General features: G+C 37.2%; 1 pseudogene; it reads right to left on the reverse strand.

Moving 5' to 3' along the window:
* Positions 1 to 7,844: 7,844 nt before the first annotated feature.
* LOC129517849 (thioredoxin-like protein 4A) lies at positions 7,845 to 46,406 on the reverse strand (annotated as a pseudogene).
* Between the last annotated feature and the right edge of the window lie 25,683 nt (positions 46,407 to 72,089).

A 72,089-nucleotide genomic window follows, 5' to 3' on the forward strand; every position in this document is an offset into this window, starting at 1 on the left:
ACCAAATCATGTAAAAATGACTATCTTAGATTATAAACATTTATATATGTTTCTTTCCCCATTTAAGCTCTCTGAAGTTAAGACATGCTTCTTATTTATTTCTGTATGCCTCAGAGCATGCCCAACATGGTGCCTGGCCCAGTTGCTCAAAAAAAGACATGATTCAAGTGGAATTGAATTGGGATGCCTCTTGCTGTTTTAAATAACCATTTTATAGATGCATAAAAGGCATACGAGTATTCAAAATTGTCTAACCTAGCCTAATACATTAATGTTAGATTTACTTTTATTTTAGCAGCTTGAGACATAATTTATGGTACCATGAATTTCACCTATTTAAAGCATACAACTCAATGACAGTATATTTACAGAGTTGTACAATCATCACCTCAATATCAAACATTTTCATCACTCTCAAAAGAAATCCTGTACCCATTAGCAGTTGTCCCCCATTCTCTCCACCTATCGCCTCTGGAAACCACTCATCTCCTTCTCTATATATAGATTTGCCTATTCTGGATATTTCATATAAACTGGATGATAGAATTTGTGCCTTTTTTTATATGGCTTCTTTAACTGAGCAGAATGTTTTTGATGTTCAGCCACGTTGTAGCATATACCAGCACTCCAGTTGTTTTTATGCCTGAATAATATTCCATTGTATGAATATACTATTTTGTTCATCCCTTCACCTGTTGATGAACATTTGTGTGGTTTTCAGGTTTGGGCCACTATGAATAATGCTACTAGAAATATTCTTTTACAAGTCTTTGTTTAAACATAAGTTTTCATTTCTCTTGGGTATATACCTAGGAGTGAAATTGCTGGGTCATATGGTAACTCTATGTTTTGATTCAGTAAATTATGATCATCTGTCCCTAAATTAACTAATTCGGCTTCTGTAATCTCCACTCTACTAATGAGCTCATCCATTGAGTTTTTAGTTTTAGTTATTGTATTTTCCAGTTCTATTATTTTAATTTAGTTCTTTTCAATAAATTCTATTTCTTCATTGAGATTTTCTAGTTTTTCCTTTGTTTTTAAAAAAATTTAAAAGTGCTTCTTTACACATTTATATGATGGCTCATTTAAAATCTTTGTTGGAAGTGAAATAAGTCAGACAGAAAAACAAATACTGTATGATCTCACTTATATATGATATCTAAAAAAGTTGAACTCATAGAACCAGACAGTAGAAGGTGATTGCAGGGGCTGGGGTTTGGGGGAGAATGGAGAGATGTTGGTCAAAGGGTGCAAACTTCCAGTTGTAAGATGAATAAGTTCTGGGGATTTAATGTACAACACAGTAACTATAGTTAATAATACCATACTTCAGGGAGAGAAACCATGAGAGTCTCTTAACTCTAGGAAACAAACAGAGGGTTGCTGGAGGGGAGGGAGGTGGGGGATGGGGTAACTGGGTGACAGGCATTAAGGAGGGCAGGTGATGTGATGAGCACTGGGTGTTACATGCAACTGCTAAACCATTGAACACTATATCCGAAACTAATGATGTGCTATATGTTGGCTAATTCAATTTAAGTTTCAAAAATACTATATGCTTGAAATTAGCTAAAAGAGTAGAGCTTAAGTGTGCTCATGCATACAAAATAAAGAACTACAAAATCCTCGTCAGATAATGCCACGATCTGATTCATCTTGGTGTTATCAATTGATTGTCTTTTTTTTTTTTTTGCCCCCAATCATGCTGTGATTTTTCTGGTTCTTCATGTGATAAGTGATTTTCTATTTTATCCTGGACATTTTACATCTGATGTTGTGAGACTCTGGGCACTCCTGTTTTTAGCAAGCAGTCCCCTGTTCTAGCTCACTGTGAGGGCAGTTAGCTGTGCATGTTTTACTTCTCACTGGGTCCCAACCAACCATCCTGGCAAAAGAGGGGCAGCAACACACACTGCCTCACTGCAGACAAGTGGGGTGCTGGTTTAGTTCTTTCCTTGGCCCTGCTGATAACTCTCTTGGTGAAAGTGGGGCGCCAACTCACACTGCCTCATAACCTGTGAATGCACATGAAAGCTCAGCTTCCTGTGGGGCCCAGCTACCACCAGTAAGGGGAGAAGGTGACTTACGCCACTTTGTTGCTACAGAATCAGGGCAGAAACTTGGATGCTGGATTCCTTTGACACTAGAAAAGCAGATGACAGAAAGCCAAATGCCACCTGGCCCCACCTCTTACCATTTTGTTTGGCTTCACTGACATGGAGTGGGGGTGAAGAGGCAGCCTGCAGCTGGATCCCACTGACACCACTGTAGCTGGGAAACAGAGCGCCACTCACTACTGCCAGGTGGGGATTGGAAGATTGGGTCCCCGCTTAGCTTAATGATGTAGGAACGAGTTGGGGGCAGATGGGGCTAGGCAGGGAAAGGCCCAGAGTCAGGCTCCCATAAATCTGTGGGCTCCCATAAATCCCAAGGACACCGAAAGACCCAGAGTCAGGCTCCTACCCATCCCAAGAAAACAGAGATAAGGCAGGGAAAACAGAGAAAAAATAAATAAATCTGGCTCCCTAGATCCAAAATGTTAGGGAATATCTCCCTTTGATGGTTACCGAGCAATCATAGAAACTCACCAGACCACAAAGAAGTAAGTCATTAAGGATTTTATCAAAAGTCCTCACTCACACCAAGACAGCACAAGAATCTCAAGGCTGCAAGCTCCCCAGTCAGTTCTCAATGAAAGACTGCCACAGGTGGCTCAGCGGTTTAGCACGGCCTTCGGCCCAGGGCGGGATCCTGGAGACCCGGGATCGAGACCCACGTCAGGCTCCCTGCATGGAGCTTGCTTCTGTCTCTGCCCCCCTCTCTCTCTCTCATAAACAAATTAAATCTTTTTTAAAATAAAAAATAAAAGCCCCCAGGCGCAATCCTGTCGGGACCCCTGTCACTTCTGAGAGCTTTCTCTGTATCTCTGCTTAATAAACTCCTATTGCTATACTCACTCTCTGTTGTCTGCGAGATTCATTCTTTGACTCGGTGAGACAAGAACCTGGTTCTGCCGTATTGTTAAGACTATCTCTGCAGGGGAATCAGAGCACCCGCTCATTGCTTTGGGTGGGGGTTGGAAGATCAACTGCCCTGAACACCCTGCTGGCGTCACTCAGCAAGGGTGTGAGAGTGCTGCCACCTTATACCAGGCGGGAAATGGAAAATGAGCTCCCCGTTCAGAAGGTTAAGTCCCTGCCCAGGTTCCTTCCATAGGGCAATGTAGTGGTATGGAAGATCAAATCCCCACTCAGCCCCATTGAAATACTGGAGGTGAGAGATGTTTTCTCCATTGATGTTTGGTGGGAGTAGTGTGAGTATTGCCAAAATATTTTGTTTTACTTACTTTTTTATTGTTAAGCTACTCTCTTCCTAGTCCTTTGGGTAGGGAAAAGAATCTTTTTTTAAATTTTCTTTGTCCGTGGCTATTGGTGGTTCTCTATCAGAGGTTTCTAGAGAGCCCCATCCAGATACATGAAAGGTAATAAGGAACCCAGAGAACTCACCAGCATGCCATTCCCGAAGTCCCAAGCTCCTTAAGCAGTCCATCTTTTTCTTTCCACTCCTCAAGACTCTTTCTGTGCTTGTTTTTTGTGTTATATCCAGGGATTTGGGGGAAATATGTATGATCTGAAATGCAAGTGATATGTCATCTTGAATCATTTGAATTAATTTTTACTCTAGATAACATTTTTAGGTCCTCTTAAAAATCAAAGTTGACAGTAAAGAGCCCATTTGTGTGGGTAAAACTTGATACAAAAGGTCAGCATTGCTAACATTTTCCCTGGAAAATCCCCTAAGAATATAAAAACATTTATTTTTTTCCTCTATCTTCCAAACATTTTAAATGCTTGTAAGAACTGATGTAGTAGAATTTTTTTAAGTGAACAGTCATCTAAAAATAGCTCTAATTCCACAAACTAGGAGAAAGAAAATAAAGAGAACAATTCAAGCCATCATAGAGTCCATTTAAGTAGTGAAATGGGTAAATCTTTGCTAGGAAAAAATAGAATGGGGCATTATGCAGAGGACTTCAAAATATATATGAGATTTAAAACCTGCATTTCAAAAACTATAAAGGTTTACAAACTTAAAACGGTGCAAAAACACCAGTTAAGGAACAAAAACAAAAGAAAGTCCCTACACATTACAGTTGGAAATTTCAAAATCATCTTTGCAGAAAGTTAAAACATCTTGGAAATTGACAGAAATGAAAAATGAAACTAGTCATTGGATTCTCTGCTTAACTGGAATTCCCTTTATTGGCTTCAGGACCAAGAAAGTAGCAGACTTACTGGTCCCAGTGCAGTTTTTTTTAAAATATTTTATTTATTTATTCATAGAGACAGAGAGAGAGAGGCAGAGACACAGGCAGAGGGAGAAGCAGGCATCATACAGAGAGCCTGATGTGGGACTCGATCCAGGGTCTCCAGGATCACACCCTGGGTTGCAGGCAGCGCTAAACCGCTGCACCGCCGGGGCTGCCCTCCCAGTGCAGTTCTTAAACCACACACCCATCTGATGTTTCCTATCTGTAGAAGAAAATATGCAACACTATCTAATTTCCAGAGAGAAAGTTGTAAATTGCCTTCCCACCTTTCTCCTTGGTGTTTATTGTGGAAAAAGGATACCAAGAAATACAATGAAACCAAAACTGACACCAGAAGTGTTTGGGTTTCCATTCTGCTGTATCAGTGTTGCTGGTTTATAAATTGGTCTCTGTACACAGAAGGCGAGGAGAAACTGAAGAAAGCAGCAGACCCTTCCAGATTGGTCGGCAGTGGATTTACTAAACAAGGGAATTGAACCCTGAGGCTTGTCTTGGGCGCCACCAGACAAATAGATCTATGCACCCACCCACCTGAATCTTAAGTTTACAGAGAGGCCTTAACTGGGTTCAGTCACATCCAGGTGCGCTCAACAACACATTGCTCTCTCAAGGCTGTGTCCTTGAATGTGGTTCCAACTGTGGGAACTGTGGGCAGAAGATACATCTCAAGGACAGGGGAGGGGGCAGGGAGCCTCTGATGGCCCAGGTCTAGGTCACAGCTCAGCCAGGGGTCACATCTTCTCAGCGACCTCCTCTAACAATTTTCAGCCCAAGACAAAATCCCAGAGGGGGCAGTCTCTCTAGGGTTTTGTTACTTCTCAGTTAATTCAATGAGATGTCTATAAATATAGCGCTTAAGAATAATATTAATTAATTTTCAGCACAATTTCATGTATATATTTATGTTACGTACACATAATCTGCATTTCTAAAACGTATAATGCACTTCTATAAGCATGCTGCAGTATAGATATAGTTAGACCTAATTTTAAAGTTTTCATAAATCCCACAGTATTAGTAGGGAACAACATAAACTATGGGGTTACAGGAGCACTCTTAATCTGGTCGCAGTACAATCACTAACCTTAAATTATTATCGTCCACTTCTTCATCCAAGATGCAAAAACTCTTCCAACTAGGTCTAGGGCAAAAGTGTCATTTCCCAAAATCTATTTCTGTGCACATGACCCAGGTTAGGAAAAAGGAAGCAGAGAGCAGAGACTGCAAGATCTAAATGCTCTGAAGAAACATTGCTTCTCTTGCTGGGTGAAATTTTACCAATGCCGTTTATTAGCAAGTTCGATAAGTCTTGATAAACAGTGGGATGAAACTTTTGAAGTAAAAAAGTAAAAAAAAAAAAAGTTTCTGCTGGCTTTAATAATTACTAAAATTAAAAGGGTGAGCAGCATTACAGCTTGTTACAGGAAGGCTTTATGGAAACTGTGATTCTAAAAGGATACCTCTGACTCACTAGAATCATTCCAGGCATATAGAGCAAAATGAGGAGGGAAGAAAAAAATCTACCCAGGAAAGGTATTAAGAAAAGAAATCTGTTTAGTCACAGGGAGAGAAGGGGGAGGGAAGTAGCAGGGGCCCAAAGGAAGCAAGGGAAGAAATAGAAATGGGACGAAGGGATTAAGGGGTTGGGAGGTGAGGGCAGGTCTGGATTAGTTTGAAAGGCGCTGAGACCAGGTTAAGTGATTTACGAAAGGTCCCCTACTGAGTCACTGGCAGCTCTGCTTCCATCCCTCCTATTTTGGGTTTCCTCTTTAGTTCCTTGTCTCTACACAGAAATAGACATTCTATGTGATTTTCTCTCATTGCAAATCTTTTATACTTTAACTCAGAAAGCCGTGTTTAGAGGACTGTGTAGGTGGTTGTTTTTAATGTTGAATTTTTTCCCCTTCTTTGGGAAAACTGCTGGTATAGAAAGCTTCCTTGACTCAGTATTGAGACAAATAAAAGACAAATGTGTTATTCTACTGAGACTGTTGAAATGAAAGTTTGCTTTGAAGTAGGGTACTAGAATACATATGAGAGAATGCTGTTCTTGTCATAAAAACTGTCAGCTGAGCTTTCTTTGCCATGTCAGAGAGAATGACAATCTAACAGGGCCAAAGTCAGACTGAGGGAATAGATTTTCTTTTCCTTAATCACTAACTCAACCTATGACCAGAAGAAGACAATATTAGAGATAGAAAGTAAATTCAGAATCTGGAGAATATGGCCAATAATCACAAAATCAATGTAAATGGATTTCAAGAATTAAAATTGTTACTGTCTATTGACAGGAATATTAAAAGTATTAGTGACTATTCATAAGTATTTTTGAACAAATCATTGACTTAGTTCTATAATTTTGACATCATAAATTTGATTTAACAGAAATTTTTCTATCTTTAGAAGGCAACAGCTTAAATCCATCCATCTGGAGTCTGGTGTTTGAAACAGTTATTTCTAGAAATCTCTGATGATACAAATCAAAACAATTTATAATACAAAACCTTAAAATGCAACAACAAATACATTTTTAAATTTTTCTCTTGAATTAATTTGCCTTTAATTTCATATCTTATTGGCTTGGATTTTTAACACCATGTCTATTTTTTTTTAATGTGAATGAGCCTAATGCACAATGTTCAAAGAAAAGTATTAAATTTAAAATGAAGAGAAACCTGAAGAGATATTCTCTTAGTCAATAAATATTTCTAGGGCCATATTTCAGCTATTAATGTTAAATTTAAGTGAAAACTTGTTTTTTGTAAATCTTTTGAAATAGTTTCATTAATTAAAGAATTTCCCCAGCTTCACTGAGATATTATTGACATTTGTTTAAGGTTTATAACATGATGATCTGATACACATATATTGCAAAATAATCACTACAATAAGGTAAGCTAACACCTCTATGCCCTCACATAATTACGTTTTTGTTATTGTTGTCATAACATTGAAGATTTACTCTCTTAACAACCTTCAAGTATATAATATAGTATTGTTAATTATAGTCACCATGCTGTACATTGAATTTCCCAGAACTTACTCATCTCATAGCTGAAAGTTTGTACTCTTTGTCCAACATATCCCCTTCCTACAACTCCTCCAGCCTCTGGAAACCAGCATTCTAATCTCTATTTCTAGGAGTGGGGTTTTCTAATTTCCACATAGAAGTAAGAATACGTAGTATTCTCCATCTGAATTATTTCACTTAGTATAAGCCATGAACGTCTATCTTTTTTTTCCATCCCTGCGTATTTTATTTATGTCAGCCAGATATTACGGACATTTGCTAATATAGAAATACAATGGCCAGGCAGGCAGAGAGTTGATGCCATGCAACCCCTACTGCAAAGACCCTCCATGTCCTTGAGCTTTGAGTTCTCTTCCAAATGCTTTCTTTCTCTTTTTTTTTCTTTTTTTAAAATTTAAATTCAATTTGCCAACATATAGTATAACACTCAGTGCTCATCCCATCAAGTGCCAAATACTTTCTCTAAGGCTTTAAATAGTTTCAAATATTTCCACATGAAAATGATTTTGCACCACTTCTGTGCATGGAGATTGGGCTGAGCTCAGTATTGTACTTCATGAAGTAGTCCTTTGGAGACACGACCAGACCATGACTTTTCTAGGTGCCCCGTACACAGTCTCGATGGCGTTTATCATTTCCTGTTTGTCTTCCGTGGCCCAGTTGATCTTGTTGTTGTTACCAGTATCCAGGTCAATCATGATGTGCTTGTTCATTCTCGGCCATGCTGTACAGCACCTCATCCATCTTCATACACATGGGGTCCCAGTCGTGTCCAAAGCAGATGACCACCATGGGGTCCTCCTCTGAAAGGATGGCCCGATCCACCGACCAGCTGTTGTGCAGGTGCGGGAGCATGTTGCAAAGGGCAGGATTTCCTTCTTTTTTGTGGCTGAGTAATATTTCATTGTGTATATGTACCACACTTTCTTTATCCATTTATCCACCAGTGGACATTTAGGTTGTGTAGATCTTAGCTATTGTGGATAATGCAGCAACAAACATGTGAGTATAGACCTGACTTCAAGATAATGATTCTATTTCCTTTATATATATGCTCAGATGTGGAATAGCTGGATTGTATGGTAGATTTTCAATTTTTGAATTTTCGAGGAGCCTCCATACTATTTTCCACAGCAGCTGCACCAATTTACATCTCCACCAATAATGCACAAGGGCTCCCTTTGTCTACATCCTCACCAACGCTTGCTGTCTCTTGACTTTTTGATAATAGCCATTCTAACAGTTGTGAAGGAATAGCTTCTTATGGTTTGATTTGCATTTTCCTAATGATTAATGATGCAGAACATCTTTTCATGTACCTATTGGTCATTTGTATGTCTTCTTTGGAAAAATGTCCATTCAAGCCCTCTGCCAATTTATTTAATTGGATTGTTTGGATTTTTACTATTGAGTCATATGAGTTCCTTATATATTTTGGATACTGACCCTTAATGAGATATATGATTTGCAAATATCCTCTCTCATTTCACAAGTTGCTTTCTCACTCTGTTGATTGTTACTTATGCTGTGCAAAAGTTCTTTAATTTAAAGAATTAATAATGTGAAAATGTCAAGGTTACCCAGGGCAATTTACACATTTAATGCAATCCCTATCAAAATACCATGGACTTTCTTCAAAGAGTTGGAACAAATTATCTTAAGATCTGTGTGGAGTCAGAAAAGACCCCAAATAGCCAGGGGAATATTGTAAAAGGAAACCAGAGGCAGGGGCCATCACAATGCCAGATTTCAGGTTGTACTACAAAGCTGTGGTCATCAAGACAGTGTGGTACTGGCACAAAAACAGACACAACGATCAATGGAACAGAATAGAGAACCCAGAAGTGGACCCTCAACTTTATGGTCAACTAATATTCGACAAAGGAGGAAAGACTATCCACTGGAAAAAAGACAGTCTCTTCAATAGATGGTGCTGGGAACATTGGACATCCACATGCAGAAGAATGAAACTAGACCACTCTCTTGCACCATACACAAAGATAAACTCAAAATGGATGAAAGATCTAAATGTGAGACAAGATTCCATCAAAATCCTAGAGGAGAACACAGGCAACACCCTTTTGAACTTGGCCACAGCAACTTCTTGCAAGATACATCCATGAAGGCAAGAGAAACAAAAGCAAAAATTAATTATTGGGACTTCATCAAGATAAGAAGCTTCTGCACAGCAAAAGATACAGTCAACAAAACTAAAAGACAACCTACAGAATGGGAGAAGATATTTGCAAATGACCTATCAGATAAAGGGCTAGTATCCAAGACCTATAAAGAACTTATTAAACTCAACAGCAAAGAAACAAACAATCCAATCATGAAATGGGCAAAAGACATGAACAGAAATCTCACAGAGGAAGACATACACATGGCCAACAAGCACATGAGAAAATGCTCCGCATCACTGGCCATCAGGGAAATACAAATCAAAACCACAATGAGATACCACCTCACACCAGTGAGAATGGGGAAAACTAACAAGACAGGAAACAACTAATGTTGGAGAAGATGCGGAGAAAGGGGAGCCCTCTTGCACTGTTAGTGGGAATGTGAACTGGTGCAGCCACTCTGGAAAACTGTGTGGAGGTTCCTTAAAGAGTTAAAAATAGATCTGCCCTACGACCCAGCAATTGCACTGCTGGGGATTTACCCCATAGATACAGATGCAATGAAACGCCGGGACACCTGCACCCCGATGTTTATAGCAGCCATGTCCACAAGAGCCAAACTGTAGAAGGAGCCTCGGTGTCCATCGAAAGATGAATGGATAAAGAAGATGTGGTCTATGTATACAATGGAATATTACTCAGCCATTAGGAACGACAAATACCCACCATTTGCTTCAACGTGGATGGAACTGGAGGGTATTATGCTGAGTGAAATAAGTCAATCGGAAAAGGACAAACATTATATGGTCTCATTCATTTGGGGAATATAAAAAATAGTGAAAGGGAATAAAGGGGAAAGGAGAAAAATGAGTGGGAAATATCAGAAAGGGAGAAAGAACATGAGAGACTCAACTCTGGGAAACGAACTAGGGGTGGTAGAAAGGGAGGTGAGGAGGGGGTGGGGGTGACTGGGTGATGGGCACTGAGGGGGCACTTGATGGGATGAGCACTGGGTGTTATCCTGTATGTTGGCAAATTGAACACCAATAAAAAATAAATTTATTCAAAAAAATTAAAGCAGTCTTACTTATCTATTGTTGTCTTTCCTGCTTGTGCTTTTGGTGTAATATCCAAAAAAAGTTATTGCTGAAACGAATGTCAAAGAGATTTCTTCTAGTAATTCTATTGTTGCTAGTCTCACATCTGAGACCTGCCTTTAATCCCTCTGAGGTTATTTTAGTGACATTGTAAAACAGGGTTTCAATTTCATTCTTTTGCATGTGGTTATCCAGTTTTCCCTCCTTTCCCCATTGAGTATTCTTGGCTCTCTTGTTAATAATTAGTTGGCTGTATATGTATGAGTTTAATTCTGAGCCCCCAATTCAGTGCCACTGGTCTATATGTCTGTCTTTATGCCAGTACCATATTATTTCTATTATTATAGCTTTGTAGTATAGTTTGAAATCTGAACGTGTAATACCTTCACCTAGTTCTTCTTCAGGACTGTTTTGGCTATCTGGCGTCTTTTGTGACTCCACACAAATTTTAGGCTTTTTTTCTATTTCTGTGAAAAATGCCATTGGAATTTTGATAGAGATAACATTGAACATTTAGATGGTTTTGGGTAGTACAGACATTTCTAAATTCTTCTAATCTATATACTTCCAATCCATGAACTTGAGATATCTTTCATTCATTTGTACCTTCTTCATTTGATTCCATCAATGTCTAGTAATCATCAGTGTACAGAACTTTTACCTCCTAGGTTAAGTTTATTCTGAAGTATTTTATTGTTTCTGATACTTTTATAAATGGGATTATTTTCTTTCTTTTTCAGATAGGTCGTTGTTAGTGTATAAACCACAATTGGTTTTTATATGTTGAGTTTTGTATACTGCAACTCTACTGAATTTATTTATTAGTTGTAAAAGCTTTTTAGTAGAGTCTTTAAGTATTTTATATATATAAAATTGTATAATCTCCAAACAAAGAAAATTTTACTTATTCCTTGCTGATTTGGATGTCTTTTATTTCTTTTTCTTGCCTAATTGCTTTAGGTAGGGGTTCCAATACTATGTTGGACAGAATGGTGAGTGGATACTCTTGTCCTGCTCCTGATACTAATAAGCAAGCTTTCAACCTTTCACTGTGAAGTATGATGTTAGCTGTGGGTTTTAGATATATGGCCTTTATTATGTTAAGGTATGTTCTTTCTCTACCCAATTTGTTGAGAGTTTTTTTTTTTTTTATCATGAAAGGATGTTAAATTTGGTCAAATTATTTTCCTGCACCTAGTGAGATGACCACGTGATTTTTATCCACCATTCTTTTTTAAGTGTTGATTTGCATATGCTGAATCATCCTTGCATCCCAAGAATAAATTCCACCTGATAATGGTATATGATCATTTTAATGTGTTCTTGAACTCAGTTTGCTAAAGTTCTTTTTTCAGATTTTATTTTTAAGTAACCTCTACACCCAACATCGGGCTCAAACTCATAAACCCAAGATCAAGAGTCACACACTCCACTGACTGAGCCAGCCATGTGCCCCAATTTGTTAGTATTTTTGATGAGAAATTTGCATCTAATTAATCAGAGATATTGGCCTTTGGTTTTCTTTTCTGGTAGTGTCTTTATCTGGCTTTGGTACCGGGGAACATGGCCTCATAAAATGAATTTGGGAGTATTCATTTCTCTTCAAATTTTCAGTAGAGTTTGAGAAGGATTAGTGTTAGTTCTTTAAATGTTTGGTGGAATTCACCAGTGAAATAATTGGTCCTGGGTTTTTTTTCTTGGGAAGTTTTTGATTATTGATTCAATCTCCTTACTTACTATGTGAACCTATCTTTTCTACCCTTCTCAATATAACTTTTCTAATTTCTGTACTTTCCCAGGTGCTATAATCCCTTGCATGGAATTATTTGATTATGTGAAGGTATTTTTGAGTGTGGATAATTGTTCCAATTGATGTTTCTTGTGGGGAGGAGTTTGACAAGCACTAGTAATGCATATGCTGCCATTTTGCTGACATTGCCCCCTAAAAAAAAAAACTTTCCTTATTAATAGGTTATTAGAAGAAAGCTCATTGACTACATATCCAGTGTTGAAATTCTGGAAGGAAAAATGCACAGGTCTCTGGTTGCCAAGCCAACTCATAATACTTGTCCTTCATGCCAGAGATGCTGAAGTACAGAAAATAACAAAAGAACTGCTTCTGGTAGTTCCTTTTGTACAAACATGCAGAATCAAAAGATGTGTTTAACAGATTTTTTTAAATCAATACTTTAGAGCATAAAAAAGGAAATACTAAAGATAATTGCCTGATATTCATATTAAGAAGTGCCCAGCAAAGATATCCCATATGATTCCCACAGACCTGAATCACATTAGATTTGGATTCCTGGTGGCTGCATAGACCCTCCATTAGGACTCTCTTTGGTTGACCCAAAGATATTTCCATCAACTTCTGCAGGTCATGGCTTAAGTTTATTCCCTCCTCCCTACCTAGAGCTCTCAATGTGTATTTTACTGAGGCCCATATATTTTCTGAGAGAAAGAAAGTGAAACAAGTATTCTGTGTATTGCTGTTGGTTGGTTATGCTCTAAAATCCATAGCATCCAGACACTTCAGGGATTAATGATGCTTGAAGGCAGGAGTCAAAACCTCTTGGTTCTACTTCTAACCTCAGTATTAATTTGGCCCATATCTTTGGCATATCAGTTATGTTCTATTTCCTTATCTAGATTCAAGTATGTTCGTATCTCTTTAGTGTATCAGAAAATGTGGTGGAAAAGAAAAAAATGCAATATCTTGAATACTTAGAATTTCTCAGTAGAAAATTGATAGATAAGATTATCATTTTTACTATTTTCAATAACAATATATAAACATCTCCTCTAGAGAGTAGTGAGATATTGCCATAACCTGAAGAGAGAATCAACTATATAATTTTCTGGGTCTAGTGCAAAATGAAGATATGGGACCTCTTTTCAAAATCACCAAGAATTCACAGACATCCAAGTCCAGGAAGTACAGAGAACCTCAAACAAGATGAACCCAAAAAGGTCCACACCAAGACACATAATAATTATAAAAGCCAAAATTAGATAAAGAGAGAGAATCTTAAAAGCAGCAAAAGAAAAGCAAAGACATATAAGGAAAATCCCTTAAGGCTATCAGCTGGTTTTTCAGCAGAAATTTTGCAGACCAGAAGATAGTGACCTAATATATTCAGAGTGCTGAGAGGAGAAAAGTTATCCTTGGTTATAAGTTTTTTTCTTATAATCAAGGATACTCTACCTGGGAAGACTGTCATTCAGAACTGAAGGAGAAATAGTAACCTACATAAAAGTTAAGGGAGTTCATCACCACTAAACTAGCCTTATAAGAAATGTTAAAGGGAATTATTTAAGTAGAAAGTAAAGGTCATAACCTAAAGTGAAAAAATAGTGAAAGGAAAAAAAATTTCACTGGTAAAAGCAAACATACAGTAAAGGCAGCAGATTAATCACTTATAAAGCCAATGTGGAGGTTAAAATACAAAAGCTGTAAAGTCCAATCATATATACAAAACTCAGTCAGGACCTACCTAAAATAAAAAGGTGTAAAAGATGATATCATATACATAAAACAGAGGGGGAAGTAAAATTGGAGTGCTTTTAGAATGTGTTTGAACTAAAGTGACCACCAACTTAATGTAGACTGCCATACACATAGGATGTATGGCGTACATATATGAACCCCATGGGAACAACCATATACCCAAAACCAATAATAGATCCACAAAAAATTAAGAGAAAGGAATATAAGCATAACACTAAATAAAGTCATCAAAACCACAAGGGAAGAGAAGAAAAAAGGAACATGGAAGAACTACAAAAACTACCAGAAAACAATTAGCAAAATGTTGATAAGTACATACCTATCAATAATTTAAATTTAAATCAACTAAATGCTCCAATCAAAACGCAATCCTAAAAACTCCACAAAAAACTGTTAGAACAAATAAATGACCTCAGTAAAGTTGCAGTATATAAAATTAATATACAGAAATCTGTTACATTTCTATACACTAATAACAAAGCAGCAGAATGAGAAATTAAGAAAACCATCTCATTTACAATTGTACTAAAAAGAATAAAATACCTAAGAATAAACTTAAATAAGAAGGAGAAAGACCTGCACTCTGAAAACTCTAAGACAACGATGAAAGAAATTGAAGACAACACAATCAAATGGAAAGCAATACCATGCTCATGGAATGGAAGAATTACTATTGTTAAGATATCTATACCATCCAAAGCAATCTATAGATTGAATGCAATGCCTATCAAAATAGAAAATGATCAGAGGACCTGAATAGATGTTTTCCTAAAGAAAACATACAGATGTCCAATAAGCATATGAAAAGATGCCCAACATTGTTAATCATCAGGGAAATAAAATCATCAGCTATCACCTCAAACCAGTCACAGTAACAAGACAAGAAATAAGAGGTGCTGACAAGGATGTGTAGAAAAGGGATCTCTCATGCACTGTTGGTGGGAATGTAAATTGCTACAACCACTGTGGAAACCGTATTGGAGTTCCTCAAAAAATTAAAAATAGAAATATCGTGGGATCTAGTAATTCCGTTACTGGGTATTTATCCAAAGAGAACAAAAATACTAATTCAAAAAGATATATACACCCCTACATTTATTGCAGCATCATTTACAACAGCTAAATATGGAAGCAACCCAAATGTCCATTGATAGATGAATGGATACAGAAGAGGTGGTAAATACATAAATGGACTATTACTTAGCCATAAAAAGGATGAGATCTTGCCATTTGCAACAATGTGGATAGATTCAAAGTGTGTAACACTAGTTGAAATAAGTCAGATTGGACAGAGAAAGAGAAATACCATATGATTCCACTTATATGTGGAATCTAAAAAAATGATAAATTGTGATGTGACTATAATATGAAATACTATTTAGCAACAAAAATGAATAAACTACAGCTATATGCAACAACAACAAATATTAATAAGAATTCCAAGACAGTGACAACAGAGCATTTAGCATGTATGGAACCCTTTTGAACACAGGGCTTTGGGCAACTGCACAGGTTGCACACTCATGAAGCACACCCTGCCTAAAGCATGGGTCCTGGATGGAAAAAATCAGAAATAATAATTCTGAAAGTTTATAATCTTGAGTTTGAGCCTCATTTTATACAAGTGAGGGGCAAAGGTAAATCATTTAACAAACAAAACTGCTTTCCCCTTTACTTTTTATCTTATGACTCCAGTAGGATGAGCCTCTCTGCCCTCACTATCAGTTCAGTCACAAACCATAAAACAAAGAAATTCTTTGTAGAAGAGCGAAATAAAGCACAAAGACGCTGTTTATGATGTAACTTCAACATTTGTGTAGCTTTATGTCACTCTACAACTGTATGGACTACAAAAGAAGGCATCATCCTAAAGAATACTATGCTGGTTCAATTCTGTTTGCTGTGCTCCTTCCCAACCCAGGTTCCTTTTGCACCTTTGCCTTTCCTAGTCTGTACCCAAGAATGCTGACCCCCATGGATTATGTCGCTGGGACCCTTTATTGGTTAGCTTCCCACTGGTAGAATATTGGAGGTTGGGAGGAGAGGAAAATCTAGGTATTTCTTCCTTACTCCATCCAGCTTAGTACTGATTCTCTGACAACAGCTGCAGCTTTCCCATCAGATAGCCCTCCCTCCATGATCCCAGTGTTCACAGGCCCTCTATTAGCTCCTCAAAGAAGGAAAACAATAATAATAAATTTCTGATGCTACTACACTTTGGATGCCTCAATATTTACTTTTAGTTTTGGTTCCCCCAAATCTGCTCATTCCTCAGTGAATTGTCCTTCTATTGAAGTATCTTAAACTTATTTTTTTAAAAGATTTTATTTGTTTATTCATGAGAGACACAAAGAGAGAGCCAGAGACATAGGTAGAGGGAGAAGCAGACTCCCCACAGGAAGCCTGATGTGGGACTCAATATCTGGACCAGGATCATGCCCTGAACCAAAGGCAGATGCTCAACTGCTGTGCCACCCAGGCATCCCAGTATCTTAAACTTTTGGAGTAAAATCTGTTTCTCACGAGAATCTTGACTGACACATATGATTTAACCTAATATCCTACTTTAATGCTCTCACTCTTTTCTAGGGGAAGTGTCCATAGTTATCATCACAAAGAAATCTGTGAGCCCCACAATAGTTTAAAAATCACTGCTCTGCAAGTACATTGTCTGCTAAACATATCTCATTACTTGAGTAAGTTCTGTCTACTATTATTTTCAGTTGCCTTTTGAATTTCTAACTAGTCTCCAAAATAAGCCTACAATTTGTTTGAAGAGAGAAACTTTCATACAACTATGCTGTCTTTCTTCAGCTCTCCTGAACCCAGCAGCAAGCACAGTATTATAATTAAAAAAGGCAAGTATCCATTAACCAATTGCTTGTGCAGGTATGGAATTTTGAAGAAAAAGTAGATCCCATAAATCAGAACTTTTCAAAGAAATTCACGTTTCATTTGTAAATCCTTCATAAAGTTAGGTTACATTTGACAGAGTGTGAGTCTACTTATTATCTTAGTTAGACAATACTTTAAGACAATGCAAGCTTCTCAAACTGATGTAATCCTCATGAATGGATTATAGCCAGAACCTTATGGATCAGAGTATATTTAACATAAACAGGAAATAGGGTGGAAGAAAGCAAAGAGTATAAATATCTTGAGTGAAAATAAAAACAGGAAAAATGGGAGACATCAACTTTTTTAAAGTGGAAATAATCTTGATAAAAAAGAATTAAACAGGGGCACCTGGGTAGCTCAGTAGTTGAGCATCTGCCTTTGGCTCAGGGCATGACCCTGGGGTCCTGGGGTCGAGTTTCACATCAGGTTCCCCTCTGCCTATGTCTCTGCCTCTCTCCCTGGGTCTCTCGTGAATGAATGAATGAATGAATGAATGAATAAACAAATCTTTTTAAAAAAAAGAATTAAACATTAAAACTATATAGCATAAAAATATAATATTTGCCAGATCTCCATGACACAAAGAGGCATCAAAAAGGGTAGCAGAGGGATGTTGGGATGATAGTTGAGTAAGAGGACCCTGAGCTCATCACCCCACATTTTCAACTAGATATCATCCATATCCAAGTAAATAAAGCAGAGAGTGATCCAAAGAGTGGACAAACTCTACAACTAAATATAAAGAAGCTAGAACTGAAAGGTCAGGTAGGTCTAAAAGGCAGAGCAAGGCTGCCCACAGGACTGAGGGAGCTGCAGGTGTCAAGAGGACAGAAAAACAGGCCCTCTCATCAAGGAGCTCACATGGGGAAGACTAGTACACATACAATTTGACTTTAAAAACCAGAAGGGCTGAATTCCATGAGTTTGTAAAACCAGGCTTTACAAATCTGCTTTGGTTATTTGGGATCTTTTATGATTCCATGAAAATTAGGATTGTTTGTTCTAGTTCTGTGAAAAATGCTGTTGATATTTTTATAGGGATTGCATTAAATGTATAGATTGCTTTGGGTAGTGTAGACATTTTAACAATATTTGTTCTTCCAGTCCATGCACATGGAGTGTCTTTCCATTTCTTTGTGTCCTCTTCAATTCCTTTCATCAGTGTCTTACAGCATCCAGATTACAGGTCTTTCACCTCTTGGGTTAGGTTTATTTCTAGGCGGTCCTGGCCAGGATCTGCTGAACAGGGGACAATGCACTGTGGGGCACTACAGGACCTCTTTATAAAGTTACTACTTTCAAAATCAGAAGGTATAGCTGACTTTCTTAACACAGAGAGTGAGGCAAACAAATGAGGAGACAGAGAAATTTATCCAAAGTGAAAGAACAGGACAAGGCCACAGTCAGAGATCTAAATGAAGCAGTTATAAGTAATATGCATGATAGAGAATTTAAAGCAATGATTATAAGGATACTCACCACTGAACTTGGAGTTCCACTAAGGAGTGGAATACATGAGTGACACCCTTAACACAGAGACAAGGAATAGCATAGCAGAGATAAAGGGCTCAATAAATGAAATCAGAAACATGATTGATGGAATGAACAGCAGGATGGAAGAAGTAGAGGAATGGATTAGTGACCTAGAAGACAGCATAATGGAAAGCAATCAAACTGAACAAGAGAGAAAGGTACTATGCAAAATGAGAATAGGCTTGGGGAACTCGGTGACTCCATCAAATATAATAACATTTGTATTACAGGAGTTTTAGAAGAAGAGAGATAAAAGGAGATAGAAAATTTATTTGAAAAAAAAAGAAAAGAAAATTTATTTGTAAAATAATAGCCAAAAACTTCCCTAGTCTGGGGAAGGAAACAGATATCCAGATCCAGAAGGCACAAAAAGATGCCAACAAAATCAACAAAAGCAGACCCACATAGAAACTTATTGCAATTAAATTTACAAAATATAATGATACAGAAAAAAATCTAAAAGCAGCAAGACAAAAGAAGTCAGAAACTTAAATGAAAAACACATAAGGCTAGCAGATTTTTCAATAGAAACTTTGCAAGTCAGAAGGATGTGACATGACATATTCAAAGTACTGAAGGGGAAAAATCTGTAGCAAAGAATATTCTATCCAGCAAGGCTATAATCCAGAATAGAAGGAGAGATAAAGAGTTTCTCTTTATCTCTTTTTATATGACAGATCATCTAAACAAAAACTAAAGGAGTTCATGACCACTAAACCAGCTCTTCAAGAAATAGTATAAGGGACTCTCTGAGTGGAAAGGAGAGACCAAAAGTAACAGTAGTAAAGAAACAAAAAAGCAGTACAAATGAATATTTCTGTAAAAAAAAAAAAAACAGTCAAGTAACTAAAAAAAAGTGTTATTAAATATAATCACATGTACCTAAAATGTGGGGAGGAGAGAAGAATGGTTTCAAACACAAAGAACCATAAATGTAATGTAGACTGCTATATGCAGAAGAGGTTATAAACAAATCTAATGGTAACTATCTATAAAAAATCTTATATACATGCAAAGAATAAAGAGAAAGAAATTCAAATATATCACTAAAGAAAATTAGATAAATATGAAAGGAAGAAAGGAAGAAAAGAAAGGATCAGAGAAAATCTTTAGAAACAACCACAAACTAAGTAATAAAATGGCAAAAAATACATATATGTCAGTTATTGGAATGTAAATGTTCTAAGCATTCTGATTAAAGACAGGGAATAGAATGGATCAAAAAATATAAACAAAAAAATAAAAATATATATATAAACAAGATCCATCAATATGCGGCCTATAAGAGACTCATTTTAAACCTGAAAACACCTACAGATTGATAAGGGTTGGAGAAACATCTGTCATATGCATGGGTATCAAAAGAAAGCTGGAGTAACAGTACTTTTTTCCAAACAAAATAGACTTTAAAACAAAAACTGTAAAAAGAGACAACAAAGAAAACTATGTAATGATAAAAGGGTTTGTAATTGTAAATATTTATGCACCCAAAATAGGAGCACCCAAATACATAAAAAATTTAATAACAAACATAAAAGAACTAATCAATAATAACACAATAATAGTAGGGGTCTTCAATACACCACTTACGTCAATGGACAGATTATCTAAACAGAAAATCAACATGGAAATAGTGGCTTTGAATGACACACTGGACCAAATGGATTTAACAGATATATTCAGAACATTCCACCCTCTAGAATATATCACATACTAGCCCACAAACCAAACCTCAACAAATTCAAGATCTAGATCATACCATGCATATTATCTTACCACAGTTCCATGAAACTAGATGTCAACCACAAGAAAAAAACTGAAAATAGCACAAATACATGGTGGTTAAACAACATGCTACTAAACAATGAATGGGTGAACAAGAAAATAAAATAAAAAATTTAAAGTACATGAAAATAAAGCACAATCGTCGAAAACAGCAAACAAGAGAAACAGGCCCTCTCATCAAGGAGCTCACATGGGGAAGCAGTTCTAAGAGTGAAGTTTATAGCAATATAGGCATACCACAAGAACCAAGAAAAATCTCCAATAGACAACCTAACTTTGTACCTAAAGGAGCTAGAAAAATAACAACAAACAAGACTTAAAACCAGCAGAAGGAAGGAAATAATAAAGACCAGAGCAGAAACAAATGATATAGTTACTAAAAACAAAACTACAACACAACAGATCAATGAAACTAGGAGCTGGTCCTTTGAAAAATTCAATGAAATTGATGAACCTCTACCCAGACTTACCAAGGAGAAATTAGAAAGAACTCAAATAAATAAAATCACAAATGAGGAGAATTAACAACAAATACCACAGAAATATAATCAGAAGAGAATATTATGAAAAACTATATGCCAACAAATTGGACAACCTAGAAGAAATGTGTAAGTTTCTAGAAACATATAAACTGCCAAAACTGAAACAGGAAGAAACAGAAAGTTTGAACAGACCAGCAAAGAAATTGAGTCAACAATCAAAAAGCTCCCAACAAACAAAAGTGTAGAACCAGATGGCCTCATAGGCAAATCCCAACAAACATTTAAAGAAGACCTAATATTTAGTCTTCTCCAACTATTCCAAAATGTGGAAGAGGAAGGAAAACTTACAAATTAATTCCATGAGGCCAGCATTACCCTGATACCAAAACCAGATGAAAACAGTACTAAAAAGAGAAAACTATAAGCCAATATCTCTGATAAACATTGATGCAAAAATTCTCAAAAAAATGCTAGCAAAATGAATTCAACAACACATTAAAAACATTATTTACGATGATCAAGGACAACTTTTTCCTGTATTGTAAGGAAATATTCACAAATCAATCAATGTGACACATCACATCCTTAGGAGAAAAGATGAGAACCATTTGATCATTTCAATAGACACCAAAAAAGCATTTGGCAAAGTACAACATCCATTCATGATAAAAATCCTCAGCAAAGCAGGTTTAGAGGGAGCATGACTCAACATCATAAAGGCCATCTGTGAAAAACCACCAGCTAACATCATCCTCAATAGAGAAAAACTGAGAGCTTTTCCCCTAAGGCCAGGAACAAGACAGGGATGCCCATTCTCACAACTTTTATTCAACATATTACTGGAAGTCCTAGCCACAGCAATCAGACAACAAAAATAAATCCAAGCCAGTAAGGAAGAAGTACAACTTTCACTATTTGCAGATGACATGATACTCTATATAGAAAAGCTGAATGACTCCACCAAAAAAATTGGTGAACTGATTCATGAATTCAGTAAAGTCACAGGATACAAACTCAATGTACAGAAATCTGTTGCATTTCTATGCACTGATAATGAAGCAGCAGAAAGAGAAATTAAGAACATAGTCTCATTTACAATTGCACCAAAGATAATAAGATACCTTAGGAATAAACTTAACCATAGAGGTGAAAAACTTGTAATCTGAACACTGTAAAACACTGATGAAAGAAATTGAAGAGGACACAAAGTAATGGAAAGACGATACTCCATGTTCACGGTTGGAAGCACAAATATTGTTAAAATGTCTATACTACCCAAAGTAATCTATGCATTTAATGCAATCCCTATCAAAGTACCAATAACATTTTTCACACAACTAGAACAAACAATCCTAATTTGCATGGAATCACAAAAGCCCCCAAATAAAGCAATTTTGAAAAAGAAGAGCAAAGCTGGAAGCATCAACAATTCTGGACTTCAAGGTATATTACAAAGCTGTAGTGATCAACACACTATGGTACTGGCACAAAAATAGACTCATACATCCCTGGAACAGAAAAGAAAACCCAGAAATGAACCCACAACTTTGTGGTCAATTAATCTTCAACAAATCAGGAAAAAATATCCAATGGACAAAGAACAGTCTCTTCAACAAATGGTGTTGGGAAAAGTGGACAGAAACACGCAATGTAAACTGTACCACTTTCCTACACCATACATACACAAAACTAAATTCAAGATGGAAAAGACTGAAATGTGAGACCTGAAACCATAGAAATCCAAAAAGAGAACACAGGCAGTAACTTCTTTGACATTGGCCATAGCAACTTCTTTCCAAATCTGTCTTCTGAGGGAAGGGAAACAAAAGCAGAAATAAACTATGGGAACTGTGTCAAAATAAAAAGCTTCTGGATAGCAAGGGAAACAAACACAACTAAATGGCAACCAATTGAATGGGAGAAGATATTTACAAATGATGTATCTGATAAAGGTTAATATCCAAAATACATAAAGAAAGTATAAAATGCAACACTCAAAAAAGAAATAATCCAGTTTAAAAATGTGCAAAAGACATGAACTGACATTTCTCTAAAGAAGGCATAGAGATGGCCAACAGACACATGAAAAGATGTTCATCATCGCTCATCATCAGGGAAATGCAAATCAAAACTACAATGAGATATCACTTCAAACCTATCAGAATGGCTCACATCAATGACACCAAAAACAACAGGTGTTGGTGAGCATATGGAGAAAAAGGAGCAGCTGAGCACTTTTGGTGGGACTGCAATCTGGTGCAGGCACTGTGGAAAACACCATTGAGCTCCTTCAAAAAGTCGAAAATAGAACAACCCCATGATCCAGCAATCACAATACTAGGTATTTACCCAAAGAATACAAAAACATTGACTGCAAGGGATACATGCACCACTATGTTTACAGCAGTGTTATTTATAATAGCCAATATATGGAAGTAGCCCAAGTGTCCATCGATTGATGAATGGATAAAAAAGTGATATATATATCATATATCAGCAATAAAAAAGAATGAAATCTAGCCATTTGTAATGAGATGAATGGAGCTAAAGAATATAATGCTAAGTGAAACAAGTCAGTCAGAGAAAGACAAATACCACATGATTTCCCTCATATGTGGGATTTAAGAAATAAAACAAACAAGCAAAGAGAAAAAAGAGACAGAGAGGCAAACCAAGAAACAAACTCAATTACAAAGAATAAACTAACGGTTACCAGGGGGGTGGGAGGTAGACGGATGGGTCAAATGGGTGAAATAGATGATGGGGTTTAAGGAGGGCACTTGTGGAGATGAGCACAGGGTGATGTATGGATATGAAGAATCACTGTATTGTACACCTGAAACTAATACAACACTGTACGTAAATTAACTGGAATTAAAATAAAAACTTAAAAAATAAAACAACAAAGGATAACTGAAACAAAAAAAAACTAAAAATACAGCAACATATGTAACAAGCTAAGTATAAATTCTTTTAGTATAATCTAAATCAATAAGAAGAGAAAAAGACGATAATAAAAAAATGGAAAAAAGAAATTGTCAGGTAAATCACAGGAAAAGAAAGACATTGTATAGGAAAACATGAAGAGAAGCTTAACTTTTGTCAGTTTTACAAATGCAAATCACAACAAGCAGCATTTAAAAGTAATCAGATAACAAATCATTTTTTACATGTGTTTGATTTTTATTGTTTTTAAGTTTAATTCCATTATAGTTAACATGTAGTGTTATATTAGTTTTAGGTGCATGTTATAATGATTCAGGAATTCTATGCATTACTCAGTGCTCAATCATAACAAATTTTTCAAAACTCTCATAATAACCAAGATTCATGAAGATGTAGGAAGACCACAGATTTGGTAGAATTATAAATTTAGGCTATCTTATTATATAATTGGTAACTATCACAAATTTAAATGTATATACCTTTTCATCCAAAAACACCCAGCTGAGTATTTTATTCATGTCTCCTTATAATTGCATGTTATATGCATCAGGACTCATTTTAGGTACTCATAACAAAAAAACAAAGCATAACAAAAACAGTAGTCTACATAAGATAGAACCAGGACGCCTGGGTGGCTCATGGCCTGATCCTAGGGTCCAGGATCGAGAGTCCCATATAGGGCTCCTTGCAGGGAGCCTACTTCTCCCTCTATGTCTCTGCCTCTCTCTTTCTCTCTCTCTCTCTCTCTCTCTCTCTCTCTCTGTGTGTGTGTGTGTGTGTGTCTCTCATGAATAAATAAATAAAATCTTTAAACAAACAAATAAATAAATAAATACAAACCTTACTTCTCTGCCATGTAAAGGAAGTTTCGAGGTTGGCAGCCAAGAATTGTTATAGTCATCATTGGTACAGTCCTATCAGGTTCTTTATATTTTCTGCTTTATCATAATTATTACATGATTTTTATTTTCAAAGTCAATCCGTGGACCATAATTTTTGCTGTGATCCAGCCATCACATTTACTCTTAATTATAAGAATAAAGGAAAAATAACAAAAAGATTGGATTATCCAAGTAAGGAAGCTACCTTAAATTAGTTAGGATGCTTCCTGATATACTTAAGGGAATATTAGACTATACATTGCTCAGACAATAGGTTTACTTTTCTTACACAGAAAGACCAGGGATAGGTGAGATCCATGTTTATTAAATAGCTCAATAATGTCATCAAGGCCCCTTGGCTCTTTCATTTGTTCCCAGAGACCATTTTTCAGTGTGCCCTCCACATTTTCCCACAACCATTGCAAGATGGCTGTTGAAGCTCCAAGCATCATGTCCTCATAAGTCAGCATTCAAAATAGGGAGGTAGGGAAGGAAGGGGAATTGTTCGTCATATGTCACTCTCTTGTAAGTGAGATTCTCTTTTGCAAAAGACCTGTTATTTTTTCCTTTGCCTTCCCTCTACTATATAAGAGGCTGGAAAATAGGGTATTTGGGCCTCTTGAGTCTTTATGATGAAGGAATGGCACAACCAGCAAAAAAGAAAGAGGGAAGTCAAGGTCATTGGTACACAGCCAAGAGTGCTTGCTACATACACTGAGAGAGGAAAGAACTAATAGAAAGATTGAATATATATTAGAGAAAAGGTGACTGTCGTTGAATATCTCGGAAGAGAGAGGCTGAGGCACTTGATGGAATGAGCACTGGGTGTTATACTATAGGTTGGCAAATTGAATTTAAATTAAAAAATGTCCAAAAAAAAAAGATCCTAGAGCACTGGTAAAGAAATGGCTCATCTTTTGAAACAAGGAGGAGAGAAGCAAATGAAGATGTATGAGTTAGTAGGAGTCAGTGTAGGAAGCTGAGGGTATTTTCACTTGAGATGACCAAGTAGGAAAACAGAGATAGGAAAATTAATTCTCCTTTTGGAAAGTCCTGCATAGCAACACTTTGAATGCAGCCCAAACAAGTTCTATGTAATGCAAACTTTTCCTTAGAACTCAGACCCTCTGAGCTAGTCTCTTCACCAGAAGGGCAACTGCCAGATATCCTTCCTTGTCCCAGTTTCAAATGGGACACTTTTGTGAGACATGTTCCTTCAGTGACTGAGTTACAATACTGGACACTTCTATGACCCAAGTGTCCTAGGAGAAGAACACGAATACATTACCACTCATTTCAGAAAACCTGCTGTCCATCAGCTACTTTTAAATGAGAAAGGAAGTAATATATAGGTTTGATTTTTCTTTAATTTGAGTATAGTTGACAATGTTAACATTAGTTTCAAGTGTACAACATAGTGACTCAACTTCTCTATACCTTTAGCCATGCTCACCATAAGTGTAGCTACCATCTGTCAGCATACAACACTATTGACTATAATTGACTATATTCCCTATTCTGTGTCTTTTATTACCATGATTTACTAAATCCATAACTGAAAGCCTGTTATATAAACCTTGATCTTATGATATGAATTGTATGAGGTAAAAACAGTATTGGGAAGAGTACAAATAATTAACTCAGCTATTATCCCCAGAATTTCCCACTGCAAAATCCTGTTAGTTTTCTCTGCCACCCAGAAAGCTCCTCTGATAAACCTCTCCTTTCATTTGGTTGGTTGGGATCAGTTAACATTTGGGGAAGTTAACGGTAATTTATGTACACTGTAATTACGATATAAAACTGCACAGAAGTTCTATTGGAACATAATATAGCAAACTAGTCCTAAATTTCAAATATTTGTGAAGAATTACACATTTAATATTACCTTCCCTTTCTATAAATAGAATTTATCAATAGAAACATTTTTCTTTATATAGAAGTGTTGAATTATAAAAACTTTTAACATAAAAAAACAAATGCTTTGAAATAATTCCCTGGTATTTCACATTTTCCCATAACTATATCATAATCACATGCTGATCTGTTTAATATCCAAAATATGATTTCAGTGAGAGGGTTTACTCTTCTTTCAAATGATGGTTTTCTTCTTAAGACAAAAATGATGCTGCTTGAGATTTAAAGTGAAGTAGCCGAGATTATTGCTTAAAAAGTAGATGCCTTATGGAGGGCAAAAAAAGTCCAGGGGCCCATTTATTCTTGGATCCAAGATAATGGGTCTCTTACTCTTTTAGAGCTGATTTCGGGAATTAAACACAGTAATGTAGGAGTAAAGCTTCTTAGTTAATTCGTAGTCTGACTAATTGTTTCATGGTATTATGAGTTCAGTGTTTTGATGAATAGGAATACAGCCAAATGCTTTTCAGAAACTACTTGCTTACAGCTTTTACAGCATTTATTGTAGAAGAGTCCTTGTGGACTAGTGAATAGAATAAGATTTTTGACATTCATCAATTTGAAGATGGCTGAAGCAAATTGACCACATCAATCCTCATCCTATTAGTGGTAGTTGAAGCCTCATTTCTATTGAAAAATTTGCAGAGATATCAGTGACTCTATAAGGAGGATATGATAGGAGGATATTTAATATTTACAACTATATTATTGGGATAATATCCATTCCACTTTAAATTTAATTTGCATCCATTAATAGACAACTCTATTATGTCTGTTTCATAGAGAAATTAGAATAGAAAGAATTTGTGTATTATGAAAATAACTAGATAAACAGAATCCCCTAATCTTCAAACTCAGTATGAATTTTGAAATGATGAATTTCAAAAGCATATCATTCCCAGGGAGTAAGACTTTAAATTATTGAGAATTATGATCCTCATGGTTATATGAGTGTACAACTAACACACTAATAAGAAAAACAATTACTGAGCTATATATTTAAGGGTGTTTATTTTTCCCTTTTTGAATAGTGGTGATACATTTCCATGAAGTCATCTTTGGAGTCTTGATTTATTCTGATTAAAGTGCCATTTCTGGGGTTAGTGATACAGGCAGTTGCTAGAAAACAGAGTTTTCCTCTATCTGAAGATAAGTAGAGGCTTTGAGATTGACTTACATTGATTGGACTTTTTCAGGTTGTTGCAAGAACAGAGAGATGCTCGTATATTTGTAAGAATGTGCAAGGAAAACAAGAATGGCATCTCAGAACCTGGCAAAAGAGAACAGAAGGCTTCCTTAAAACTATCGTTCAGAATTCAAGGCACATCCAGTGCCCGGGACACCTTTTGGCTGCCCTATAGCGGCCTACAATGCTCTAGTCATCTGTGAGGCTGATCCAACTCCTGCTCATACTACTTCTGCTCTCTCCACTCCCCACTCTGTTCTGTCATGGCAACTTCGGTCTCAGGGATTCTTACATTTGTCCCTACTGCCATCTTTATCTATGAGAAATGTACTCCTGTTTGAGACTTTCACACTTCTTTAATACCTCAGTATTCCAGTATAATCCTCTACATAAAGATTCAAACAAAATGCAGTTGAAGCATTTCTGCTTCAATTCAGGTATATTGAAATTAGGTCAGCACAAAATGAAGAATATTTAAAATCAATTAAATCATCCATTGGTATCTCATCTTCTCCTAGTCAAAAATAGCCTTTCACTATATGCCAACACAATCTTTCTCTTCACTTTAGTAAGTTTTCTTTATAAAACCAATTGGCACCTCAGTGGATTGTTGGATTAAATATGAAAGGAGGAATCTCAGTCACAAATAACCATGTCAGCTGAACAACTCAAATATAATTGAAGCAGGGGCTTCTGCATTGCTCAATATAATGCTATTTCTTGTTTTCTGGTGCCTTTTTTGAATTGGTTTTGAGGAGATAGAGGTTAACAAATTAATGTACTTTTTGAATGGGTAATAAATGTACATTATCTAACACTTTAAAGTACAAAGGGCTATACATAACAAGTAAGTCTACAGCTATATTAATTGGCTCTTGCTACAACAATGTCATATGACAAACCACCCCTTACTGGCTTTACTTCAGTAAGCATTGATTTCTCTCACTTTGCAAGCCTGCAAATTGGCAGGGGCACTTCTGCTTTAGATTGTGGACTGTGTAGGCTTGGCTCTGGGCTTTGGGTCAAGTTTGAGAATCATCCACACATACCTTTCAGGGCCACAGGCCGAAGAGACAGTGGCTACCAAGGTTGTTATTCTCATGGCAGTCACAGAAACACATGGCTGAGCTAGAACTGCTCAACACATGCTTGTGTCATATCTGCTATATTCTGTTGCTGAAGCAACTCATGTGGCCAAGACCTAGCACCTAAGGGCAGGAAATTTTAAAGGAGAGAAGGCATGTGAATGATATTTGCAGAAGAGTTAGCTAATCCGCCCTGTTCCCCAGTCACATGATTCCCCTCTGGATACACACTGTTACCCATTTCTTATTCATCCAGAGATATTCTCAGCAAATATAAGTATACTCACAAATATTTTAATACCAGTGATTTCAGCCAAACCACACTGTTCTATACGTTGACCCCTTCCCCTACTTAAAGATATATCACCAGAGGTATTACATGGCAGTCTACATGGAATCGCTTCATTTAAAACAACTGTGTATTGTTACATGAAATGGATGCACAATAATTTAACAAATACTCTACTGATAGACATTTAGTTATTTCTTTCTTTTTTTAAAAAAGTATTTTATTTATTTATTCATGAGAGACACACGGAGAGAGAGAGAGAGAGAAAGGCAGAGATACAGGCAGAGGGAGAAGCAGGTTCCATGCAGGCAGCCTGGCATGGGACTCGATCCTGGGTCTCCAGGATTAGGCCCTGGGCTGAAGGTGGCGCTAAACCACTGAGCCACCCGAGCTGCCCCCATTTAGTCATTTCTGATCTTTGATCATTTTTACCAGTGCTGCAACGACTATCATTGCATACATTCGTACAGATACCTGTAGAATATGTTCTTAGAAGGGATACTGTTAGTTACAAAGGTTCTTGCATTGTCAGTTTTGTTAGCTCTTTCCAAATTTTCCGGAATAAAAGTTAGACAATTTAAACCATCACAAGTAAGGTAAAGGGGCACCCAATTACCTACACCCTTGCTAACACTAATCCAATCCTTTTATCTTTGCCAAGTTGATAAATTAGAAAAAGATCTCTTGTAATTTGAACTTGTATTTCACTTCTTATGGGTGAAACTGATACATTTTAAAATGATAAAGAGCCACATATACTATATATGGCAGACCTCCCTGGTCTATATGGTCCTTTTCCATAATTTTTCCTACTCCATCCCGTGGAATCTGCTGTACAGATGGTAGTAGATACTATATCTGTATAATCCCCCCAGTGGAGGGTGCCCAGATTCAAGGTTTAGGTTCCTGAGATAAAAACTTAAGAGGGCACACGAGTAAGAATAAGCCCCTGATCTGCATTTCATGTCCCTAAATTAAATCATAAGACAATCAAGAACAGACATCTTGCAAGTCTTTGACAATTATTTAAAGTGTTCAGTACAATATTATACAGAGCTTAAAAATAATAAACCTTGACTTTCTTTTTTTAAATTTTTTATTTATTTATGATAGTCACAGAGAGAGAGGCAGAGACACAGGCAGAGGGAGAAGCAGGCTCCATGCACCGGGAGCCCGACGTGGGATTCGGTCCCGGGTCTCCAGGATCGCGCCCCGGGCCAAGGGCAGGCGCCAAACCGCTGCGCCACCCAGGGATCCCAAACCTTGACTTTCTGAAGCGGCATTACCTACCTCAGCTAATGGAGACAACAGCCAAGCAACTCCTGATCAAAAGTCCAGAGCAACCTACAAATGCTCTGAACAACAAATGACAAATCCCAGGAATCAATCCTATCTGCAGGGGTCACATGGTCAGAACCATAATACCAAAAAAAAAAAAAGAACCATAATACCAAGGGTAATGAGTGAAGCACAGCAGGATTCAGCTTCCAAAAACTCTGTGTTCCTGAGAGAAAGATTCTTCATAAATAAAAGTACTAAAATTAACTATGTACCAACTAGGCATATTTAGTTAATTGTACTGTGACCCTCCCTGGTAATATTTTTTTGTCAAGAAAATTTTATAGACACATTAACATTTTTATTCATAACAACTTGAAATTACCCATTGAAACACTAAATAAGAGCTGAGATCATGAATTTGAAAGACTCTGTTATAGCTAAAGTTATAGCAGGAGCTACTGTAGTGGATCAGAAAGTTAGACTATAACCAATTATGTTTAACCTTTAATGCAACAATTGTAAAACTTACTATGACTCACTAGTGGCTGATTAAATAGTTCGGGTGTCAGTGCCAGATAAGAAGTGTCTAATCTCTTCCAATATTAGAGCTACAGTATTCTAACCACTTTACAAATAGCTCCTGCAATTCACTAGGCACTCATTATTGAATTTACCAAAACCTTGCTAGAATATTCTCTTTAGGAGTAGCATCATGCCTCTTCACAGAGGAATGGTTTTTAAATGGGAGTCTTTCATGACCATGGCAATTCAACCAAACTGACAAGGACTGGAGCCAAGAAAGACCTGCTGCTTAGACTACATTTTTCATTGGGAAAAGTAAGAGTACAATGTAATTCTAATGTCCTCAGGGTGTTCCACCTTCATTCTTATTCCAGGTATGTTTTTATATCATCAAAATTGTTTAATCTCTAGCAAACCTCCCTCAGACACCTAGGGGCTATGCTTCTGTAACTCAAAGCCAAGGCCTCTAACTGTCACTTCTTTTCTCAAATAGTCAAGACTTAGCAGATCCAATAGAACCTCCAGGGACTTGACTTATCCCTTTTTCTAAATAGTTAAAACTTAAAATAAAATCTCCATATTCATATCAGGAATATCTATGATGTGTATACCAATTTAAATAAAAATGTTAAGAATATGAATCACTAGAAAATGCTCAAGTATCTATATTGTGCTGTCTTTGTGGTAAGTTGCTACTTATTTTAACTCAGAATTACATCAATTTTTCCCTCATATCTGCCATTCATTAAAGACTCTTTTTGGGGTACCTAGGTGGCTCAGTGGGTTAAACATCTGACTTTTAATTTCAGCCCAGGTCATGATCTCAGAATTGTGAAATCGAGCCCCACATTGGGCTCTGGGCTGGGCATGGAGCCTGCTTAAGATTCTCTCTCTCTCTTCCTCTTCTTCTGCCCCCCACCGCTCTCTAAAAAAAAAAGACAAAAGACTCTTCTTACTCCTACTGTTGTCATTACTTGCTGGCCCAGCTGCTTGAGAGAAAAGCATCAGAGCGTGGACCCAGCAAAGCTTCAAATGTCCAATTGAATTAGCAACATTCCTCTGCTATCTCTCCTTGAGACAGCTCATATTCAAGATATCAGGCACAACTGCACCCAAATGAAAGTCATCTAAACTCTAAAGCAAGAAAATGTATTATTTTAAACTTCCTTTCCTACCCTCACCAGAATTCCAATTTCCATGACAAATCTGTTCAATCAAAATAGTAGGGACCAAAAAAATGTTATATGTCACTCAACATCTCCCACCAATCCATGTAATAAACAAAGTTCCTTGAGTTAATCCATCTCTATATGGCTTCCTCCTGCAAGATCCTTTTCCAAGATCCAAGTATTATAATTTAATCTATTACTGGGAATTTTCTCTGACGGCTTTGTCTCTGCTAAAGCTATCAGAGATAACTAGCTCCTCTTTACCTCAACTGGCTTTCAGAAACTGACCTTTCCCAATTCAGCTCTTCTAAACATCATCACCCTTTTATGTACACTAACACAGAAAACACAGTCTTTAAAATGTAGGTCTTAGATTCTTCTCACACTAATGAATGTAATAGATTTGCTGCTATTTATATAGACACATATTAATTTCTGATCCTATTTTACAAATTAATTACCAAAGCTTTTATGCTTAAAGGAACTAAATAGTTCTTATTTTATGATGCTTACATACTAAATACATAACACATATGAATCACATATTATTCACACATCTACAAATTTAAGGACTTTCTACAAATATAAACTTACTTAGTGTTATCAGTTCACAGACATATCCTAACTCAGATATCAATCATACTGTTATTTACCTGATGCAGTCATTTTAGAAAACTATAAATAATATCTAAAAATAATGACTATAACTATATAATAATTATAACTATAAACAGAATATCCTTGATTTCTTCAATTCTGAAGATAAGACAACGGGTAGTAAGTAGCTACACAGCTTATAAAGAATGTAGAGGAAGCAGAAACTATGAAAGAAAAATGTGGTTTTCTTACAGACAATGGTGTAAACTTAAATGCATGTGAAGAATTTAAAATATTATCATTAATTTTTATAAGAATTGCATGATATCGGGGATCCCTGGGTGGCTCAGGGGTTTCGCACCTGCCTTTGGCCCAGGGCGAGATCCTGGAGTCCTGGAATCGAGTTCCACGTCGGGCTCCTGGCATGGAGCCTGCTTCTCCCTCCTCCTGTGTCTCTGCCTCTCTCTCTCTCTCTCTCTCTCTCTCTCTCTCTCTCTCTCTCTCTCATAAATAAATAAATAAATCTTAAAAAAAAGAATTGCATGATATAAATAGTATCTGTTAAGTTACAGATAATGAAAGTTAAACTTACTGGGGTAAGTGACCTGCCCAATGTCACATAACTAGTAAGTGACTGGGCTAGATTGTGCAGTAATGGCCCCCAGAAAAAGTATATTTCCTTATATTGTTGATTCCAAGTTTATCTATTTTTTTCTTTTGTTGCTTGTATGTGTGTGTGTGTGTGTGTGTTTTAAGTAGGCACCATGCCCAGCATGGAGCCCAACATGGGGCCTAAACTCACACCCCTAAGATCAAGACCCAAGCTGAGACCAAAAGTTGGGTGCTTAACCAACTGAGCCACCAAGGCACCCCATGGTGCTTGTGTTTTTGATGTCATATCTAAGAAACCAATGCCTAATTCAAGGATACAAAGATTTACAACATTTTTTTCTCCTAAGGGTTTTATAGTTCTAGTTTTTAAATTTCATTTTCCATTTTGAGTTAATTTTTATAGATAGTATGAATTTAGCATCCAATTTTATTCTTATGCATGTGGATTTCCTGTATCTGTTACCTTTTGCTGCATAATAAACTAAAACATGGGGACTTAAAACCATAAGCATTTATTGTTTCTCACAAGCATTTATTGTTTATCATTTATTGTGAGAAACAATAAATGCTTATCAGGCCAACTCACGTGATCTCTCAATCAACTAGAGGCTCTGTTAAAACTGAAAATGGATTGTCTAAAATGGCCTCATTCATATTTCTGGCAGTTGTCAGGCTAGTTCCTGTAGTGGGCTTCAGCTAGGATGGCTCATCTCTCTAATGGGCTTCCTTATATGGTATCTTACCTTCCAAAAGACTAGTCTAGTTACTCCACATGGTAGACTCAGGGTTCCAAAGAGCAATAAGAGAGGACAAGCCCTGGTGGGCAAACACCTTTCAAACCTCTGCTTAGGTCCTGTTTGCTAATGTCCCATTGGACAATGGAAGTCACATGCTCAAGCCTCGAAGCCAGTGTGTACTAGCACACTTCTGCTATAATGCTGGGTATCACACAGTCATACCCAAAATTCTGGGGTTGCTGGTGCTTATCTCCACAACTACCGTTGTTATTCTTTAGCATCATATGCCAAATAATGTTTTAGAGTGCAATTCCTCATATTAGTACCACTTGCTAATGTCTTATTCTCAGCTATATCTCTCTAGCACCTACTAGTGACTGGCACAGGATATGCACTAGATGAATATCTGTTGAGTGAAATTACAGGAAAATTGGATGAGAAAAATTTGGGTCTAGTTTCCATATAATAACAAGTGACATAATTTAAGTCTATGCCACATATTTACACGTTGTTCCTACTTACTTCATGAGCTAAAGATGAAAAAGAAATGCTGGACAATGCAGTCTATCTCCATATATTTTTGCAGCCTTAACTTTTACATTGGTAAGATTTTCTCTAGTTTTATTATAATTACCTTTAGTGATAAGATCTTAATCGTTTACCCCATGGCTGCATTCTACCATTTAGGAGAATTTGATTTAGGAAACAAGTTCCCCAAACCATACAGTGAGGCTTCTGTTCTCTATTACAGTTGCTTCAAAGGTTCATCTAACACTCTGGTGGCATTAAGCATCATTGTGGAAGGGAAATGTTAAGATTGTCATGTTTCAGATTTTTTTAATGTTCATCCTGGCTGGTAGAATTGGAGAATTATAAAATTTGAAAGCACTTAAGACATTTGGTGCATTTGTCTGATTTGATCTAGTACTCTCTTCTACCCAAACCAAAATGGTATGAGGCCAAGAAAAAAAATGTGGGCTATGACCCCAGGTAGATGATTGCCTCCTTATCCCTGTTACTTTGAGACTTGACGTACATTGGATATTCTGGCACACTTTAAAGGTATACCTTTAAAAATCAGCCTCAGTATAGAACAGGCACATTCCTATAACTAAGAGAAAATAATCCTGGAGGGGCCAACTTCCCAGAATGTAGTAGCTCTGCTGGACATCTTCTAAGATAAAGGCAAGTAGTACAAATCTTAGGTGAAATCTTTGAATGTGCAATTGTTAATCATAGCCCATCGCCATTTTTTTTGTAGCACTGCTTAGCGTTGAAAGCATTTTCATGTGCATCATCCCAAACTCAGTTTATAATAGCCACCTAATATAAGAGCCAACCAATAATGAAATTGGTTTCTGTAGACTTTCTTTTCATATAATATAACCTCTTTTCTTGATGTTCTTCATAGACAGTTCAGTCCTTGTCACCCAAGAGATAGCTGGGTATCAAGGATTCTCAACAATATTTGGTATAATGCTTTCAGAATCTTTTGAAAGTAAATGCCTCAGGCTATTCATCATTTCACAGCTATCTTAGATCCATCCTGACACATAACTTAGAAAGACATTCTGTTATACTTTTCAGAATTATTGTCGTTCAATATCTTACTTGCATCACCACCACCTGTGCCTTGCCCACATCAACAGCACCTATAGATCAAAAATTTGAATGATAAAGAAATTCCCTCTAAGATTCTCTTCCACACGTTCAAAGGAAGTTTTCTTATATTTGTAAGGAACTTTACAACAACAAATATTACATCATTGGTCATATCTGCTTTGAGAGATACAAAATCGTAAATACAATGAGAATCACATCACTTTCCTAGCACTCTCAGTGTCTCCCAGCACAGCTTCTTAAAATTGATTATCTCACTTATATTACTTAGGTTATGTTATCTAAGGAACTACTCCAAAATCCAAAAAGTCAGCATCTATGGAAATGAGGTCACGGAATCTGAACTGTTAGCCACCTGAGGGGTTGCTCTACACCCCCAAAGTCTGTGGACTATTGCCTAACAATGAGTTTGCTTTTCTTAGGATTCCCACAGCAACTTAGAAAAAAGTTCTGTGCCTTTAGAAGCTGCAAGAACTCTTTAAGGCAATTAGCATACCATTTAGCAAGTAATTCAAATTTAAGAAAAAAGAACAATGGGATTTAAATTATCATCAAAACATACTTCTGTGCAGTGCCCTGTACTTGATGCTCTCAAAACTGTAGAAATTGATACAATTTCATAATAAATATTCAATCTGTAATGATGAGCTCTGTCAATCCTAAAAAAGATAAATGTAGAGTTTAATTAGAAAATAGATGTCTCTCTGAATGTGAGGTGAAAGTTGGATAGAATGCTCTTCTGTCTGCTTCATAAGGTACTATTCAAGATATGTCATTGTTATAATTTGAAAAGTATTATTCAGAAAGAAGACAGATTTCAGTTCAGTAGCTTTGACTGTAAAGAGTCCAAGAAATAAAAGCCAAGTGGATGAAAGCTAAGACACAGATGACTGAATTTAAAAATTATCACCTATCTTTAAAGTTAGCTAAAGAATTATAGCCAAATCCCAATTTGCCTCTCAACAAAATGATAGGCCAGAGGTTATTTACAATATGAGATATTGCTCTGGATGTAAGCTTAAGTGAGGAAGTTTCCTATTCCATGATGTTTGGCTTGTGTTACTTCTCTATGAATTATGTTCTGATATTTTTAGATTACTGAGAATGTCAAAATAATATTGAGTTAGATATATTGTCTTCATGTCTTTTGTGAGTTTAAAACAGCCCATTCTGTAAGATGGCAATCAGCTGACATCAATCTGACTCTGAAAGGGAAGAATTTTATACCAGGGAGTTCCAAGAAGGATACTGAAAAAATTACCTGTAAATCTAGCTTGCAAGTTTAGCTCAGACTGTCAGCTGGAAGCTGTGAGGAGAAGATACTTGGACCAAGTCTCAGGAAGACTGGCCAAATAATGGTAGAAATTTAGATTTCTTAATTCACTGTGCATAGATAGCAGTTTGTTCTTGCTACAATAACACTTCATGCTAAATAAACATCACCAGACTTCAGTGGCCAACAATAGTAAGAACTTATTACTCACATGTCTGGAGTTACCTACTGACTTTGCCTGAGGATCAGCTGGCTCCTGATTGATCTCAGCTGTCCTTAGCTTAGATGGTTGGAACAACTCAGCTTAGTTTACATGTCTCTCATCATCCAGAAAGTTAGTCCAGGCGTATTCTTATGGCAATGGCTAAGGTACAAAAGAGAGCAAATGGAAATATGCAAGAGCTCTGAAAGCCTAAGCTCAAGACTGGTACATGGTCATTTTTGCCATATACTATGGGCTGAAGTAAGTCACAAAATCAGTGCAGATTCAAGAACTGGGAAAATAGACTGCATCTTTACCAAGAGGAATTGCAAAGTCTCATGGTAAAGGGCATGAATATAAGGGAAAAAAGAAGAATTGAAGTCATCATTGTAATTTTCCATCATATGCAATACTGAGCTCCTAATCTCTGAGATAGCGTACTATGCAAAGTAGGTAATGAGGAGCATAACACCTGACAGTGATTCTCAACTATGGAGGGCTTGTTAAAACACAAATTGCCTGGCCCCACCCCCAGAGTTTCTGATTCCGGAAGCCAGGGCTTAGAACCTGACAATTTCCATTTCTGGTGAGTTCCCAGATGCTGCTGGTCCAGAGACCATACTTTGAGGGCCACTGTTCTACGAATTTGGAATTAATAGGAATTTACTGGGATACTAAAACAACTGAGGGGTATTCCTATTTATAGCAAAGGCAATTTGAAGTGAAGTAGAATTTGAGTGTGATTGCTTCCCAAATAACCCACACAGCTTCTTTAGAATAAGCAAATGAATCAGGGGCCATCACTGTGATCTTAACATGATCCTATTTCACTGCCCAAGTGGCCTAGCAAACAACACAGGGCTGAGAACAAATGACCCATCTAATGTCTGTTGAAAGTCACACACAAAGCTCTACATTGGCAAACAAATTATGATGGCATCATTTTACTGGAAAAAATAAATAAAATAAAGGTTTGAGATATCCATCACATTTTAAGCCAGTCAGTAAAGGCACCCAACTTCTTATTCTAAGATCAAATTAGTCCCAGTTTGGGGGACACAGATAAGCATTTAGAACTGAGATTCCACAGAAGCTTTCCCTTGTTGAGCCGTTGTTTCTGCTGGGACATGATAATAATAAGTTAAGGGGTGATTTTTGAGGGAGGAGAAATCACAATGAAGCAATGAATAAAAGAGACCTTATTTTGGGGAAGAGTAGGAAAATGCTGTTAAACTATTTTCAGGGGAATCAGTGAACTACAACCAGCAAAGATAATGTGATCAAACGTGAAGTATTGAATATGGAGACCTATGTAAGGCTTAGCTTAGCCTGACACCACAGTTAAGTATCTGAGCAGAAAGAGCTAATAAGCTATTATTAGGCAAATAAAAAAGCAGACTACATTAAAAAAGGGAGAGAGAGAGAGAGAGAGAGAGAGAGAGAGAGAGAGAGAGAGAAAAGAAGGCTACTTCTAAAAGTGTTCAGGCAAATATCAAAACTGAATCAATGTTTCCAGATCCCTTTCTCCGGGTGCATCTTTAACCTAGTACTAAATACAACAAAAAAGTAAGAAGGTTCAAAGAACATATGAACTCATTCAATATCAACTTTATTAGTGTTTCTAAGTATTCATTTCAAAATTGAAATGCATACAGTAGAGAAAAAAAGAGGGAGGCATGTTTTCAAAGTTTTAAACTTTTATTTAGTGATACCCAGTCTTTATGTTTAATTTTATTTTTTTCATAAGTTTAATTTTATTTATTTAAAAGGTTTTTAGGGATGCCTGGGTGGCTTAGCAGTTGAGTGTCTGCCTTCGGCTCAGGGCATGATCCCGGGGTCCCAGAATCAAGTTCTGCATCGGGCTCCCTGCATGGAGCCTGCTTCTCTCTCTGCCTATGTCTCTGCCTCTCTCTGTGTCTCTCATGAATAAATAAATAAATAAATAAAATCTTTTTAAAAAATAAAATAAATGAATAATTTTTATTAATTTTATTTTATTTATTTTTTGGATTTTATTCCTACATTTTACTTTTTATTTTATTTAAATTCAATTTGCCAACATGTAGTATAACACCCAGTGCCCTCCTTAATGCTCATCACCCAGTCACCCCATTCCCCCACCCACCTCCCCTTCTGCACCCTTTGTTTGTTTCCCAGAGTCAGGAGTCTCTCATGGTTTGTCTTCTCTAATTTTTTGCCAGTTTCCCTCCTTTCCCTTATGGTCCCTTTCACTATTTCTTATACGTTTAATTTTAAATGGAAGAAAAGTTTATATAACTGCGCTAAAGGGCAAAATGATATTTTTAGAATAAATATAAACCTGCTATGCTAATACAGATTTGAGGGAACATTTTGCAAATTGACTTAATAAAGTGTATTGTGAGAGCATGAATTTAATAATATAATATTAAGTAGCATTTGTTCAATCATAAATATCTATTTGCATACTTCAGTTCAAACATGAACTAAAGTCATAGAAGACAATGGTTCTGCCTCTGAGAGAAGATGTCTCTCTCTTTGTCAACATTAGTTCCCTAGACCACACAAACACATTGAGAATTGAATTCCAATTTGATTGAAATGTTAAGAAGGATAATTTTACACCAAGGTTATTTTAATCTTTCTATTTGAGTGGTTTCCCTATGAAGTACCCCACCTCCACCTCCATCCACTGCCACATACAGTGAAAATGTTCTACAAAACCTATAAGAATTCATAGATTATTTTCTTTATAGTGGTTATCACACAATCATAGTTCCTCGTTTGTTTTTTCATGTTAACCAAAAAGAAAAGCTGCATGAGAGCATCTCTAAAGATAGCAAGCAGCTTTTTAGTTATCTGTGAAAACTTGCTTTAAATATAAGTGGAGGGAAATCATTGGAAGCTACGGAAAGAAAATGTGTAGAGAAAAAGGCCTATCAATTGAGAAATCCATATATATAATATGATATATATGAATATGTATATATCATGTCCTCATCTATCAGTATAAGAAGATGAATTTAATCAGGTCTATGGATGGAGGTTGGAGGCAGAAATGCAAATAAAGAAAAAGGAAACAAAATGCAGGCAAATTTCTTAAATATTTTCCCCAGTGATTGGGCAATATGAGTCTTCAGATAAATACAGCACCATGCTCGAAAAATAAAGATAATATTGCCATTCATTAGACTTTCCATAAATGCTACTTTTCTAAGTTCTTTTGACCTCAGCAAGGAGAATTTTAAGAAGTGGTAGGATTGAGCTCTAGGGTTAAGTTGCTGACATCTAGAATAACATAGAATTGAATTCAAATAGAAATCAGAGCCTTCAGGTGGATGAAAAAATTTATCAAACTGGTTCCATTTAAAAAAAAGACTTTTACAGTCATATAACTAAATGAACTTGTGCTTCCAAAGAAGATTAATTACCTATTTGTAGCATATAAATTCCAGAGTTCAGTGCCTTGATTTAAAGCATCCAGCATACCAGTGAGCCAAATTTTACCAAAATCCAACAAATTTAAGTGAGAAGAATAATATTTCTCCTGAGTATTCATTCCAGAATCTATTTAAATCGAGCCCAAAATGTGCCATACCTCTCCAGGTGGATTGATTGGAATTTATAAGATAGAAGCCAACCCTAATTTCTCCCCTAGATATTTCATTGTACTGCAGTTATACTATCATTGAAAACATCTGGGACTCTATTCCCAGGTTTATTAATGTACACCATAGTCATTAGCATTGTAAAATCCTTCTTGTGGCCACTTAGAGGAGAGTAGACCCTCTTGAGCCGACCATGGATTCAGTTATGTTCTCTGAGTGGTCCCAGGCTGAAATGGCCTCTGATATCAATATCTCCATGATATCAGAGGCTAGTTCGGCAGAAGACCACTTAACGAATACATTTTCATCTGAAATTAATTCCAGGTGCAACTTTTGTTTCCCACTATGTTTTTATATATATGTTTTTATGTAACAGAAAAGTAAAATAGTCCATTTTTTTCCAGGGAATGCTTTGGAGCTCATCAACAGAGGAGATTAAATCTCTAAATAAACATAATTAGAGTGACTGAAAACAGATTTTCCCCAATAATAATAACAGTGAAGATTTATTGAGATTTACTCAGTATTGAGTGAAGGTGTACTATACCACAGACACTGTGGTAAGACTTTACAGTCATAGTTCATTCAATCTTCACAACATTCCATTACCCAGGTTCTGTTACTATCTCCATTTCACAAAAGTCAGTGAGGATTAGAGAAATTAAGTAAATTTCCTAGAGTCATTCCTAGTAAGTAGTTGAACCCAAGAACTTGGGTGATTTTTCTTTCCAAAAGTGTCTGTTTTGTTTTCCTTGACAGATATAGTGAAAGAGATAGCGAGAGAGGATATAAAGGAGGGAGAGAAAAAAATAGATTTGGTAGAGGTTGAGTCACTTTGCCCTCTGTTCCTTCTCTCAGACAATACCTGAGGAGAATCTGGATACTAGATTGTGAAAGCAAAAGGATTTCAAGAGCAAGAGTCTTTTCTTGGTCACTGATCTGGCCCTCAAAGCCCAACTTCTCTGGTCACACAGTGTACTAAAAAAAAAAAAAAAAATAGCAAGTATTTTAGAACTCTAGTGATCTTCCTCTAACATTCTACTGTATGCAGGGAGAAAACTGATTCAAATAGATAATCTAAGTGTATTACAAGAATAGTATGTTTATCAAATATTTAGATATTCTTCTCTATATACAGCATGTGTATTATGTAATGGACTCTTTTTTAATAAATTTATTTTTTATTGGTGTTCAATTTACCAACATACAGAATAACACCCAGTGCTTATCCCGTCAAGTGCCCCCCTCAGTGCCTGTCACCCATTCACCCCCACCCCCCGCCTCCTCCCCTTCTACCACCCCTAGTTCGTTTCCCAGAGTTAGGAGTCTCTCATGTTCTGTCTCCCTTTCTGATATTTCCCACACATTTCTTCTCCCTTCCCTTATATCCCCTTTCACTATTATTTATATTCCCCAAATGAATGAGAACATACACTGTTTGTCCTTCTCCGATTGACTTACTTCACTCAGCATAATACCCTCCAGTTCCATCCACATTGAAGCAAATGGTGGGTATTTGTCGTTTCTAATGGCTGAGGAATATTCCATTGTATACATATGTAATGGATTCTTATGCATTACCAAGGAATTTTATCATAACTAAACTGGAAATAACATAATTAGTATTTTTCTCTCTTGAAGCTAGCTCCAAATTACTAGTGCTGGATTTATTTGCACCTGATAGGAATAATAGGAATGAATTTGACCAAAGGAACCATTTTGAACAACATTGGTAGGGGGAAAAATGTTGTGCTGTTCAATTTCTGAAATATTCACTTTCTTTTTTCCTACAACTTTGTGGTTAGCTTAATGCTTTTCATTAGTAACATTAAACTTTCTAATGCCTCAGGGAAATTTAAAATACCAGAGCATCCCCACAAACAATCCATATAGCATATGCAAGTGGATTGGATCACATAAAATATTGTACCTCTTTAGTGAGTATGGAGACAAAAAGGCACCCATAATCTTTTCTTGTATAAGTACTCTTACAAGTAAAATCTCCTTACAAAGAACATTCCACTGCTCTCCAGAACTTAAGCTGGGTGATTTCTCTACCGTAGTAGTAAAATAAGGTCTTGGAAAAACTGTACTGTTTTGTTTTTGTTTTTGTTTTGGGTTTTTTTTTTTTTTTTAGAAAGGGAAAGGGAGAGAAAGAATCCTAAGCAGGCTCCATACCCAGTGTGGAGCCCTATGTGGGTCTCAGTCTCATGACCCTGAGATCGTGACCTGAGCCAAAATCAAGAGTTGGACACTTAATGGACTAGGCCACCCAGACACCCCAGAAATACTGTCTTCTTAGTGGCAATTTTTTTTTGCTTATTCTGAACTTGTCCAAGATGTAGAGATTTCACATTTTCTCTTTTAATGTGTGCAGACAGTAACAGGTCCTACCTTGGGTTTCATTGCAATATTTTGAATGCAACTGAATAAGATGATTTATACTGTTATCCATAAAGGAGAGGAAAACTGACTCCTAGAGTACTAATCTAGAATCTATTGCTCCCACTTTTAGTCCCAACTCCAGCACTGTGGATACTTGTTTCCATTGTATCACTTGTCTATGACCTCAGTTGCCTCATCTATAAAATGAACCAATTAGAGCTCCTCTGTCTTAAGGAATTATTGTGAGAATGACAAAGCCTTGGTATCAATGAAAGGAAGTCCTCATATCATAATTTCATATCACTCAGTTCCCCTTCTCTCTCCAGTCACCCAGCCAGCCCACCTCCCCCACCCCATATCATCACATAGTATACTTTCCTCTACTGGTTTCAATTTTGTCCTTTCTCTTTTTACTTACCCAACTTTATTATTTTTCCATTCTTCCTCATATTGATTTTCTTTCCTCTTTGGCCCTAAAATCACGTGTCTTGGGGGTCATCAGAGCAAACCACCATACAGGTCTCTGTGATCAGTTAGGTCTTCCTGACAATCACTTGCTATCAATATTCACTTGCATTATGCACACTCAATCCCCACACTTCACCTACAGAATTTATTTGACTGAACATTCTAGAATTATGAGTTTATTAGGTAGTTTTTTTTTTAAAAAGGAATTCAACCGAACATACAATTGTGCCTATGGTGCAATATAATGCTTATGTCAGTTATTTTTTAAAAAGTATTCTCTGGTGGGGCACCTGCGTGGCTCATTCAGTTAAACCCCAGACTCTTGGTTTCAGCTCAAGTCATGATTTAATGGATCATGAGATCGAGCCCTGCATCAGGCTCCCCCTTTGGTGAGGAGTCTGCTTGAGATTCTCTCCCTCTACCCCTCCCCCATATGCACTCTTGCTCTCAAATAAATAACTAAATAATAAAAACTATTCTCTGGTAATTATTAGGAATGTAGTGTAATGTCAAGCAAAGGAAAGAATCAAAACTAAAAGGCAACCTCCAGAATGGGAGAAGATATTCATAAATGACATATCAGATAAAGGGCTAGTATCCAAAATTCATAAAGAACTTATCAAACTCAACACCCAAAACCCAAATAATCCAGTGAAGAAATGGGCAGAAGATATGAATAGACACTTTTCCAAAGAAGACACCCAGATGGCTATATACACCTGAAAAGATGTTCAACATCACTCATTATCAGGGCAATACAAATCAAAACCACAATGAGATACCACCTCACACCTGTCAGAATGGCTAAAATTAACAATTCAGGAAACAACAGATGCTGGCAAGGATGTAGAGAAAGGGGAACACTTTTGCACTGTTGATGGGAAAGAAAACTGGTGCAGTCACTGTGAAAAACAGTATGAAGTCTCCTCAAAAAGTTAAAAATATAACTACCCTATGACCCAGCAATTGCACTACTGCAATTGGATACAAAAGGATCCTAATTGCAAAGGATACAAAAGTACTGATTCAAATGGGGCATATGCACCCCAATATTTACAGCAGCACTATCAACAATAGCTAAATTATGGAACAAGCCCAAATGTCCATCAATTGATGAATGGATAAAGAAGACTTTATATATGTACACACACACACACACACCACACACAGAGGAATGTTACACACTGATCGAAAAGAATGAAATCTTGCTGTTTGCAACTATGTAGATTTGGAGCTAGAATGTATTATGCTAAGTGTATTATGACTTATTAAATAAGTCATAGGAAGACAAATATCATATGATTTCACTCATATTGGAATTTAAGAAACCAAACAGATGAACAGAGGGGGGAAGGAAAAACAAAATACAATAGAAACAGAGAGGGAGACAAACCAAAAGAGACTCTTAACTATAGAGACCAAGCTGAGGTTTGCTGGAGGGGTGGTCGTAGGGTGGGCTAAATGGGTGATGAGCATTAAGGAAGGCACTTGTTGGGATGAACACTGGATGTTATATGTAAGTGATGAACTACTAAATTCTTTACCTGAAACCAATACTACATTATATGTTAACTAACTTGAATTTAAATGTTTTAAAAGTTCTTATTTTATTATATGGATTAGTAGTATGTTTTATTTAAGTTTTTTAACATTTATTTTTAAAATTAAATCTCCAATGTGTGCAAAGCTAAAGAAAGACTTTACAGATTATTTAAGCTGTGCACAACTTAACAGCCTATTTCAATGAGTACCTGGGGTAAAACAGTCCATGGGGTTGTGGAGTATATAATGTTTTGTGCTCTACTAAGAGAATTCATGGAAAAGAAAAGGAATTTTTTTTGCTACTACGAATTCTCTCATTTATGGAAACTTTATATATTTTAATTGAACACATTGGTATGTCTTCTGTATCTCTATGAAAACATTTATATGATGAAAGTTTTATCATATTTTTAATTTCAAATTTTGAACCATCTTGTACAAATTCCCTGGGGGAAAAAAAAGTAATTTATCAAGAAAATGTATAAGGCAATTGGAGATTGTGTTTTACCAGCAAGTCTTCATAAGAAACTAGTCAGAGCCAAATCTTGTGACTTGAACAGTTAAAAATCATCTAAGTTCAAAAGAATGTACAAATTCTAAGGTATGTTTATCTTTAAAAAGTGAAGTATAGTGCCTCTAAGTGAGTTATAAACAAGCAGCAAAGAAGAGTCAATAAGTTAAAAATGGCTGTCTGGAATAATCCTTTCCTTGTGCCTGGGACAGTTCTATATATTTCAAATATAACCAAAAAATTGGAGATAAGCATGATTATATACATTATACATTATATTATATCTCAGGAAACCTAGGATCTGCAGGCATGAGTATCATGCTAAGGGTTACTTAGGGTGGCTCTGGTTGTTGCAAAGGCATCTACAGTATTCCAAATCCTCTCCCATACAAATTCATTCTTGTTTTCATTTGTTATAGAGCTTCACCACTCTCCTGCTCATTTCAGAAAAGAACATTGCTGTTTCCCTCAGCACCTCCCAGCAGAGATGGGAGAAGAGTTCCTCAGAATGTTCTAGGCCCCCTACTAAAACGTTTCCGGACATTTAATGGTTCCTGGATCATTAAAAAGGAGTATGGCCTCCTGGGACTGACCAAATGCTGACTAGCTGCTGTTGGTGTGTGATCACAAGTTGGGGAACTAGAACTAGATAGACAGTCTGCAAATGCCAGCTCTGTCTCCTTCTATGTGCCCTACTAATCTTCCCTTCAAAAGATTTATACCCTCACTCTACCCTCCCACGACTGGATCCCAGTCTTCTTTCTGAGGATGAAGTATCCCGGGTCTTCATCTTTGCTCTCATCCATGATGCCGAAATAAATTTAAATCCTTATTTTATTCTGGTCCTTCACTATTGTTATCTGGTGCCAAGCTTCTGGATGTAAAACAAAGCAAAACAAAATAACAAAACCTCTTTTTTCTCTCCAAAAAAACTAGTCTTGAAAATCAAGAGTCTGTGCCTTTAAAACCCCACATATGTTAAAGAGTTTTAAAAACTCAATTGATTCTTTTGTTGTTTCTAAACTCTTTTGTGCCCTACCTTCCCTGGGGCAAATAATTAAATACCTTACTAAACTCAACGGACTCAATGGGATCAAAAGAATGTGGGAGAGTTAGGGGAAGGATAGAGAAGAATATTAATATTGGTTAATGTCATCCAAATGTCATTCCACCCACAAGAGTATCTATTCAAATGGCCCTCTGGGCTGACCTGAATTAGTGATAAAGATCTGACTCAGTAATAGCCACCTATAAATTTACCAATAGCCAAGGGTTACAAGGCACAAAGCTTCCACCTAATATTAGTCCTCACTATACCTGGTGAATATGGGAACAAAGTATCAAAGTATCACTCATCAAAGTATCACTCCAAACTGTAACCAGTTGATTGACAGTAACAAGAAAACAACAGCTAAATCACAAAAGTGTCAGAGAACTAGAGAAGGGAGAATAACATCATTTCCTAGTGATTTGTCTTATCTAGAATTATCTTCCAATTATTTACCAGTGCTTGTAAGCAGATGTTGTCACTACTTAGTCCTTTCTTGTCCCAAAATTCTTATAACAATATTCCAATAACAACTTACCTGAGTGAGCCTCTGCATCTTGCAACATGAAAGAGCTTGAATAATTCTGGTTGACTGTAAATCCATTATTCAAACACAATACCTCAGTGAAGCTTATGTTAGCATCCCATGTGGCCTACCAATGACAGAATGTTAACCTTGGCTCACAATTTGTTCATGTTTCTCTGTATCCACAACCTCAAATAGCATAATACCCCCTTTAAAAAGTAAAAAAAAAAAAAATAAGCAGAATTAAATAATATATATTTACACTATTGTGTTTAAAGAGTGTGATAAATACCAAATTTAGGACATTGGATATCTGAAGGCAGAGGGGAATGGTATAAGCAGGGGAATGCAATAGAGAAGGAGCTTGTGAGTATTTGTCGTTTCCAATGGCTGAGTAGTATTCCATTGTATACATACCCACCATTTGCTTCGACGTGGATGGAACTGGAGGGTATTATGCTGAGTGAAATAAGTCAATCGGAGAAGGACAAACATTATATGGTCTCATTCATTTGGGGAATATAAAAAATAGTGAAAGGGAATAAAGGGGAAAGGAGAGAAAATGAGTGAAAATATCAGTGAGGGTGACAAAACATGAGAGACACCTAACTCTGGGAAATGAACAAGGGGTAGTGGAAAGGGAGGTGGGGGGGTTGGGGTGACTGGGTGACGGGCACAGAGGGGGGCACTTGACAGGATGAGCACTGGGTGTTATACTATATGTTGGCAAATTGAACTCCAATAAAAAAAAGAAATGAAAAAAATATTACATTATATCCATACATAGAAAAACTGAAGCTGTATTCATATAAATGTCACAATCTTAGTACTGTGATGATAAGTGTTTCAAATTTCTTCTTTGTATTTCATATATTCCACATTATTCATCTTGACGATGTATTATTTTGTATGGAGATAAACACATATATTTTTGAGAATACAATACTTTTGTAACTCAAAAAAAAGATATACCAATATAGATAAAATTATAAAAACAATTAAAAATACTTAATTCAATACTTAAGGAAAAGTAAGATGTATTTGCTACTGATCACAAAAATATAATTATTATTCATTATTACAATACAGCTTTCAAATGTAATCCTCCTGTTGGTAATAAATGTTTTATACAATAAAAAGAAAGAAGGAGCTTGTGAATAGTAAGCTAATTTTACAGGTGTCTTTTGGGGTTGGGTGATAGGTTCTTGGGTGTTCATTACATAATAAACAAATAAAAATGAAGGCCAAACACAAACAAGTAATGATAATAAATCATAAAACAATAATTATGTTTAATCAATTCTTTTCAACTGAGGCTCCACAAAATTAACAAATAACTGGATGGCAAAGATATATAAATAAATGCAAACAAAAAAGGAATCAGGATACTAGTCTTAACATATAAGTTTAAGTGGAATTCAGATCATAAGTCTTAAAGGAGACAAAGAAAGGCATTTTGTAGTTTTATTTTTTTAATTTTTTCATTTTGTAGTTTTAAATGATAGAATTCACAATGAAGGCATAATACTTATGAATATCTAGACATCAGATAACATAGCAAAAACATTCACAAAGCAAATATGATAAATCATAAAAGAGGAGAGAGAATAACACTGGAGGTGAGAGATATTGATTCACCTCTCTTGGGCCACAACAGATCAAGAAGACCAAAAAAAACTCTAAGGAAATAGCATATCAAAATAGAATATCTAATAAAATATATAAAGTAAGCCAAATATTATAGTACTAAAGAAGAGAATACAAGTTGTTTTTAAATACCCATTCTGAAAAATCTTAACATGTTTTTTAAAATAAATGATATGTTAGTCACAAAGAAATCTTAACAAACTTCAAAACGTAGAAATAGGACAAATGATATATTGTTCTCTGATGAGAGCACATCTAGATTATCAATAAGACCAAGAAAGAAAAGGTCCTTATCTACTAAAACTTTTTAAAGAAGGAATACTAACCAAAGTTGCAGAATATCTAGAAAAGAGGCAGTTAAATTTATATATCAAGATTCCTAACTCTGGGAAATGAACTAGGGGTGGTGGAAGGGGAGGTGGGCGGGGGGGTGGGGGTGACTGGGTGACGGGCACTGAGGTGGGCACTTGATGGGATGAGCACTGGGTGTTATTCTATATGTTGGCAAATTGAACACCAATAAAAAATAAATTTATAAAAAAGTAAAAAATTTTTAAAAAAGATTTATGGGATGCAACTGGAAAGAATACAGATAAATAATTTAAATGTTTGATTTATTTTGCTTAAAACATGAGAAAGGAATCACAAACAAAAGAAGGAAATAATAAAGATAAGAGCAGATGTCGATAGCATTATTAATTCAAAACTATTTCTTTGTTAAGAATGACCAAAAAAAAAAAAAAAAAAAAGAATGACCTAGATAAACTCTGAATTAACCAAATCAAGAAAAGTGGGGAAAGCACAAATAAACAGAATATGCAATAAGCAAGGAAATTAAAATAATCCTGAAAGGCGATTTTGTTCAACTATGCATAAACAAATTCAAAATTTGGAATGAAATGGATAATTTTCTAGGAAATGTAATTCACCAAACCAATCTAAAAGAAAGCAAGCATTAGAAATGTTGGATTTCAGAGAAATTAGGGAAATTTTTTATCCAATGGCAATTTCATGAAGCGCTACTGAATATACTTCCACGGGGTGAAAGTATCTCAGGTCCAGGTTCTCTAAGAAGCAGATGTGCAGACAAGATTTGAAGTGTATACAGTCTATTGAAGAACTGCCCATGAGAGATACAGTGTGATGGAGCAAGAGAAGACAGGGGGAGGCTTCAGACCTCATGAAAGTGGAAAGAGGAGGAGCAAGAACTGACTAGCAAGAGCCTCAGACTAGAGGGCAGTTCTGAGAGAATCTTGGCCAGGTCTAGAGGAACTCAAGCATACGTTGCTCTTAAAAAAAGAAGTCACACATCTGTCAGAAATGGCCAATTTCTAGCATTCCTGTCCCCTGCTCAGAAACATTTTTCCAGAAATTACCTTCAATCATGCCTACATCATCACTCTTCCTGTCTTTACTAGATCATTCTGATCAGCATACAAACATGCTGTATCATCTCTCATCTTATAAAAATGTTTCCTGATCTTCTCTCCCAGAACAGCCACTATCTCATTTCTGTGCTGTCTTTGGCAGCAAAACTTCTCCAAAAAAGTTGCCTATGCTTCCTGTACTTGTCTCTCCTCCAATTTTCTCTCAAAACCAATTCATTTGATCTTGTACCTCCACCACTCCAACAAAAACATACTTGTCAAGTTCAACAGTGACCTCCAAGATCTCTGAAACCAATGGTCAATTCTCAGCCCTCATCATATGTGACCTATCTACAGAGGTGCTTTCTTTCTTCTCCTTCCTCTTTATCTTTATGTATGTATATGTACAAATACATTTACAAGCAATTTATATATATACATATATATATATATATATATTCACTTTTTGATTCTGTACTGCTTGTAAATTTAGATGGTTCCTAAGTCAAAGTTATAACATGTTGTACATTCAGAGAGGCCCGGTTTTTATCTGTCTCCTCGCCCATTTGATCCTTTCCCCTTTGATAGTCATTTTAATTGTTTAATAAACAACATTTTACATTTGAAAATAAGTAAATATGTAAATATTCATATTTCATTCCATCTCCTATAAAAGGAAGTATAGAGAACATTCTCTTTTGACCCTTTCTTCCTTCCTCTTTCTGTCCTTCACACAAGTCCTATGAATCCTTCCATAGAAATGTCTAGCAACCGTATTTGTTCATCTCCCTTTCACTCCATCTCTCCAACCTGCTACAGAGTGCTCTGTTGTACAGATGGTCCATGTTGATTCAAACAGCACATATTTGTTGGCTTCTGAGTGACTTGAGTCTTTTTCTCTTACAAAGAATGCTCCAACAAAGACCCTTGTGCCAGAATGACCAATCCTCCCGGTTTGCCTATAACTGTTGAGTTTCCTAAAAATGTGAGGCTTCCAGTGCTAACACCAGGAAACTCCTGAGCATATCAGGACAAGTTGCCCACCCTACTATATGGGCACATCTTTTCGAAGTGGATTGATATCCTATGAGGTTAGTTGTTTGTTTGTTTTTTTTAATATGAGTACACGGTAAGTCTCTCTATTTGTTAACTTGTTCATCCTTCAAGTGCACTTTAAGGTGACTTTTTCACATTGCTCTTGAACAGTTTTTGTTAGATTTCATTCTTAGGTCGTTTTTCTTTTGTGACACTATTGCAGATATATTTTCTACCATTACGTTTTCAATTGATTGTTGTTTTCATGCATTTTATAAAAGTCATTGATTTCTATAAATCTAGTTTTGCTCCCCACCTCCACGTGTTGACCAAGCATCCAGACACCCTTTCCTTGTAAATTTCTTTCCCCCAGGGCATCCTTGGAATTCCTTACTGGCTCCCCTCTGTCTGACCTTCCAATTAGCAAAATAGTAGAGTTGCAAGTGACATTTCTATGGAAGGATTCCACTGGAATGTAGGTACTACAAGAGCACTGCATTTTGAATTGTTCCTTCTTTAAAGAATCTCAAACACCTTGAACAGTACCTACTCTACAAGATGCCCAAGAAAGATGTGTTGACTAAGTAATGCATAAGTCCTTGACCTCCAAACATTTATCTGTCTCAACCCACTGTGCTGAGCAGTGAGGAAATTCTAAAGACATTCACATTAAATTCAGGATCAAAGCAGAGATACTCTCATCTTCTTTATTTAACACCGTGTGGGAGATATTCACCAATGCAATGAAACAAGAGAAAGTGGAACTGAGATGAAACTATTACTATTTTCACAAGATACAGTATTCTATCTGGAAAGTTCAAGAGAAACCATTTTAAAACTAGGAAATTATAAGTAGATCCAGTAGGATTATTTTTGGGAGTGGGGAATAAGACAACTTTTAAAAATAAAAGAATATATAAAAACACTTGAAAACAGAAAAGCAAAATGGGAGAACTATCCCTGCCAGATATGGACCAAAAAGACTCTGTATTTAAACTGTGCAATATTACCATAAGCAAAAAAGACTGGAATAAGAATATTAGAAATAGACATGATTCATATACAACTTTAGAATATGAGGAGTGGCATCATCAACCAATTGTGAAAAAAATAAAATATTCAAAGAATACTGCTGGGAAAACAAGAGAACAATCGGGGGGGGGGAACGTTGCATCTACAGTTTGTACTTCACATAGAGTTCATCTCAAAAAGATCAAAATTTAAACAAGCAAAATATGACAGCACAAAAGTACCAGAAGGAAACATGGGATAGTCCTTCATTGAGCCATTATATATTCAAAGATTTTTAAGTGTAAGACAATATACAGAAATGATGGATATATTTTACATAATCAAAATATATTCTGTCTCACAAAAATAAAAATCAATGCATGAATTTAAACTGTGTCCTATTTTTAAATACAGTCACATTCTGAGATACTGGGAAAGGACTTCAACATACAAATTATAAGGAAACACAATTCGGTCCACAACCCAAAGAAAAGGATAATCTCCCTAGGTATAAAGAACCCTCCTAGGAAATCCTAGAGCATTCTCCTTCCCCTCCCCCTTATATGGTCCAGGAGAATCACTGCCAGACCATTCCCTCAGACCAAATCCACCTGGGGATTGGTTTGGCAAATAACATTTTATTAAACATAGCTACATCCACTTGTGTATATATTGACTAGAGTGGTTAAGACAGAAGCCTTATGGCCCATGATGGCTAAAATATTTACTATCCAGCCCTTTAGGGGAAATGCCTGCCAACCTGTCATCTATGGCTCAATAAAACTGGGGGCTAAGAAACATATAGTCCACTGGGGGAATAGGAGCTGCACAGATCAGCCCGGTTGTATCATGGGTACGGTGACCATAAATCCCAGTGCACCGGGGACAGGGCCTGCTTACACCTATTATTTCAGCATACATACTAATGGCATCTATCCTTCTCCTCTCAAAAGTCACCCAGATTGAACATGACATAGTCACTGTTGGGGTTGAGTTTTGACCCCCCCAAAAGGTAGGTTGAAGTCCTAACTCCTGGTACCTGTGAACATGATCTTAGTTGGAAATAAGGTGTCTGTAAGCATACTCAGGTTAAGATGACATCATTAGAGGGTGCCCTAGTCCGCCTGTGTCCTTACAAAACCAGGAAAACTTGGGCACAGATACAGAGAGGAAAACAGCATGTGAAGAAGCAGAGACATCCAGACACAGAAGGAAGATGGCCAGGTGAGGACAGAGACAGCGACCCGAGCGAGCTGTCTACAAGGCAGGAGGCGCCGAGGCTGCCAGCCATGACCAGAAGCTAGAGGCAAGGAGGATTTCTCCCCTGTAGGTCTCTCAGAAAGCATAGCCCTGCCCACTGGATTTTGGACTCCTCGCCTCCAGAACCGTGGGGGAATAAATTTCTGTTGTTTTAAGCCACCCAGTTTGCGGTACTTTGTCACAGCAGTCCCGGGAAATTAATACAGACACCCCCAATTAACGGGGACCTTGAACCTGAGGGAAATAAGTTATCATTCAGGGATCATTATTAGTTAGAATGTCCTGTATTAAAATGTGGAGAAGCTAGAGGTGAGGACACCAGTTAAGAGACTATAAAAATAGGAGACATCAGAATTATTTTTTGAATTTATTCATTCATGAGAGACCCAGAGACAGAGGGAGAAGCAGGCTCCCTGCGGGGGAGCCCGATGTGGGACTCAACCCCAGGACCCCGGGATCACGACCTGAGCTGAAGGCAGACGCTTAATCACTGAGCCACCCAGGCGCCATCAGAATCAATTGGGGCCTTGTAGCAAACAGGCTCAAGCCCATTTAGTGTTGTTGTTGTTGTTTTAATTGTTAGGTATTTTGCCAGTAATGAGCAGCCTCCATATACCACCAGATATTTTAAAATAAGTGATTTCATGTTATTATTCTCTTGTAAATTCTTATTATCCTGTGTGGGTTTTTTTTTTTGTTGTTGTTGTTGTTGTTTGTTTGTTTTTGGTGAAGTTTATATCAACCTCTGGAGGATATGTGAAATCTAAAGCCTGTTAAAAATGGAAATTTGTGCCAAAGAGGAAGGCTGATGTCAATTCTTCTTTGACATAAGCTTGTCTCACTGCCAGGTGGTATATTACAATTAACGTCTCAAACCAAATACCGCCAAACATGCAAACATTTAGTAACAAACGAACAGGGACTATCTGTAGAGTCGCAGGAAGTACTATCCCTCTGATGGGAAATCCGCGTGTAAGATTCACTAGAAGCACACGAACCCCATTTGGGGGCCAGGGTCGCCGGACTTCGGGAATGCCCCCCGCAGAATCTCTGTTAACCACAGCACATTGGCTAAAACAGAACCTTGGGGGGAAGATGCCACTTAGAGGCTTTCACCTGCCCAGGCAGGGCCAGAGGTAATGCTCCTCTCTTTCTTTTTTTTTTTTTAAGATTTTATTTATTTATTCACAAGACACAGAGAGAGACACACACACATGCACACGGGCAGAGGGAGAAGCAGTCTCCCTGCAGGGAGCCTGATGTGGGACTCCATCCCGTGGCCCTAGGATCAGGCCCTGGGCTGAAGGAGGCGCTAAACCGCTGAGCCACCCAGGCTGCCCAGTACCTCTTTTTCTAACCAGCGTCTCTACATTGAAATACCATTCATTTCACCAATGCAAAATAATTTCCGATAGCTAACGTGTAAATTAATAAACCTTCTTGTGCTGCTCTTATGTGAGACAATTGAAGCCAAAACAAGAGAGCCTACTTGAATTAGACTGGTCCAGTGCTAATTAGCCACACCTGAAGTATGAATGCTTAATTAGTGCATTTCAAAGTTAACCGAGAGTATAGGATTAAATATCACTTTCTATGCCAAGGTTTTCAAAAGAAAATCAGAGACTGTATGGCAGATCTGAGGTAAGGGTGTAAGAAGGTGGCTTTCTCTAAATTGACCTTAATTCTCTGGAAGCAGAGCAGAGAAATAGGCTTAAACTGAGATTTCATTGATAGGCTCTGAGGTTTGCTACCATTATTATAACCATCTGTGCAAGTGTGTGTGTGAGATCCTACCTGAAAGTCACGCTCAGCATCCTGTGGAGCAGCCTTCCAATTTCAACAGGAGGGTATTGATAACTGTTGGGGGACATCATCAAGAGGATGTGATTGCCAGCAGACCGTGGACCTGGAGCTGGATCTAGGCAACCAGAGGCGCCTCCCTTCCCGCCTGTGTTGTTGGAATGTGCTTCCACTGGCCTTTCCCCCACCTACCCACCAGGAGTGGTCTGCCTCTTTCTCTTCACTTCCTGCCCTCTGCATGGGGTAGCTGTTTCAAATTACACCCAGGAAGCTACTGCGGTTGTGAACTAACAGTAATGTACATGCAAGAACCATTTTTGTATATTTTAAAATTATTCTTAGCGATCTCTGCCCCCTGTGTGTGTGTATAAAGTCTTCTGTGTTTGCTACAAAAGTTAAAAGTATTTGTTTGTGTTGGTATTCTTTGTGATCATATTTATTGAGATAACTGTTTTGAACTTCTGGCTTCTACTACTGAAGATCGGAATCTTTGAAAATATATAAAAATTCTATTTCATACCAGACATAACTTGAGATGTGATCATTTTATTAATTTATCTCTTCTACTACAGCATGCTGTGAAATTTCCACACTCCATTTAATTTCCATAGGCATCTGTTCACATGTAAATAACTCCCAGGATACTGAACTTTCTTTGATGATTTACCCCAATTTGAAACTAATTATTATACATTCTTAATTGTGATATTTAGTTACATGAAAAAGATGGGTTGCCTGATTTTAATTCAGGATTTGTATCACCTGTAATTCAATACAGACTCATGTCCTATGCCACTTTTGATAAGACAGAGTGATTATTACTTGCTATTAGCTAAGTAGACTGAATTTGAGAAACATCTTTAGATTTTGGGTGTTTGGTTTTAACTTGGGGATTGTACGTGGGACCAAGTTACAGCAAAAATTCTTATGGGAATGATTTTAAGTTCCAGAAGGCAGAGTTATATTTCTAGGAGGCAGAAAATTATACTTGTAGAATGATGGGCTCAGGGGACGGTGCAGAGATGGCGAAGAGGCAGTGGAGTATCATGGAAAAAGCCCTAAGAATTTAGAGTGAGAATTAGAAGACCATTGCTATTTATTAACTGTTTAATCTTACACAATCCACTTACTTTTGAGACCCAGCATCCTTTTATTTCAGGGTGGGGTAATCATTCCTTGCTGAGCTCCCAGGATTTTGTTGTGAAGTCTGATGAGATAACATGTAACATCAGTTCCATTCCTTCTTCACTGTTTCCTCCATATTTTGAGCTCAACCTTCGACTCTTCCATTGATTACTCTGTTATTCTCCCTTCTTATCTCGAAGGAAAGAGAAGTAGGAGATTAACACATTAACAAACACATGAAAACAAGGACTGATAATAATTTATGACCATCTTTCCTCAAGTACATTTACACTTTAAAACATTTTGCCTAAATTGAGCAAGTCTATAGTGGCAGATTGTTCAAATTCCACCAGAAAGGGAGTTGGTTCTTTGAGAACAAGTGTGTACCTCAAATCACACCACCAAAATCATGAATTCAAAAGCATTGTTCTCACTTTTAACATAATAGAAACCAGCCATTTTTATTTTCTATTATTATGTATTTCTTTTTTTTCTTTCAAGATTTTATTTAAATTCAAATTAGTTAACATATAATGTAGTATTGGTTTCAGGAGTAAAATTTAGTGATTCATCACTTGCATATAACTTCCAGTGCTCATTACGACAAATGCCCTCCTTAAGGCCCATATTTATGTATTTATTTTAAAGCAATATTCGAAAGTCAAGATTTAAAACAAAAATTCCATGCATGTAGTTGTTCCAGGTATTAGCTAACTTTTTTCTGTTAAGGACCATGTAATAAGTACTTCAGGCTTTGTGAGCTATATGATCTTTGTCACAGCTAAGCATTCAACTAGACATTGTAGCTCCAAAGTAGCCTTAGATGATATATAAATGAATGGACATGGCTGTATTCCATTAAAAGTTTACTTACAAAAACAGGCTATGAGCCAGATTTGGCCCATAAGTCAGTTTTTCTGACACCTATAGTATTCCATCCACTCCTACATCCTTCCCTTTATTCCTTATCACACAAAAAGTAGGTTTTGCAGAAGAAGAAATATTGAACCCCATAGCTTTATCTTTACTTCCCAGTTTGCATCTGGCCCCAACTAGCATGAAGAATTTTCTTGGCCTTGTGTTCCATATGCTCAGTGTCTAATGCAAGCATAATGCCCACGAGCTGTCCTACAACTGCCTAAAATAATGATCAGGGACAAATATAAACAAATCTTTTCCTCTGCCTCTGTTCAGTGAAAGCTCAGGATCTTGGATGCAAGGGTGGGAAACGCCTATAAACCCTGCTTAGAAGTTTGATAGTTCTATTCTTTCTCTGGCCAAAATGAAGATACTTATGAATGTGTGCTTCCTGTACGTTTGAAACCTCAGTTCAGTGCACCAGCACTTAGTGAGAACCAACTGCCTGCAGAACTGTATGGGAATGCAAAATAAGAGGCATGCTCCCTCAAGGATCCAACAGCCTGCTTGGGGAAGCAGAACACATACACATAAGAAAAATACTAAACAACACTTACAAAGCCAAACGTCAGAGAAGTACATCTTTATAAGGTAGAGGCTGACAGCATCAGTGCTTAGAGGTGACTCTATACAGGAAGGATCAGAGTTAGGTAAGATATTCTAGAGGAAATAAGGTGGAATGACATTTTCCCCCTCCCATAACTCTTCCCAAAACAGAAGAGAAAAATCTTTCAGGAGAAAGGAGTGCCAATTTCCTTTGCCAACAACGCTTACCTTAAGTCCAAGGGTGGTAAGAACCCCGAACTGCTGAGAAGGAGGTGACGTATCAGGATCAATAGTAACGTCTTACTTACAAACAGGTTTATTTTCAAATTTCATATATAATTCAGTTGGATCAAAAAATGGATTGGCTGGTCAACACACAAAGCCTATTTAATCCCCAGATCCCATGCTCCCTATTTGTTGGCACTCAGTATGCATTTCAACATCTACATGAGATTATGAGAGTCTATAAATTGTATTTGTAATATAACTTGCAGATTTTTCCTCACACTATGAGTTTTTAACATTATATTGAGCTCATTGAACACAATGAGAATTTTGTAATTCTCATATGTAAACACTGAGCAAAAAATATATTGAAGGAGGGGTGCCTGAGTGGTTCAGTTGGTTAAGCATCTGACTCTTGGTTTCGCCTCAGGTTATGATCTCAGGGTTGTGGGATCAAACTCTGCATCGGGCTCCATGCTCAGCTTGGAGTCTGCTTCAGATTCTCTCTCTCTCTCTCTCTCTCTCTCCTCTCTCTCTCTCTGAATCCCTCTGCTGCTCCCCTACTGATGCTCTCTGTCTCTCAAATAGATAGATAAATATTTTAAAATAGAGAGATATGAACATACATTCTAGGAACTTTGGATATTAAAACTTTATATTCTACTGGCTTTTCTTTTATATTGAAGAATTTTTTAAGCTTTTCCCAACTACCAAATTTGACTATGCCATGTTTTGCCTTTGTTTGTTTGTTTGTTTGTTTTCACCAGAAACCTGCCTGACATAGAATGCAATTTAATATCCAGAGTATGTGGATGGGTTAAACTCTTGAGAGGCCTTCCTCATCCTTGCAACTAAGGGAGAGAAGAAGGATCAAATGAGCTCTTGGGTTTTTGGAATTCTCCCAAACCTTGATTCTGAAATTGTCCTCTATCCAACCAGTAATTTATAGTACTTTCTATTCCTGACACTGACTATAAATTTATTGGAACCCTGTCTCTAAATTGTTTTGTCTTCCTCCTGTGAAGTTTACATGTAAGATGTGGTAGGAACATCCAAAAGGACTGAGCCATGAGACTTTATTGAGTTTACAGAACAACTTGTCTGAACTATTTTTATGCCTGCTGACTAATAAATAGTTGCTTGCAAATGTTTGATGTCTGTTGAATTCATCTTCACACTTGCTTTTTAACCAAATGTGTGGTGGAGGAGCACATGGGTGGCTCAGTTAGTGAAGCGTCTGCCTTCGGCTCAGGTCATGATCTCACGGTCCTGGGATCAAGCACCACATGAGGCTCCCTGCTCAACAGGGAGTCTACTTCTCTCTCTCCCTCTGCCTGCCACTCCCCCTCGTTCTCTCTCCCTCTCTCTCAAATAAATACATTTTTAAAATCCTTAAAAATATGTATTGTGGTAAAATATACAAAATGTAAAACTTAATATTTATCATTGTATAATTCAGTGGCATTAATCATATTCACATTGTTGTACAACCATCATCACTATCTATTTCCAGAATTTTTTCATCATCTCAAACAAGAACTTTATACCCATTAAAGAATAACCCCTCATTTCTCCTTCCCCATTCCCTGGTAACTTCTATTTTCTGTCTTTATGAATTTGTGTTTTCTAGGTATATCGTATAAATGGAATCATACAATATTTGTCCTCTATGTCTTATTCCACTTAGCACACTCTTTTCAAAGTTTATCCATGTTGCAGCATACATTAGAATCACATATCGGGCAGCCCGGGTGGCTTAGCGGTTTAGCGCCGACTTCAGCCCAGGGGTATGATCCAGGAGACCTAGGCTTGAGTCCCACATCAGGCTCCCTGCATGGAGCCTTCTTCTCCCCTGCCTGTCTCTCTCTCTCTCACTCTCCCTCTGTGTGTGTGTGTGTGTGTGTGTGTGTGTGTGTGTCATGAATAAATAAATAAATTCTTTTTTAAAAAAAGAATCACATATCTTTTTATGGCTAAATAATATTCCTAAATAATAATGTATAATAATATAATAATAATTTCTACATAACACAGTTTATCCATTCAGCTGTTGATGGACATTTGGGTTGTTTCTACCTTTTGGCTGTTGTAAATATGCTGCAGTGAACATTGGTGAACAAGTAGCAAACTTAACTTTATAATAAAATTCCTGTTAGTGACACAGTAGGGGAATAGCTTCTTGCCTTCACCCTTAACTAATGGCAGCCACAAATATCTACCTTAAACATGTAAAGTTGAACATGACTAAATAGACTTTGGTTGGATCATAATACTCAGTTTCCTCATCTGTAAAATTGTCATACTAATAGTATCTACCTTATAGGGTATTAGGAAGATTAAATGAGTTAATTTGCCTAAAGTGCTTAGAAATGTATCAGTCACTGTGTAAGCATGAAACAAATATAGCTCTTACTATTAGTAGCATCATCATCCTTCATCTTTTAGGGACACATTATCTTGCTGCTACTATAATTGTAATTTGCCACCCCCATTTAACATTCTATCCAGGTCTGCCCTAAGTTCTAACACGTTCTGTTCCAAAGTCATCCACCTCCTCCATCAAAATTCTCCTCCCATGTGGCTGATCTTTTCAAGATGAGAAGGAGTGTGACTTTATTGACCCATTTAACACTGATATGTAAATTACTGGCAGAGACTAACCATAGACATCCTTATGATTCATACCTTGTTGTGTCTCAGACTTGCAGACTTGTGAAAATACAGAAAGCTGCAACAACTCCAATAGCTACTACAATACTTCCCTTTATCATACTTTCAATAGTGGCAAAACTCATGACGTCCCCTCAACAAAGAGAGAATTTAAAGACAGTTATAGTTTCTGGTGGTCAGGGGAATCATAAACTTCTAAACCAATGCAGAACAGAAATGTAACCGAAGATTGTGTTTTAGAATACAATTTAATGTTTAATAACAGTTCACAAAGAATATAGGAATAAAATAGAAGGTTAACACAATTATTTTTCTTACAAGAGATGAAATATATTTTATCCTTCTATTTAGGTTTAATAATCAATGTAAAACTTGTAACTGTAATGTATCGATGTTATTATATTCAAAAATTAGCTGGGCTTTGCTCTAAGACTAATATCCATAAATAAATTTTAAAAATACCAAACACACAAGAGTAATAATTTTAAAAATCCCTTGGAATACATAAATTAGACGACTATTAAAAATTCCAGAAAATGATTTTACCAGTGGCTTCCTTAAATAATATGCTTGCTTGGTGCATTTTAAGAAGATTTGTTTTTACTAAAATCTGATTAATGTTTATTGCATCAAGATTCAGTTATCTATATATTTTTAAGTAGATTTAAGGTTGGTTCAATAAATCCTTTTTTCCTACTCGGTGAACAGTATACAACAATAGATATTAAAGTTGGTGGGTCTGATTATCTTTTTCAAGTAGTATTATCAATTTATTAACAATTCTGTGCTAGGGATGAGGATGAATGCAACTGAAGTGATAGTATTTTAGGGCTGTAAATCAGGAAACCTCGGTTCTAAGGCTTACTAAACCACTAACTAGCAGTTCAAACTTTGGGGGAACCTGGTTTCTGTAAATGACTCACTTGGATAGCCACTAATGGCCCTTATTGTTAATAAAACCTACATGAAACAATCAAGTCGAATCCTGTATGGTGAGAGCAATGGACTAGAAATAGAGATGCGAATTTGTAAAACTTGGTCCTGGCCACAAGAAGCGCTGATTTCATAGGTAGCAGATACTGTCACCAATGGGCCTATATTCCCTCAGGCCTTCCCAATGAGGTGCACCCAAGCCTGACTTCCAGCTGCCAACACATGCATCTCCTTGCACGAGGGCTTGCTTGGCTACTAGAGTCCACTCTGTTCTTGGCAACAGTTGGCTAGAAACACTAGAGAATTAGAGCACATCCTGAATCATCAACCCATAATTGATAAAAGTTATTGTATATGTATTTGAGCTCTCCTACTTCTTAGATGGATTAACCACCCTTGCCCCTGAGTTGGGCTAACACCTAGACCTAGACACAGTACAGTGAGCCACAGAATTCCCCAACATGGTTAATCACCGCTTACAGTAGTACTTAATTTGACAATATATCTTTTATTGGCTGCCCTCCCTATTAGCCTCATCTTCCCCTTTCAGTGTTTCCTGGGGACACCTAACAGAGAGACCACATAAATGCAATCAAATCCTTAGTCTAGGTTCTGCTTCTGAGGAAGCCAAAACTACGTGATAAGTGTTTACATGACCCTGGCCTTACCCCTCTTCTATCCCAAAAACTTGTCTGCAAACTTGCTCTTTCCAGGAGCTGTTCTATGAGGCTCCTTGGCCCCCTCTTGTCTTCACAATTGCTGCTAGGCCCAGGCAAGATAGATATGTTATTGTTATCATCTTGCAGGGGAATTGTGTACATATATATGCTTTTATCACTAACTTTACCAAAGCTGTGCATACCTTAAATTCTGAAACTGTATCATCTTTGTCTTTATATTTCTACTGCCTAACATTGTATCTGGCACATATGGAATTTCATGATATGACCTCTCCTGCCTAGAAGACTTTCCATTTCTTCATCTTTTAAGTGGTCCCCCGTATTTATGATTTAAGATTCAGTCTGCTGTCTCCTTAGTGAAATTGTCACCAACTGCTACCCACTGAATGATGCACTCTCTGTCATATGATCCTGTGTAGACATTGAGAACATCCACTTCTTGAATATAACTTCATATTGTTAGATATTGGCTTTTCTACTTTCCCTTTTCCTATATTTTCTATATTAGCTTCTCTATTTTTCTTTAAGCTTCTTGAAGGGAGGGATTTGGCTGTATTCCTTTCTGTTTACCCATGCCCCTAGCACAATGCCTTACCCATAAAAGCGCTATTGAATATATAGAGCAGAAGGTCACTATTGGTTTTACTAGGAGTTCATACCTCCTGTGACTCCCACATTCCACAAATTTGTGCAACCACCATTAGGGACAAAAGAAATAGTCTCAACAAAACAAAATATGTACAGTGACTATAATCCGTATATTTAGGGCAGAAATTTCTTTGCCCTGATCTGATCTATGAAAAGCTACAGACCAACAGCTATCTGCAATTAACTTAATAAACTGGTGTTGAGCTATGAGGTGCTATGATTACCAAAAATCAAATATATTTATTCCCATATCATTACAGAGAAAGTTAGGTGTATGAAACCAGAAAGAGTTGGTGGCCACGAGTTTTGGCTCTTTAGGCTGATCTCATTGGTCATATTACAGTGTCCTTTCATATATCTCCCTCTATACACCGAATTCTTCAGACTGTCTCCATAAAATATTCTTAAATAATATAAAGCAAGTCAGAAATTTGTCTTGAAATAACTGACGACTCATCTCTTCAAGTTTTGCAAGGACATATTTATACTTGGCACATACTATAAATAACAGCTGGTAAGTTTGCCACAACCATTTTTCACTCACTTCTGTTTTCTCCCACATTTATTCTTCTGCCCATATTCAGTCTCATTTAAACTCAAGTACCAGTTTAGAGTTCGCCCTGGGTTGTGTCTGTTGACTTGTTCTGTGTTTGAAATACTCTTTCTAACACATTATGGAAAGAGTAATATTTGGCTACTTTCATAAAATTACTGTTTTATAAGAAGGTACATACTTATAGGCAAAAATATCAATAGTTTACAATAAATCAAAGGGATAGATTTTGGACTTGTAGACCCCAAGAGAAGGGAAGTTCTAGTTTTAGCAAAAGAATTTCCAAAGTATCCACAAAGTCTATAGAGATGAACAAACAAAAACACTTTCACCATGCTTTGGAAACTTGGAATCTTGTGAAATGGATAAAAGATGTAAAGTTGAATATAAGAGCATGGAGTCTGGGAGGAGTGCAGCACATCAGAGGTATGAACTCAAGAGTGGAGAAGTAAAAGAAAAGTTAGCGTAAATTCTGATAGGGAGCCTCTGGGAAATTCCATGACACTTAAGTTGGATGCAAAGGCATTCCAGAGGGTGGTAAAGGCCCATTATGGAACTGTGCCCTGAAAGTTATAGAAATTATGAGCCATGGCTTATCAATTTTGATCCTCTCCTTCTGTTTCACCAACCCCATACCTATTCTTAGCTAGGTAGCCCTGGACACTATTTCTGTAATGTTTCCACTACATGTTGTGAATTATTTCACTGTGGTTATTATCACATGATATTTTTCCCTTCATGAGTCCATCTTACATCTCTCTGAGGGCAGGAACAAAGTTTTTTTATTTTGTATACTCAAACCTATCCTAAGACAAACACTAAATAAATATTGCAATAAGAGCTGGGGTATTAGCTTAATGTGAAGAAATGAGTTAAGAAGTAGAATTAAAATTTGATGATATAAATCTGGAAGTCTTTGGATACTCCTCTAAGATTGACCTTTTTCTAAAAACAACAGGAAAATATGCTAATATTAGTTTCTGTTGATGTACCGGGACATTTACATAAGTTCACTCATTCAGTCCTCACAACCATCCTGTTAGGCTGAGCATTATTATCTCCATTTAGCAGATTATGAAACCATGGTTGGGGGTTAAATCTGGTAACTTGTCCAAGAACCTGGTAAGTGACAGGCACTATTATGGATGTTGCAGATAAATTGACCACTGAGACAAACCAGGCTGTCACACTCTCTGAGCTTATATTCCAGTTGAATGAGACTGACTTTAAACAAAACCACAAAAAAAAAATAAACAAGGGAATTCATACATAGAGATCAATGGCATAAAGGAGAATAAAATGAGCTGATGTCATAGGGAGTGGGTGGGGGTGATGCAAAAGTCTGCCTTACTTGGTGGATCGTGACATTCCTAAGGTAACACTCTGATCCTATGTTATTCAGAAGATGGAAGTGACCAAGTATGAGTTTTGGAAGTGATAATGTGGAGGAATATTAGCAACAGTATGGATTAGGAGAGAATAAATTATCATCCAAAATAAGCCTTTGGAAAGTGGATGAGGAGAAGCAATCATTGTAAGAGAAACCACTGATAGGTTCTAGAGAGAGTTAAAGTGATTTGACATAAAGAATAGGAAAAGGGGAATCCCTGGGTGGCGCAGCGGTTTGGCGCCTGCCTTTGGCCCAGGGCACGATCCTGGAGACCCGGGATCGAATCCCACGTCGGGCTCCCGGTGCATGGAGCCTGCTTCTCCCTCTGCCTGTGTCTCTGCCTCTCTCTCTCTCTCTCTCTCTCTCTCTCTCTCTATCATAAATAAATAAAAATTTAAAAAAAGAATAGGAAAAGGGTAGAGGTGATGGTGATGACGATGTTGATGATGATAGCAATGACAAGTCTTGAAGATTTACCCAGTACATATCCAAAGCTATACAGTTCTCTTTGATGGAAAGCTAATATTTAATCACTATAAAAAATGTTTTGCAAAATGTGGGACTGCACCACAAGATATTCAAGAAGATTTGAGGTGGTATTTAAGATAATTTAAATTGCAGTGAGAAAGGCATTGAAGAAAGGCAAAGAATCACATAGGAAAAATGCTATTTCCATTTAAATCTCTTTCAATCCCTCTAATTATGTCAAGAAGAAATTCTCAATTTGAGCTATTTGAGCTATTTTGACTTAACACCTCTCTAACATTTGCTAATCTCCTTTTTTAAACAAAGAGTGAGCAGGCCTTATGTTCAGAGCCTTCAGCAGCCAGCAGTATCTAGCTAAAATTTAAAAGTTTATTTTCATTGTATTTATTTTTATAGTTACCCTCTATTTATGGTCAGTGATACTAGTTTACCACTTATGGTTGTGATATGTCCTCAACTTTTCTAATACATTTAATTAAATAAAAGAATGAATGGATTAAAAGAAAAATATCAAGGAGATAGTAATGCAGTAAATTTGAGTGTGCAGCAAAAATGTTGAAGGTGATAGAAGACCAGAACTTGACGATACTACAATAAGTTACAAAAGCCACCTAGAATTGGGTGAAAGGTTTTGAGGTTTTGAGACACACCTACCGAAAAAAAAAATATATGGTCACTTAGGTATCTTCAGAAGACTGGATCTCTGGATAACTTAGTAGTTCATAGGCTATAATAGATTCTACTTTGTGCATATTGAATTTTAGATGACACTAAAATATTCTCAAGAAGGCTGGCACTCAGAAGTACATTCACTAAAACCTAAAACCTAGATCTGGGGCTAGGCTTATTGGTTTGGAAGTCTCACTAGTTTTCTACTGTATAAGAAATTACTGCAAACTTAGTGGCTTGAGATAACACAAATATATTACCTCACAGTTCTGAACACCAGAAGTCCAGGTAGACTTTTCTGTAGGCAGTCTCAGAAGGCTGAAATCAAGGCTGGGCTTTTTTCTGAGAGGTTCTGAGGAAGAAGCTGCTTCCAACATCATTCACACTGTTTGAGGAACACAATTCCTTGAGGTTATGGGACAGAAGTTCTTGTTTTCTTGGCTGTTGGCTGTTGGCTGGGAGTTGCTCTTAGCAACCAAAGACCACTCTCAGTCCTTGCTAGGGACACCTCAAAGCCAACAGCAGAGAACCACCCTCACATGAATCCCTCTCACATTTTCAATCTCTCTGACTTTTTTACTGCCATCAACCAGAGAAAACTCTGCTTTCAAAGGCCTGATGTGAATAGATCCGTGGTTGGGCCCACCCAGATATTCTCTGTACTTTAAGGTCAGCTCATTAATAACCTTAATCATATCTACAAAATCCCTTTTGTAACCCTTTTGACATGTAGCATAATCAAGGGAGTAACATGACCAAAGGGAGCAGAGATGAAGGGAGCCATTTTATAATTCTGATTACCACGGAAGTCATCTATATACAAATGCATCCTTGTATCCATTTATTAATTCAGCAAACATTTACTGAGTATCTATTATACTACCAAGCACTTTGGTTGTCATTTGTGTATTTAACCATGGGAGAACGTTTCTCATACCTTTGATACAGAACATAATGTTCAAACCAACACTCTTTGCCAACAGGATATGAGTGCAACACTGAGAGTCTGGGTTATCATACACCCCTTGCACCACTCAGATCCACTTGTACCCACATTCAGTTTATTCTGTCCTGGCACTGCTTCTTCAAAATGATGGTCAGTCATCATTTCTTTTAAAATTTTAAAAGTAAAGTTTTTCAACAGGAACATCACACTGCTGTAGTTGATTTTGAAGCCAGAATTAGATTTGTCATTTCTTTCCTATATCAACATTCCTGACTCACATTACCCTGACTGGCACAAGTGCTGGTTTAGGTTTCCTGCTCTATAGAGTCTGGGTCATGGTTACCTTGTCCTTTTTAGCCCATTGTTGAGGCAACTGCCTGTTTACTGATATCACTGGGCAGGGAAGCATCAATGGGCATTCTGTGAGTCTTCTGAGTTCTACAAATACTCCTCTCTGTTTTTATTATGTAGCAATAACCCTATCTGCTCATGTTCATCAGGGTCTAGCACTTATGGGCATACGGTAAATTCTCTCTTTCCTGATGATTTACTGGCAAGAAGAACTTAAATGGTCAGTTAGTATCTTTGACTTAAGTTTTAGTTGACTTTACTGTGTCTCCTGGTCAAGATTTGATACCCACACCCAGGAAGTATTATTTCTAGTTCACCCACCCTAAATTTGGAGGAATGGGAAGCACAAATCCCCCCAAGGGGTCCCTGGGAGTGATAATGAGAAAGTTAACTCCTACCTCTACGTTTTTGTTCCCAAATCTGTATATTCTATCCATGGAGAATACAAGACCATATATAATGGCTGTAGATGCACACATTCCTTGGATCATGAACAGTGTCCCAAATCTATAAGCTATTCTCCCTAGGCTCCACTTTCGCCATTTCAGCATGAAAATAGACCAGATAATAAGGTAAATGGGAATCGCATGGACCTATGCACATACCTCCCACTTTTACCAGAAGCTGGATCCTTGGGTCTGAGGCTGTGTTATGTGGCATTCTATAATGGTAGATTGAATACTCCACGAGCCTTCAGAAATTAGTGTTGGCCATACCACCACAGGCAAGAAAGCTAAGCACTTATCAGGAATACATATCAACCCCAGTAAGAATGGATTTATGCCTCATTTTGAGTGGCAGGGGTATAGTGGGCTGAATAGTGGTTCCCATATATATCAGCTCCTAATCCCCAGAAACTATAAATGTTACGTTACATGGGGAAAAGTCTTCGTGGATGCTATTAAGGATCTTGACATGGAGAATTATCCTGAATTATCCCAGTTGGCTCTAAATGCAATTACATGTGATAAGAGAGAGGAAAAAGTGTTTGGCACACAGAGAAGAAGGTTGTGTAACCATGGAGGCAGATTGGAATGATGTGCCACAAACCAAGGAATGTCAGCAGCCACCAGAAGCTGGAAGAGACAAGGAAAGGATTTTCCCCCAAAGCCTCCTGGGAGAACACAGCTCTGCCAACACCTTGAATTTGGCTTACTGATTTCAGACGTCTGGCCTCCAGAACTGAGAGAATAAAATTTCTGTTGTTTTAAGCCACTGAGTTTGTGGTAATTTGCTACAGCTGGCATAAAAAAAAACTAATACAGTGGACCAGTGTAATCTACTTGTCACCAAGTGGCTAGTTGTACTCCTTTAAGGATGGTACCACATGGAGGGTTCGTCGTTGTTCTCTGCTGCTGATGGGATCGATGTTCAGAAGCAGCAATAGCTAAATCAGCTTGGATGAGAAAGGCCTATGCTGCTGCACCGATATGCAGCCTTCATCCTGCCACCATGGCTACATCAATCAGAGGCTATTGTGTGATGGTAAAACTGCCAGGGGATCCGAGGATAGAGGCTGGCTGATACCCACTGGACAATTATCCTATTTCCCTGATACTTCGGTGCCTTTTCTGCAGTGAATGCTCTCTGAGAGGCATTGGCATGTACACCAAAGATTAACACACTTTGTGTATGCCCACTCCCGTAGGTATATTCACATGCCTTTTCACCTGACCTTCTCTGTCTTTGTTCTTCTCATCCTCCTCCCTCCAAGGGCCTTGGCCAACCAACCAAACATTTTGCCACTGCCAAGGACTCCTTAGAGTCTTAGCTGAGGCCTCATATCCTCATATCCCTCCACACAAGTTAGTGAGCAGGTGTATTGCCCAAAGTTCTGGAACAATTTCATCTCTCTCATTTAAGGCAACCCCTCAGTGGGGCTTTGATGCGGCAGCAGTTCATTTCAGCTTGTACCAACATATCCACACATGTACCAAGACAGAAGTTTTCCTCCTTTGTCAGCTCATCAGTGAGAGCACCCTATGAGGTCATGAAAGAAATGTCAGCACAGAAGTAGGTGACATGGGGTTTGGACTACTTGTTTATATAACTTCTGGGTACCTTATTGAGAAACATCATGCACTAGAGAATTCTCTGGTTTTCCATAATGCTCACTACTCTAAGCCTTTTCATGACACTTTTAAGATTCTGCTGAGGTATTTCCAGTAACCTCACCTGTTTCCTATAGGCTATTGTTTCTAAGCTTCAGAGAACCATCTCACCTGAGTTTTAGGATTGGCTCCAGTGTCCTTGCCAGGACATTGACTTCTGATTCAGAAGAGGGCCTCAAAAAAAAATCTCTTCTATCCATCCTTAAGTTTGGCAATTCTCTCCCTAGTCGAGCAGCCACAAGATCCTTTCCCAGGCATGCTTTCCCATTTCCTACTGGTATATACCTATCCGGTATGGCAGAAACAGAACTCTCTAGCTTGAGCCATGCTGAGACTTGACTGTAGTTATTGGTAAAAGCAATGAATGTTTAAAAGAAAAAAAGAAGGTCTGTGGGCTCAAGATTTTTGAAGTGCTTATTCTCAAATGCCCCCAACCCATTTGCTAGGGTTCTACTTTTTCCCTTTCAGGGTTCATCGGTAGCATAGAAGATTTGCTGGGAATATGTATTTACCTTCTTTTGTAACTCTACCATTTTTACAACCAAATCTTGGTAGTGATGCTCAGCACATTCTGCCCTCTGCCTCTGGGGTATGAGAATCTCCTATTAAGCTGCCGAGTCACGCTCTTCCACACTATGCCCCCAGTTGACAGTTGACTGACCTCAGCTTGCAATTTTCTTTCTTCAGGGTTCCAGTCACAGCTACCAATAGCCATCGAAATCCACAATCCTTATAATTGCCTTTCCCCCCATCTCACTAGGGTATTCAAGCTCTTGTACCTGTATGCTCTCCCAGTCCACCACATGCGCAAGTCTTAGTAATCATGATGTTACAATAGGTCAAGGGTCAACAACAATACCCCTCTCACCACCATCACTGGATATTTGTTACCATCTAGCCAGCAAGTGTTTTAATTCCAACATCCCACCCTGAGGTTCTGCTTCCTAGGACCACTTCTTGTTTTTTTTTTTTAAGATTTTATTTATTTATTCATGAGAGACACAGAGAGAGAGAGAGAGTGAGGAGAGAGAGGCAGAGGGAGAAGCAGGCTCCATGCAAGGAGCCTGACGCGGGACTCGATCCGGGGTCTCCAGGATCACACCCTGGGCTGAAGGTGGCGCTGAACCGCTGAGCCACCAGGGCTACCCCCTAGGGCCACTTCTGATACTAACCACCTTAGTTAGGGATTTCCAAGAAGCAGATGCTGATTTAAGATTTAAGAGGTGCAAAGATTTAAGATGCAAAGATTTAAGAGAAAGCCATTTAGTTGGGAGACCACTCCAAGGCAATACCAGTAGAAGAATGAGAAAGTGAGAGCAAAAAGGAAGGAAGTCAATAAGAGGTATATGAACAAGCAAGCAACGCTGTGATACCTGTGGTTCAACCCTGATGGGGATCTCCGAAAGACAGTATTAAAAATTTAAGCCTCTTGAACTCTAAGGAAGTTGGAGTGTCTTCCAATTTCTATCCCCTATTGGCTGAGGATTTCTGGAGAGCCAGCATTCCCAGCCAACCCTTTGAATGTATGGGCTGAGAGAAAACCCTGGCAGAGAGTCGCAGATATTTGCGAGAGGACACTGAAAAGGTACTGGCACTCTAACAAAGTAGGATGGGTTCTAATTGGGATATCAAAATTGCTATGAGGAAATGCATTCATTCTGCTGGGAAAGTTCCAACACGGTTTGAGAAACATGGTACACTTACCATAGCAGCTGATGTCACGAAGTAGATGCAATTTCCAAGGAGGAAAAAAAATGTAACGTGCAAGAAGGGCTAAGATCGGTGTCAGAGAAATGCCTATTTCTGAGGAGTGGCTTGAGAGAGACAAATGAGATGTGGAGTTCCATGTCAGTAAAGCTCAGTGTTATGGGTGGCAGTCAGTTTCCGGACTTCCAGTGTTTCTGAGCTCATAACTGGTGGAAACTATTAATCAGGAGAGAAAATTTATTTAAATGTCCCTTATTAAAAAAAAAATAAAAAAAATAAATGTCCCTTATTGAATTTGTTCAATAGGTGACATGACGTTATAAAACAAAGGAGGTAGCAAAAGGAAATAACAAATATTAATCTTTTATGCCATGCATAATTTTCTTCTCTTTATAAGGATTCATAAAACAAGCTATTCAGAGGTTTTGAACACAAGCATGAATTTTATTTTGTTCTGACTTTTGTAACCGAAATAACTAAGTAATTTTCAATTCAGTAGTTATAAATCTTTCTATAAAAACATGCACACAACTTTTATTCCCACATTGCCACCCTCTTTGCCACTTTGCAGATGAATTATTAGAACAAAGTTATAAACCTGCAGATATTAGATATCTGTAGTAGAAAATACTGACACAACCATAAAAAAATGCTTTCGTTTTTGTCTAGCTTTGCTCTCTTCTTCAACCTCTGTTCATCCCTTTTTCCCCTGGCCCTCTAAATATATAAGCCAGTAGCATTTGCTTTGCTTTGCATTTTTACTTGCCTTACTGCCTTTTCAAAAGGGGATGACTTGGATTAGAGATATGCTTTAACTCTGTGAGGTTGTTGAGGGAA

This window comes from Nyctereutes procyonoides, unplaced genomic scaffold, assembly GCF_905146905.1.
Source record: "Nyctereutes procyonoides isolate TBG_1078 unplaced genomic scaffold, NYPRO_anot_genome, whole genome shotgun sequence".
Lineage (NCBI taxonomy): Eukaryota > Metazoa > Chordata > Mammalia > Carnivora > Canidae > Nyctereutes > Nyctereutes procyonoides.